We start from the raw sequence: 72,089 nt of genomic DNA on the forward strand, positions 1-72,089 counted from the left end.
GACATGAGGCTCTGGGAAAGCTGAAAATGAAGGGGTTCTCTGGAGAAAAAAGAAACAGGCAAATGCAAAGAGATTCTTTAAAAAAAAAAATCAATGTAGATGCTGTAAAGATAACACTGAGATAATGTTCCCATTTTCTGAATCCAATTAAAAAAGCACCCAGAATTTACTAGTTGATAAGCTAACAGTAACGGGTAATTGAAGTCATTTTATTTGCTGAGAAAGTGATTAGAAAGCAGATTTTTTACTGAAGAATCAATTATTTTTTGCACCTGTTTGCTAAAACATTAAAAAAAAAAAAAATAAATAAATAGGTGTTTCCTTTTGAAACAAATTACAATAATTGACATTCTATTTTACAACAAATGTAATCATACTGTGGTGACTGGAGTCATGATGGATAACATGAGTAAGTAAGGTTTACAATGCATAAAATTAGTGGTGAAATTTTGAGTTTACTGCATAAAGATTTATAAATGCTATTCCTGTCTATTTCTTGTTCAACTATATCACATATTTTTACAAACAATCTGATTTGGCTTTCTTTGTGTGCCTAATGTGAATAGCTACAGCTGGTATTCTAAATGTGTCTTTAAAGCAAAGACTAGTGAAAGTGCAACCATGCATTAACTAGTGTGGATCCCCTTACCCAGAGCAGCAATGTATATCTGCAATGGTTAGATCTCTGGCTCTGACAGGAGGTCAAATTATGGGAACATTTACAGCCTTGTTAAGCCACTCTTAGCTGACAGATTCCTTAGGTTAACTACACACATGGGGGTGATTTACTGTAGTAAGCCTTACAATGGAGCAAAATCTGCACCCACTTAAACTCACTTTTTACGATGTTAGTTCGATTTGTTTTGTTTATTTAAAATAAGGTGTGAATTTTAGGCTGTCACAAAAGACTATCAATCAAAAAGCGAAGTTTGTTCAATGGCCCCCAACAAAAGTGAATGTCTGTGTGCTGTAAACAGTAGAGTAGAATGGAATAAAATAGGATCATTAAAATATCTTATTGAACATTATGAGCCAGTTTAAATGCTACTAATAAATTAGTATATTACCTGTTGCATTTAGTTGTTTACAAATATCTCCCAATAAGTGGATAGTTTAAAAAGGTGCCCTTGCAGCCCTGGAAGCTTGGTAATTAGTTACTGTTTATTTAAGACAATTCCTGATTAAAAGCTCATTGTGTTTAGGCCTCGCCTGGTCCCGGAGCCTGCCTCTAGCTTGCCCTTTGTTGTGCAGTGAGGTACAGTATACTTGTTTAACACTTCTTTAGCTCCCTAGCTTAGTTTGAGACGGTAATCCACTCTGTCTCCTCTTAATTAAAGAAAATAACACATGATCACAATGGTGGCTGCAAATGGCTTCGTCCGAGTCTTTTCCACTGTGTAGGGAGCTAATTGATTTTAAAATGATAATGGTGTTTACACTAGACAGACAAGCCCCTGGTATTGATGCCTTTTCTCCTCTTAACCCAGCTAGCCTCATGAATATCAAATGGCCACAAACCCTTCTTTTGTGCCTCTTGGCTCCGAATGTGTGTGGTGTCAAACTGGAGCGCTTGAAAACGAATTGAGTGATTTCTGATTTACATGCCAACATCTTGCCCTGCCTGATGTCAACAGAAGTTCACCGGAATTACCTGACAGCACCTGTTGTTGGTGGTTGAGCCTGAGCAGAAGAATGTCTAGCTTGAGTGGAAACAGTCATATTGACTACAGTCAGAAATGAAAATATGGGGAAGCAGGAACAAAATCGTTCATCACGTGCATTATCTAGAAATACCACAGGTCTGAAATACAAAAAGAAAAAGTAATGTAAACTAACTCATTTATTATGTTTAATGAAATTGTCTGAAAAGGAAAAACTGCCAAACACAGATAGCATTTAAAGAAAACATGTATAATGTGTCCCTCCCAATAACATTAGTTAAACTAATACATGTTTTATAAAATGTTTTTAATAACAGAAACTAGTGATAAGAAATGATGTTCTAAAACAAAGTCTTTTTATGCATTATACTTCTCAAGCAATAGTGCATTGTAGCCCTGTGAATTTACTGCCATGAAACACTAGAAACAAATTAATAATTCATTCAGCTTTCCACTTGTTGGTGCATCATTGCTGGTAAATATATTTAGCAGTTCTATGTTTTTTAAAACTGTAAGTAGACCGGAAGCTTTTAATATGTTTTTAGACAATAGTAATTTAGATTCTTGTAGACTGTTGAAATGAATCATTTTAATGTTTTTTTTCTTTTCCAACATCAGAGAGTATGTCTCAGTTTACTGCAACTATGAGATGTTTTGCACACAAACAGTCATTTCCCATCATACTGCAGTATGTATAACATCTGGGCTTACCAGTGTGCTAATATTAATTAAACACAAAGAAAGGCTGTGTTCAAGTAATTAATAATGGGGGTAAAAGAAAAATATTTTTCAAAATGGCCATAAATGTTATACATTATAGAAAGTCAGAAGTGGTAATCAATTATGAAAAATTACATAAGGCTGTTAGTAACAGCGCTTGTAACCTTGGACCAATTCATATGAACATGACCCAATAGCCCAGCTTCATATCTGTAATGCTTATGGAAATTGTCTTAATCCTATCACTATACTTGATGTTCTCTTTAAATACAGGACTTGATTAACAATCCATCTACTTTACAGTATTGTACAGAAATAACACAGCCAGGTTATATACAGGTTTAAATACATCCACTCATTGTCACAAACACGCATATTTTGTAAAACAATTCAATGTGTCAACTTTAATAAAAAGATATCCGTGTAACTTTGTCACACCTGGCTTATATGAGCAAAGTTTCCAAAGTGCAGGTCAATTTCCATCCTTTGATTTCACAAGAATCCCACTGTCACCAGTAATTACCTTTTAGTCAATCACCCATACCACTGTTGGTGGATAAAATCTAAACATGTTTGGAAATCAACACGCATTTTCAGGATGTGTTGTCTTGGTGATCACCTTATATTGCTCTCATCATTTGCATGCTATTTTCTTCTGTGACTCCTAATGGAGGATGCTAGGACCAGAATAGCTGATGAGTATCTGTCACCCTTTCACTATACCAGTCTCTGCTTGCTTTGACTTCATTTTCCCAATCAAATTGATTTATTTAGTTGAACAAATGTCTTAAATTCAACAGTAAACCTTACACAGGTGATACATGTGTATTAAGTAGCGTACAAGGGTTACAATAAAACATGAGCTACGGTCTACAATGTTAAATATTTTCTTACTGTGGAGTAATTTACGAATAAGTGCCTCATTTTCTACACTGCTTTGGTTTACTTTGAAGTTTTATTAGGTGACTTGTTGGACTTTGAATCATATACGTTTCATTTGGTATAGGAGTGTGTGTTACCACTAGTTAAGGAGAAAGTCAAAAGTGAACTCATAACTAGACTCAGCTGTCCTATAATCCTTGTCAGGGCAATTAAAATGCCTCAGTTTCTTAACCTACAGACCCTTCAGGCAAAGGATCTACTCATTAAACCTGTCTCCTTTGTTCCTGTCTTGACTTTGACTGGCAGCTGACAGGTTTAAGGAAAGGCGGGCCAATAGCTCACCTGAACCAATTGTCTCTCTCCTCGGCCTCTCTGGTGCCTGTTGTAATTGAAGTGCTCTAGTAGTAAAGCCTGTAGGATTACTAGTGAATAACATAGAGTGCAGTTTCTTAAGTGTAACACTGATCTCTTACACACAGGCAATCACTTAACAATTATACCTATAATTTGCATTTTTTTTCAAGCAGCGCAAGGGTAATTTTTGTCATTGTATGCAGAAGAATAAAGTAATTCATTCAAAGGGGCTGGCTGCTTGCAGGGCAGATTATACTTTTTTTAGTAGTGGGTTGGCTGTACTATAGACTAGGGGAGGAGGAGAAGGTGTGCTTCAAAGGATGATTTCTGCTGTAAGCATTTTTTTTATACACTAATATAGCTGCCCTGTCATCACAAATTTCCTTTTACCAATTGGATACACCTAAAATCCCTTAAATAATAATGGCATAGTCAGATATTGGAGATTCTTTGCAAGTCAGAATGCTTGCTAAGGCGTTTGACTGGGATATCTTGTTGCTAAATATAAATGAGTACTTTAGACCTAAGATTTTAGAATGCCTGCTTGAAGATTCTTGGAACATCTGGATTGGTGAGAAAAAGAGGTGAAGGGTTCAAATGTGATTTACTGAGAAGCAACATTTTTATAGTATTTTATAGTTTGTGTGTCTAGGATGAATTAAACGAAAAATGGGCAACTCAAGGACAAAGACTAAGTCAGCGAGATTCAATATTTTTTTTTGTTGTTTTGGTTTTTAGAAAACAATAATAGTGCTTTTCATCTTGTGCATGGGTAAGGGTTGAAACTTTATTCTGCAGGGGAGCATCACCTAAAAAACAGTAATGTTGTAAAAAACAAGGTTTCAGACCAAGGGGCCATTGACCTGTTTAATGGGTCTTGTTGGCACAAGTACATCATCTCAATGTGGTAGGTGGTGGGTATTTAACATGGTCTTTTCTATGTTAATTTAAAGGCAGTATATAACCCCATAAGAATCTAAACAAAATGTGCACTGAAAACTTTAATAAGGAGTTCAAAAACGTTTTTCAAATGTGTATTACTATCTGTGGAAAAAACATTGTGAGTAAATTAACTCAAGCCACAAGGCTAATTCAGGACACATTTGGACTCCAATTTAAAAAATGTTACCCTGATGGCATTGCATGTGGTCGCATGTCTCTATACGTCACGCAACAAAGGAAGTACTTTTGGTACAGTACCTGACAAGGAAATTGTGTGTCAGGGAAGTCCCTACAATCCAAAAAACAAATGATGGTGTAGAATCTCAGGATGTAGCAGCAAAATGTCATCCTGTAACAACATTTTTTTCTGCTGCAACAAATTATGTCTGGTTTCAGAATCCTCCTTTATTATTTGTGGTAATTTCCAGTATAAATCGTGATTTATGATCATTGTAATTATTTACCAATGGTGACTTGAGTGCAGGACAGAGAAACTGGGTGACACAAAATTATGAACAATTGAAACTTTACAAATCAAAATTAAGGCATGGGGTCTGTAATACCTCAACACCAACATAAAAGGTAAAAACATTACACAAAGTGAACCATAATGAAGGGTTTTATTTACAGGAATGTGCTGGTGTCCATTAAGTTATTAGTATATTTTACAGCTATTATTCTGACACATATTTGAAAAGGCTAATGCTTGGTTTTTTCCAGCCTTTCCCTCGGGCAAATTAAAGTGACTCTGTTATGACTTTGTAACTCTGCACTGCTTGCTTAGTCTGGTACACTCTCGCACTACAGTTCTTGTTTTCTTTTTAGCTATATGAATGACTGGCAGAGTTGCCTGGAACTAAGCCAATGCAGTATGTCTGTCTTCACAATAGGTGATCTAGTAAAACAATAGACTGTTTTGAACAATGGGCCTTTACTCTAGTTGATATACAATACCCTTGATTAAAATATGACAGTCCGGTGCTGAAAACCAGCAGGCAGGTACAAAACATTACCATAAAAAAAATTAAAAATTGTCAAAAGAAAACCCTGATCTGCCCTGTTGGTCACCCCACGTACTGTATCAGAAAACCTGTCTATGCAAGTGCACATTCCTAAGTGTAGGCCCACAGCTTTCTCTGGCATTACTAGTTGATATGTAGGCCAAAGAACCCGCTTTCTTACCCATTATCCAGAAACGTAACGTAATCTGAAATCCGCCAAGGATAAACATTTTAGACTTAAGTTTATTTAACACTAATATTATAAAAACAACCTGCAAACAACCGTTTAATAGTTATTTACTGTTATAAATGTCTACATCAAGGCCATATAATCTATCTATCTATCTATCTATCTATCTATATATATATATATATATATATATATATATATATATATATATATATATATATAATATAAATATAAATCAAGAATCTAAATATTTAAAACAAATAAACATATTATATTTTGGTATTGCAAGTGTGTGGTAGCTGAATTTCACAACTGGTTGAATAGAACTGGATGCATGTTTAAATGTTTCTTAAAAATAATAAACCAGTCTAGTTCACAGCCTAAAATCTATTACTATATTCTAAGGCTTCTTAACTTTTAACATATGCAGCAACATTTTAAGGGTGCTTTATGTTAAATGTATAACAGCTGTATAATAATGTACAATTATATAGCTCTACAGTTTAAAGCGGTGTGCTTCATATCAAAGAAGCCTTCCACTGAAAATGTCCTAATTATCCAGAACTCATCCATAAGACCAAATATACAAAGGATTATAAATATATAACATGCATGAAGAACTCTTGATCCTATATTGTTGATCCAACAATAAACACATGCCATTTACAAGGAAGTATGTAAAAGTTACAGTGATACACATGCCATAAAAAGTGCTTGTGAAAAATGAATTCTATTGGCTAGAGCTACATATTTATCAAGGGTGCTATGAAAACAATAAATGTAACATTTATTGTACAATACAATTCATGGCATTTGAGATAAACAATTTTTAGGGATTACATTTATGGTGCTTTTAGGGCTGTCTCAGGTCTTTTTTCTGCAGTGTAACCACAAATGGCCGACTCCCAGCCGTCCTAAAAACGTAGGTTTTAGGTCCATCCGAAAGGAGTGTAAACTCGCTCGACTTTAGGAGGGCTCACGCATTACGTGCTGCTAGGCTTCTCCCCCACAGAATCTAAACAGGAAGAAGCTGCAGTGCCATTGCAGCGTCACAAAAAAAAAGAGAAGAACGGCTTGAGACATAAAGTGTCCTGAAGATTTTCATTTATTAACTATTTGTATTAGTTAGTATTTGTAAATGTATATGTTTTATTATAAAGTAGTCATCAAAAGTGTATATACCCTAAATATCCGTACATTGGGTTATGTAAACATCTGACGATAGCTTTTTTGCTTTGTTAAACAGGACGCCAGTGGACGTCAAAGAAACAAAAGCGTAATATTTGAGTGGTGAGAATTATTCTTTAAAAAAAATGCTATCTAAAATACAAAAACTATCCTGGATTGTGTTTTTGCCAGTCATTTTGTTGTTAAACCACTTAGTTATTGGTTTAGTTTCAAACACACTTTAACACACTGTCTTTTTGTTGGGTTTTTTTGTATTGTTATTTAAATAACTATTTTGGTTGTACCCATGCTTAGCTAGAAGAAAGTTTGATACCCACGGCATGAACTGGGGAGAGGAAGAAAGCAGAGTTCGCAGGGCATTACACTCAGCGGAAACACACAAAATACATAAATATATAGTGAAATATCTTCAGGTTTGGCGAAATAGGAATTTGAAAGGACCCCCGACCAATGCAGGAGGCGCATCAAAAACTAAAAATCTTAACAAAGTCTGTGGGAATCGACGACACACCTGTCGGTTCTATGAAGAACTAAATGCCATCCTGGGATGCCGACCTGTTTTGAACGAAAGGACCCTACGCCTGGCGTTTTCATCGGCGATATATATATAATATATATAATATATATATAATTATATATATATATATTTTTCACCCCAAATTAGTAAGGTCCAATTATCCGAGTCGAGTCAGCTCATGATAACACCCTGCTTCTTTACACACTGCAGACTCACATGCAGCCACCCAGAGCTACAGTGTCAATCCACCCAATCCTATTCTATGTACCACCCCCCCAGTCTTATTTGGGTGTGACAATGTTTTATTGTATTCTTATTGCAGTAATGCATACAGATCACAGTGCAGAGTTGATTTGTTTGAATGAGAGATCATAAAAAAGGCAAAATTACAGAAGCTCAGTTAATTAAAAAGGAGTTCATATCTACCACATCTTGCTTTTAAACTTTAATTTTCACTAAGCCGCATCCTGGTCAAACTTCACTGGTGACATCTTTCGTTCATTTGTGTAGCACGTCCTCTCTATTCCAGTTGAATTCCCAAAATAAGATGAATATTGCTATGATAAATGAGTTGTTTGGCAATGTGTTCTTCCTGAGTTTCAGGTAACTATCTTTAACTGGGTGGCTATTACACATTTAAACTGTGATTATTAGTCTCTTGCTGATATTGAATGATCTCTCATTCAACAGAACTCTGCACAGAGATCTATACTGCATTACTGCAAGTATTTAAGTTATTTAAATAAACATGGCAATGGGTGGCTCGATGGTGGTGTGCTTTCGCGCTTAAAGGCAACAGAGGTAATAAACTCCATTTGTATTATAATGTATCTAGGAATTTTCCATATATATATATATATATATATATATATATATATATATATATATATATATATATATATATATATATAACAAAACTTGTCAACAGGGAAAAAATAACTTTTGCAAATGTACATTTGGTTTGTGTGTCCTTCAAATTTTTAAAAGATTTACATCTCTTTCCTTACCATATTTCCAGGATGCTTTTGGGAACAAGAAGATGCAGCTCAATTAGCTTTTTCTTTAAAATAAACATGTATGTTAAAAAATGTGTTACTGAGTGAGAATGTGCTTCATTACACTATGTAACACAATTTTTGTTCCTGGGTAGTAAGTGTTATTTCCTAATTGTATGCCTCAAAAGTATAGAAAATGGCTATTATTCCCCACAAACTTTGCTTTTGTGACCAGGACAGTGATATTTTGAAATTTACCTATTTCCAATGAGAAAACAACATATGAATCCAAATTAACATGTATTTATACTAAAGTAATACAAAAATGACTACAAAAGATTTAGAAGTGAGTAGCTTTTTGGGATTTACGATTATACTGTAAATCACTTTCACGAATCAGCCCCCAAATGTAGTCTCCCATCATGTTCTCGTTATACTGTCCTTGGTAGCGGCGTTCAAAGTCCAGTATATCCTGGTGGAAGCGCTCGCCTTGCTCCTCCGAGTACGCTCCCATGTTCTCCTTGAATTTATCAAGATGAGCATCAAGGATATGGACTTTGAGGGACATCCTACAGCCCATTGTGCCGTAGTTCTTCACCAGAGTCTCAACCAGCTCCACATAGTTTTCGGCCTTGTGATTGCCCAGGAAGCCCCGAACCACTGCGACAAAGCTGTTCCAAGCCGCTTTCTCCTTACTAGTGAGCTTTTTGGGGAATTCATTGCACTCCAGGATCTTCTTTATCTGTGGTCCGACGAAGACACCGGCTTTGGCCTTTGCCTCAGACAGCTTAGGGAAGAAGTTTTGAAGGTACTTGAAGGCTGCCGACTCCTTATCTAGAGCTCTGACAAATTGTTTCATAAGGCCCAATTTGATGTGCAGTGGTGGCATCAGCACCTTCCGGTGGTCCACCAGTGGCTCCCACTTGACGTTGTTCCTCCCCACAGAGAACTCGGTCCGCTGTGGCCAGTCCCGCCTGTGGTAGTGCGCTTTGGTGTCCCTGCTGTCCCAAAGGCAAAGATAGCAGGGAAACTTGGTAAAACCGCCTTGGAGACCCATCAGGAATGCCACCATTTTGAAGTCTCCTATGACCTCCCAGCCGTACTCATCATACTTCAAGGTGTCCAGCAAGGTCCTGATGCTGTTGTAATCCTCTTTGAGGTGCACCGAGTGAGCCAGGGGAAGAGACGGGTACTTGTTACCATTATGGAGCAGCACGGCTTTGAGGCTCCTGGATGAGCTGTCAATGAAGAGGCGCCACTCATTCTGGTTACAGGTGATTCCGATTGCCTCGAACAGACTGGTCACATTGTGGCAGAAGCAGAGCCCATCTTGACGGGTGAAGAAGCTGGAAAAAGGTTGGTGACGCTTCCTCTGATCTGCGACTTGCACACTTTCATCCAACAAGTTCCATTGCTTGAGCCTAGACGTCAAAAGCTCGGCATTGGACTTGGTGAGACCAAGATCTCTAATCAAGTCGTTGAGGTCTTTTTGGTTGGGGTAGTATGGGTTTCTCTCCTCAGCTCCACCTCTGAAATTGTCATCTGGATCTACAACGTCTTCCTCACTCTCTGACTTGCTGCTCTCTTCTAAAGACGGCTGCTCTCTCTCCGGAGGAGTGGGTACGGGGAGCTCATGGCAGTGTGGCACCGGGGCGATGGATGAAGGAAGGTCCGGATACGTGATAGCAGGTGCATTCTTGCCAGTCCGACGTTTGGAAGGGTCCACCATGCAGAAGTAGCAGTTGCTTGAGTGGTCAGTGGGTTCCCGCCAAATTCTTGGGATAGCGAACTTCATGGCTCTCTTTTCCCCTCTGTACCATCCAACAAAAATACATTTATTTCACCCATGACTAATGTGTAAGAGATTCTCGCAACGTTTTTCATATATGATATATTTTTTCAGTAACATTGAAAATTGTAAAACATTTTAAAATTAAAAACTTTTACAATTTTAAAAATTTTATAACATAAAATTCCGAGCAACAATTGTCCATCTTACCTTCCAGAGTTTTTTTGCAGTGCTCGCAGGTGAAATGAGGTGCCCAGGGTTTGTTTTAATCTCTGACAGGCATGACGAAATATGCCTTGCAGGCCTCACACATCTTAGCAGATGCTTCCACGGAGTACTTTTTCGCTCTTGTCTTGATAAATTGGCCACAGACATAGCAAAATGCGTCTGCTGGATGCTTGCAGCCTCTTGATGCCATCTCAGAAAAATGCAGATATGTATCCACTTAGGCAGCTGGAACTAAACTGAACTGGTGGGCTTAAGGCCCCTGTATTTATACTACTATTTATATTACTGGAAAGTTCTAGAAAGTTCTAGAAGTTACTTCAAGTTTACTCAGCACTGAATCTATCTGGAATGTTCTGGAAAATAGGTAAATTTCAAAATATCACTGTCCTGGTCACAAAAGCAAAGTTTGTGGGGAATAATAGCCATTTTCTATGCTTTAAGGCATAAGCGATTAGGAAATAACATTTACTACCCAGGAACCAAAAAAATAATAATAATAATTGTTACATGGTGTTATTGTACCTCAAAACTATGTATTGTATATGCAGTGCTGACAAAGGTATCACGAAATGTTCCTGTCAGGACAATTGAGGAAGTCAGTACCTCCGGTCACTTTTTTTAAAGTAACAAAAACTCTTATTCACTGCCAAACATGAACTACTTTAGATGTGTAATGACTGCAGTATAGGACACTGACCTTAGGTTTAGGGTTTCGGTGTAGAGAGAGGATTACTCATTGTTTTATTAACAATAATATGATAACCAATCAGAGTGCACTGTCTTGACAGGGGAATTTCATGTTACCTTTGTAAGGACAGCTATTGTATATAATATCAGTACCTTAAAGTATTTAAAATAAACCAAATAAAATATGCAGTCATTCATACTCTAGAATATGCTAAATGTTAAGACTGAGCCAGACTGGCTCAGGTTAACTAATTAAATGAGAGGAGGCAAACGTTTAATGACTTTTTATCAAAATCAGACTTCATTGGCTGATCGTAAAAAAATAAAGAATTGTTCTTTTCCTCTGAAATGAAGCATAACCCTTAATGAACCAAATGCAGCTTCTGTAATACATACGTTTTATCCTGGGTTTGGAAGGAAACCGATAACCCAAATTCCATCCTAGAAAGATTAGGTTCTTGGTACGCCTTCCCTGGAGCAAACTTGCTTTTCAATATTACATCAGCAAGGCTCAGTGAACTGAGAAATAGGAGAAATTACTACAGTGAGTTCAGTAACTCTATTGACAGTCACTCTTGCATAAAACATGAGAAGAGCTGAACAAATGAAAAACTTCAAAGAAAAAGTTCAACAGTTATCTATCAACCTCACATCTTGTTCCCCTTTAACTCAATTTTATTGGTACAGTGATCTGCAAAGTACTTCAGTGAAAGAGTTATATTAAGTTGATAAAGTTTCTTTTGTAAAGAAGCAATGACGCAGCCCAGATTTTGTCTGACCTATCCAGCCATCACTGTCAGTATGTACAAAACACGTTTATCCTGCCAAATGTCTTTCTGCAAGCACCCCTGTCGTTTTACATTTAACAATCAGACATATCATAACACCAGATAGTAATGCACATCTGTATAGGCCCTATTGAGAAAACTTTAATATTAAATAAATATTGTGAGTATAACGGTCCATCATTATGCAATTTGTAGTTTCAGGAAAGTCATAATTTTATTACTCAACAAGCTTTTTTGGACAAAGTTTATTTTCTATTCTTGTGGTAAAATGGGAAAAGCAAATCTTTACTTGCTCACATATTCCCCTTTAAAAGTTCTAACTTAAAAAAGTTATATTTAAAATACAAATAAAGTTTGGTTAGAAAATCTCAAGAATCAGCAACATCTCTATGGTATCTGCTGAAACTCACAGCAGACCAAATTGCTGAAACCCTTTCTATATATTGTGCACTGATGTTTAGTTGCTTTCTTTGTCATTTGTAACCCAAATCAGATAAGCTTGTTCTGAACAAATCTTTCTAGTGTTTCTTCCAGGGGAGGTCTGGGTGGGAACAATACATGTATGTATACTGTAAGGAGTTCATGAATAGCATAATACATGTAAGGATAGGGGTATATTTTGCCTCTCTCTGTTGTAATGACAATCAATGAGAGCAGCTTGCCACACAATAATAAACTACCAAACATAGGTCTGCTTTTCTACCTTTCCAAGGTATCTGAGATCCCAGTCCCTGAGACACAATGCTAACTTCCTGTTGAATGGAAACATTTGGGTTAAATTGCACTATTCTGTGAGCTACAATTGCTTGACCCCTAGAGGGTTAAAGGGCATTGGTCAGGACTCTCATTATTTGTCTCCACTCATTGGGATCACAACAACCAGGTGGCTGAGTCCAGGGCAACAATCAAGCAACAATCCTACCTTTCTTTTCCCCAGTCTCTCCCATAGCCTCACTCCACTGATCGCATTGCCCTAAACCCATCCAGGGAAGAAGCCTTTCCCCTAGCTGCAGTGAGAAAATGATTGCAGACTGTTCTATTGACGGAAAGTGAATTTTTGGCCTGAACAGAAACAAATATTTATTGTGGTTTAGAAAGACCCGTTTAAAGTTCCAATGATTAAATACTTTTTACAAGTTTATGAGTTTCGTGCAATTGGCACACGTGGAAGAGTTCAAGCTTAAAAAAAATAAAATAGGAAACTTGTAGTTTGAAATAAATGAAGAGAGTTCCCCAACTGTCTCAACCATTAAGGGGGCAGCAATATTTATAAACTCCATCCAGAATATTCTTAGCAAGTGAGTTTGAGCCCAACTATTATTTACTAAATATGTTTATTTATGGTGTTCTTGGTGTTTTCACACATCAACAAAAGAAGAAAAAAAAAACAAAGCCCTTTTATGCTTGTTTTGGCACAAACAAAAAGTTTCTTTACAGAAAATATACTTGACAAATATTTGAATGTTTTATTATTTGGTGCTGGCAACCATACTTAATAATAAACACAATTCTGCATATTAAGGGGGGGGTTCTAATTGTATGTTGTGGAACTGCACAGTAATATTTTCTCAGGTAAGAAAGTCAAGTGAGAAATATGAATGTGCAGCGTGTGGTCAGCCCAGAGCGGTGGTAGTCAGTGTCTCCTGAGAATAATCCAAATTAATTAACCAGACATCCTGTATACCTATTGTACTTTTACACAATTTGTATAAGAGGAGTACATGGAAGCTGATATCACATCTACATGTGGGCTGTCAATTCTAGGCACCACTACATTCTAATTTATGTGGGTTTTCATTTGGTGCTTTACATTGGCTTCCAATGAATGACATGGCTGTGATGTCTTTACTCAAGAGTGCAATTTCCAACTGTTTATAAACAGTTTATTAAATATGTATAGATTACTTTACAGGGACTTTTGTCAAAAGATGTGATATATAGTCTTAATAGGGAGAATACTTTATTAAAATATCAAATGTTTGTTACATAATGATTAAGTTAATAAGGCAACTACATTTTGCCTTCAGTCATATGTTTAATCATAAGATGCATATAATATATCTACTATGATGAACTGAATATTATTATTATCATATTATTATATATATAAATAATAATAATAATAATAATAATAATAATAATAATAATAACTAAACAAATGTGGCAGGAAAAACATAGTAAATGTCTTGGTTGTCTAACTATATTTATCCAGCGTTTTTGGTATGTGGGAGTTTTTCTCAGGCCAACAATTACAGGAACAAGTTAATCTGTAAGGAATTCTGAAAAACACTTCAAGCAAGACAAGAGAAACACTGGAAAATGTTAACTGTGTAAACCACAGAACAAATACTTAAAACAAGACAGAACGCAATCTAAAAACATGCTGCCATCTTTAACTATGGTCACTGCACTGTAGATTCTTTATAGTTTTCTTGTATCTGAGTTTGTTTGTTTTCTTATTTTTTATTACCTCCAATGATTTAGCTTAGTGTCCCCTTAATACCATCACAACCTGGCATGGTCTATTATTATTTATTTATTTATTTATTTATTTATTTTTAGGAAAATAATCATATGGATTAAATCCAGGGCCATTTTGTATTTTTTATCTTGCTACACACTTTCAGCTTTCAGAAATACTCCGCTCCTTATTGGTCTATTCATTTAAATGATGCCTTAGCCCATGTCATAAAGCTGAAGGTATGACGATTCTAATTACAGTTGCTAGTCCTCTTCACATAGCTTCTGTCTGCGCCGAGAAGCTGTAGTGTCTATAGTTGATACTTTTATGCACACATGAATGTTAAAAGGAAACCAGAAACCAACACAGTTTCTTTATCATCACCTCAAAGACAGCTTTAATGCTAAAGATAAGTTTTGTGAGAGAGTACACTTGAAAGGATTTATCTGACTAATATACTTTAAGCCTGAACCCACAACGAATTAGGACACACCTGAAAATGTCAGTGTCAGAAAAGCCTGTTTGTTGTTCTGTTGCAGGATCCTGCGTCATGGTGCTGGAGAGAGGTGGACCGAGCCTGAAGGATGCAAAATACAAGCCTTCCACTGGGACAAACCAACAGATTAGGAGGTTCTTGGATCAGTCCCATTCAACTTTACCTTTCCTTGGTGATGTTTTTACCGGGACAATGTTTGGCAACTTGGATTAGGTACAGGACCTACACATTGAGTTTTCTAGTCATTTGAGGCCTAGGTGAATATACTAGAACTATTGTTTCACCAAAATGCTGCTCATATTTGGAACTGTTTTGGGAATACATAGTGTGAAATTGAATAATGGTAATGGATTTTTTTTTTAGTTTTTTGCATACGTTTTTTGAAATGTTTTTACAGCAGCATTTAACAAATACATATGTGCAGGATTTATAAAAGAAAGTCAAAAGAAATCTAATGTCCTGTATACTGTTAAAGACGAGGAAACTGTTTTGTAAAACAAATAAAAATGAATCCATAACCTGTCAATCCAGTATTTCTATTTAAAAGATGTTTTTTTGTATTACCTGGTACAGTACTTCCTTGACTGCGGAGACAGTCTCTGACAGTGTTTTCATATAAACAAAGAAGTGATTGAGGAGCATGTTGAAAGATAAGCATACCAATGTCCACAAACATTGTTGTTTTTTATGGTATGTTTTCTTTGTGCGTATAATAAGTGCATGTAAAAATGTACAAATCAAAATATTAACAGTAAATGTGAACACTGGCTACATTTACAACGACTGTTGGCACCCACAATGGAAGATTCTTCTAGAATTTTGATTTGATCATACTATAGTGTTCTAGATTTTGTGAATGCGCATTTCAAGCGTGGAACACCTAGAGGGGGTAGTCCAGTGCCAGTTTGGTACGATTAACAATTTGATTAGTCAAAATGCTTCAAATTCAAGGGACAAATTAAAGAATCCTCATCTTAACGAGACAGTAATACACTTCCATATCTTCTGTAATCCTGTTGCAAATCTTATGTGAAAAAAATATTGATTGCACTCCATCAAAACAAGTAACGCACAGGTCTATGGTTACATTTACAATAAAAATAGAGGTAGTCCTCTATGATTGTTGTGCTATTATTCCTGAAAATCCCTTAGCCCTGTCCTTTTTTAATGGGATGGTTTATGTCTGGGGGTTGTTTGTGTGAATTTACAGGTAAGTATTATTTTGTAATAACCTTCTCTTCTATACCCACATGTTGTTTGGATCTCAGACTGACCACCGGACCACCCCAGGAGCACACAGGAACCACCTTGACAAAAAGTCAATCGAACAGTTTTTAAACAAAGAAATCTCAATAACAAAAACACAACAAAAACACTTCTACCCCCTAAAACAACAATAGTTTTCCCAGGATTAGTATCATTTAAGCTCCACATGGTAAGTATTCAGGTAAGTAAAAAGTATAGTTCAATCCCACCGGAGGATTTCAAAATGTCCCACACTGGTTAGGAAGTAAATTAATTATGTCCACAATCATAGTGTCACCTGACCTTCAATGGCCTCAGTGTCTCATTCCTCAAAGGACAAAAGGCAGTCTTCTCCAAAGTGGTCTTCACCATAATACAGGAATTTGATTCATCCACGAAAGTCCAATTGGCTGCTTACTAATACTTAGTAATAACTAGAACACTAGCATCCATCAAACACGACACTTAAGTAAACAAAACAAGTTATACTCCCAGTCCATTCTCAAACAGTATTCTCATAATCTCGACAATTTAAAGAACACTTAACTTTCTTTTTTGTGATGTAGAGTCTTCACTGCATTTAGTTGTGCCATTTTGTTTTCTTCTACTTCTCTTCAATGTATTTGTTGCTTAGGTTCCACTGCTACTTCTCTTCCTTCTGCATCCAAAATGGCCCCAGTCCACTTCCAGTGTGTTCCCCCCGTGTTTTCTCTCTTCCTGTTCTTTTAGTTCCAGTTATATAGGGGACCTAATCAAGTGCCGTTAATAACTAGCACCTGTCTAAAATTAAGGTCCCAATCGCTTGTGACCATGCCCGTGGTAAAATAATTAAAAGGATAAAACACATACATAAACTCCTTATTATACAAATAAATAAAACACACAGTGTAAAAAATACAAAGATTAGTGCAACTAAAACTGTGTACAATAAAACCACCAGTGAATAAAACAATCAAAACTTTGGTCAATTGTGATATTTACAACAAACTTGTAAGTGTCTTTCCAGTGGGTCATTTTATTGTAAATAAGGAGAGGCTATACTAAAATTTCACATAGTGAACATCATCAGAACACACCAACAATTAGACATGCATTGTATTAAAAAGGGTGTTTACAACAACTTTGTCCCTAATCATGGCCATCCGGGTTTACAACAGATGTAACTGGAGCGTTCTACTGGTGATCTCTGTTTTGTTATATCTCCAAGGATGGTTAAATATAATTATTTGTTAAATTCCACCCACTGCCCTCAAGAAGGTCTCCAACAGTTTTTAGAGCTGCCATCTTGATGTATAGCCCACCAAACATCACAACTAAGTAGCCCTCACAATGGCTTGTTGACCGCCTTCATTGGATTTGTTTTGCAATTGAGTACAGAGGCTGATCAGGAGTGATAATGGGCACTTGACAGGGATTCAGAATCTCCAATGCCTTCTTCACTATGTCCATAGAATGGCAAATCATAGCCACTGACTTAGTGGTAGAGCAGGGGCAGCAGAGAAATAAGGGCCATGCTGCTGGCCATGCTCATGAGCGGTCATTGGTGGCTCTATAGCCAAACATCTTCATTAGGGCCTGCCCTAGCTGTGTACCAAAATTCATGCTCTTATCATCAAAGCCACAATTCTTCTATATTTGTCACATATCTGCTGGACTATTGGGGACCATAAATTATGGATTTATTGACCTAAAATGAGAGCTCAGCTCCTTGTTGAGATTTCATCATACCAGTCTGGAGGTATGTATATCAACTTGTGTATTGCATGTATAAAGCATGCACAGTATAAAAAGATTAACCTGTTTTGGCATTATCCAGAGAAGTCTGTTATGAAATTACTAACAATGGAGAGACACCCCCCCAGGATGTCATTGATAACACTATGTAACACAATTTTTGTTCCTGGGTAGTAAGTGTTATTTCCTAATTGCTTATGCCTCAAAAGTATAGATAATGGTTATTATTCCCCACAAACTTTGCTTTTGTGACCAGGACAGTGATATTTAAAAATATCACTATTTCCAATGGGAAAACGGGGAAATTTGTGTCTTTTCGTTCACATAAAGTCAGAAAAAAACAACATATGAATCCAAATTAACATGTATTTATACTAAAGTAATACAAAAATGACTACAAAAGATTTAGAAGTGAGTAAATTTTCAAGATTTACGATTATACTGTAAATTTACAGTATAATCGTAAATCTCGAAAAACTATATACTTTTTTTGTATTTTATTATGGTTTTAACATTTACTATATAAATAACTGGAAAAGTTTATAATCTGATCTGTCTAACATAACTAATTTGGTTTAATTTAAGTGGCAATTAAGTAATATGTAGTTGCGTGTAGATTAAGACATATTACATTTTAGATGTTCTTTAATCCAATGTTATTCCAGACTGATTCTTTTTTCATTTCTACAGGTGTGCTCATTGTATTTCCTCAGTACTTGGAGGGACCTATGGTATTTGTGAGCAAATCCCAGCTGCTCAGCAAGACAGAGACTTTGCAAAGTTCCTGCACATGTATTGATAGAGAAAAAATAGCCTTTATCTCCATCATTGTGGTTCACATTAATCCACACTGGTTAAATATGTGTACAAATACTATATTCAATTTAATCCTGCAAATGCTCATTAAAATAATTCAAAGCTTATTCTGAGGCCACATGTATTCTCTAACCCTACCATCAGTGTTAAACAATGCGAAGGCTGATTTGTCCAAGTTAACCACAGACCTTTTCTTTTTTTCAGTAATGTTTCCCTCATGAAGATTCATACACCAGTAAAATCAGGCTTTTCTGTTTTGTGGTGTTACCACTTGTTTTATTAATAGTACAGAACTATAAAAATTGACCATGTGTATATTTTTGTACAGAGTTATAGTTAATACAACCTGCACACTACCAGAATGCAGTGTTTGTGTTATTGTGCGTAAGGATTTGATCCTTTAAAATGCCACAATCTTCCTTGTCTATGACACAGTGGTCCTTGATATCCCGGCTGTAGCTGAAGTCTAGGATACAGATGCTAAAACTATTTGAACCCTTTTTAAACAATGATTAGTCTTTGCTGCTAACCATTTTATGGTCAACTAACTAACAGCAAACACAGCTAAGAGGCAGGTTACATTTAAATTCTATGCACTGCCTTAGCTAAGGAGGGAAAAATGTTGGTAATAAAATAAAAATTCATAATGCTGCCCAATTGCTTGGTATTAGAATAAAAATTCAAGGCTCAACACAAAGGAGATTTTATGGCTTCTCTTACGCGCCACCTTGTAGGGGTTGTGTCGTTTTAAGTTGATATAAAATGATATTCATTAGGTAACACAGGTTCTTTATACAATACCAGAGTACACCAAACATAATAACTATGGATCACAGAAGTGTAAACAACACAAAATATTTAAGAAAATACATAGATTTTTTATTGTATTTTATTGTGTTGTAATTATTTTAAAAGACAGTAAAACCTGCCTAATGCTGACTCGTTACATACTCGCATTCTGTATTGGCATAATTTTGGTGTCTCATCCAAATCCATATTGACATTAATGATGTGATTCGCTCTACAATCCGGAATCTTGCTATTATGGAAGCTGGCATGAAGTCTTTTCTGTCAAAAGCCATTGTAAAATATGCATATGCCCCTTGGGTATTGTACATCTGCAAAAAAAAAAAAAAAGTCAGTTTGTCATTTATAAAAAGAAATATAGGTACAATATTAGATTTTACATTAGCTACCGCAATAAACCAGCACACAGTATTATTCGTCACACCTTTTTGTTACTATGCTATGTCTGGTTAGACAATTTTTTTTCTATATGCTACTGGATGCTACAAATTCTGTAATAAGTTTTACAAATGCTCTTTATTTTGCTCCGAGGCCATGCTTTGATCTGTTGATTTTAGAACCCTGTGACAAGCCTTATTATTATTTATTAGCAGACACCCTTACCCAAGGCGATTTACAGTTGTATATAAAAAAATACATATCAAGAATTATAGTAAAACTAAGCGCAAGTACAAAATTCAATAATTTTTTTTTTTTTTTTTTTTAATATTTTCCCAACCCAAAAATAAAGGTCTTTTCTTCATAAATTAAAAATACAGTATGAAAATATGTATTTTAAATTAAGTGACTTTTATACTACTTTATGAATTTGAATTCCAAATGTTTTTTCCATTGTGTGCAGTGAGTGTTATACATTGAAAGAGAAGGCTGTGTGGTCAAGTGATTAAAGAAACAGGCTTGTAACCAGCAGGTCCCCAGTTCAAATCTCAGCTCAGCCACTGACTCGTTGTGTGAGCCTGAGCAAGTCACTTAACCTCCTTGTGCTCTGTCTTTGGATTGAGACCTTGTTGGAAGTGACTCTGCAGCTGATACACAGTTCACATACCCTAACTGTGTGTCTTGTAAAGCGCTTTGTGATGGTGGTCCATTGTGAAAGGTGCTATGTTAAAGATAATATATGAATGAGCAAGCTATATTAAAGATAAAGAATTAACACTACAGAGTAAGATTAGGTCTTAGATAACAGCAAGGTAAGCTTTTTAACAGTCGCTGGGGGAGGGGAAGCAGTCACATATTACTCACTTCCTAGTTCATCTTTGTAAATACATGGGCTATAGATATCTTCTACTAAAATTCCATCATTTCCCTAATGTGTCTAACATGATTATTTACCTAATATGGCTTGTCAGATTTGTCGGTGGAGACAGGGCTCAAAGCAACAATGTCTATGACATAGCATGAGCTGGAATGCAAATAGAGCTTTATCTAAACACAAATGAGCACAATAACATTAAGAAACTATCTGGGTATTAGAGTTGCCTGACATTCCACCTTGTTGTTTTAAGTATAGCCTGGGCTTTGTATTTACAGTAATATAGTATATTCACATTCACCTTTTTTACATGGATTTTCTAAAACATATTTAAATTTGGAAAACATACAACACAAAACAAAAGGTTATCCCACAATTTTAACAAAACAGGAAACTAATATTACACCCGGCTTTCGCCAAGATAAAATGAGATGTTAGTGTTAGGAACCAACCAACACGTACAGTAGTGTCACTGTAATATATGAGCCTCTTGAGCTTTTCCTCCAGGTAATATGGATTTCCTATTGACCTGGTGTTGATGAGTGAAGTGTACTGCTAAAGGTTAGGGTTAGGATTAGGGTTAGTGTTAGGGTTAAATGAGCCCAAGTGTCCTAGCACTTTAGCATAGTAACTGTCTGGAGTGGGCTAGGTGGAGCACTTCACAGCAGTCATCAGGTGGGCACCTCTTGTCTTAAAATTTCAGCGACTAGCTCACAACACCCCAGCACCACATCGCCCTCCCAACCCAGTCCAGTTTACTTACCTTAGCCATCCATTCCGTTTCATTGATGTTACTTCCTCCATTACTTGCCTTAGAATCCCCGACAACCCACCTCTACTAGATAAACCAGGACTCTCCACCCCCGCTGATCCACCTCAGCGGCTAACTCAGCATACCACAGTTTCTTTCTCTGGTTTTGCCTCCATTGAATCTTCTCATGGCACTGTTAACTCCACCAGGAGATCAAGGTGTGCTGAGGCTTACCACAGGACATTGTAAGGTCGAAGGGTAGTTGTATCAAGCTTGAGATTAGCCGGGGATGAACACAAAGGACCATGCAGGGTTTTCCCCTACCCACACATTCAGGTTCTGCGGTGATGGAAGAACACTATATGTTGACCCAATTAGCAAGATGATCCTCGTCTGTTTCATTGTCCGCAGGTCACACCAGCCAATTGTAAGATGTTCCACTTTTTCTCATCTCATTCTCCTGCTTAGCCTGGGACACTGCATTGGTTCACCTCATCCTCTCCTCCTGCATTTACACTTCCAACTTCCTACTTTCAGCTAGAGCTACTCTGTGCCATCTCAGGGGAGCAGAACTGAGACCAAGCACTGATATGGGCAGCCTTTGCATCTTCCACCATATCCTTTGCTGTCCACTTTCTCCCAGTTCTCACTTTGGGTGCTACCTCCCTTACACACTAGTCATATGATTCCATCAGTGTAATTTCTAGCCGAACCACACTTGAAGTTCTTAGAACTAAGACTGGCAGCTGGAGTTTCCCTTTACCATAGAGGGCTACTCTGCTAAGGCATTGTGGACCTCCCAGCCATTTCCTAATGTTTGAACTAATCAAGGCTTTCAGTCTCTATACCATTGACAGCAAGCAGCCACATTAAACTTTGAAGAAGACCGAACTGAAAGCACTAGACTTTAAACTTGATCTGATCCTCTTCAGTCCTTGCACTGCCTGCTGTCTTATCGCTTCCACTTGGACTGTGTCCTTAAAATCCCTGTCCCACCTCCTTAGACTGTTTACAGGCTTTTCTAACACTGTTGGAATAGACGCACCATCAATATAGAACACCTTATCCAGTACTTTGCCTGTAATGATGGAGATGCTTCTAGACTTGGCGGGCTGCGTGCATGCCCATTTGATACTCTCTGCTAATTTGCCATATAACCAAAAGGTGCAGGCTACCATTGTAGTCATGGTAGCCGCATGCCAGAAGCCAGCCACTCCCCACTACCCATTTTAAGGCCATAACAATGATTCCATTGCCATGGTGAAGGCCAGTGGAGAAATGGTGCAACCTGCCATGATTCCAACTTTGAGAAACTGCCAAGTAGTGGTAAACAGAACTGCTGAATAGGCTTTCACTCCCCTGTTATAGTACTTGTTACTATGAGAACTCAAACGCAGCCAAAAGGAGCTTATGTGGAACTGAACCATATGCAATAGCTAAATCCAAGAATTTTACATGGAGAGCCGCCTCCTTTTTTGCAGAATTCTCAGCCCTATACTTACCTACAATAATATTCCTATCAAGACCGGTCTACAGTGAAGATCTGTTGCCAATTGTTAGCTTTATTAGGGGTGACCTAATGCATGTCTTACTACCTTGCCAAAAAAATATGTCAGCACAAGTACAAGTGAATTTTGGATGGAATACTGGTATATATATTATGTGTTATTTGTTAATAAAGGTAAGATGGTTAAACTTTACTGTCAATTTAAAATATGAGTTACAGTGACAGTTATTAAATGAGAAATATTTATTAACTGAAAAATATCTGTTTAGCCTGGGGGTAATGAGAAAAAAAAGAATGCTTCACTGTGAAGGAGTGCCATATCATGCAGACAGGCCAAATCATTTATTTCAGTAACCATGGTAAATTATGTAAGCTGAGTAAATATAAAGACATATTAACGCTTTGCTCTTAGGATTCTCAAATAATATAATAGAGCTACTCTTTAAAAAGTATATCATAATTAATAGTCAAAGCTTTGACTAGGTCGTCTCAGTCTTCAGTGTTTATCTGAAGCAGTCAGGTAAGGCAGTTTCCAGTTTTTGGAAATCCCATCTGGAAAGTGCTGGACCACGCAGCAAGATGCTGTGGACACCAACATAGTGAGAAATCAAGCAAACCATCCTACCCCCTGAATTCCCACTCCTTCTGTCTGACTTTAGTCTATTATTGACAGGTGATCACAGTCTTACACCTAGACTGCAGAAAATTATTATTATTATTGTTATTATTATTATTATTATTATTATTATTATACAGATTTGTTTTATAACGTCAACTGTTTTACATTATTCTCCTATCAATATTGTGAAGTATAGGTGCAAAACTCTGTAAAATCTCTGATAAATGATTCCGGAGCGCTGATCTGTCTTTAAGAATTATATTTGCTGAAGAAGAAACCAAACATTACATTCTCTATCTATCAAAGCATGCATCCTGGAATGGCAGTAGGTCTGAAGGAAAGGAGTGCATGGAAACCAGAACTGTCTTCAGGCAGTGCTCAAGTCATTTTACTTTTCTTCAGTCCCACCTGTCTTCAGCCCCTCCCTCTCATCACTAATCCTTATGTCTTGAATTTTTAGTAATCTTGTGCTCTGGGTGAACTTATGAACCTTTTCCGCTATAGTTTATATATATATATATATATATATATATATATATATATATATATATATATATATCCTTTTTTTGGGCCGTGCACATTACATTGTAAAAAAGATTTCTAGTGTTATTGTGTATTTAGTTTAGTTTTTACTTATGCCAGTTTTGCTTAAATTGGACATAAAATATTTAAATAAAGCTTCCATTACATTCCAAACTTTTTTTTCTCATTCTTGTTTGAAAATTAATCATCTTACACATTTTGAGCAATAATTTCAAATAAGTATGTGGCAGGTCCACATATAATATGCTGTCTAGCACTTTTTCAGATTTTGCTGTAAACTGGATAAGAGCTCCCAATATCCTCTGTTATACACTGTATGAGTCTTAGAATGTACAGAGACCAGCATGCCCAGAGGTAAAAATAATTTATTGTGACTAGAGTGTTAAAATTTATGATGACTTTATTATAGAAAATTGATTATGCATCTGTAAGAAAGAAAAACACAAATAGGATCCATTTAGGTATTCATATGGATCCTTTAATGCTCGGTTCTCGTTTTTGTAACAGTAAGGTGTGTTCAGAGCAAACAACTTTTTAAACTATCCTTTCTCTAGAGTAAACACTTTTTTATTGAATCTGAGTGTTGCTATTTATCTTGTATCATAAATTACAAGCCCTCATTTAATTGGCTCCAACTCTAGATTGATTTTGTTTTGTTTATATATATTTGAAAAACTAATTGAATGTTTTGTATATATATTTTGTATATATATATATATAAATATTATATATATATATATATATATATATATATATATATATATATATATATATATATATATATACATACACACTTGTAAGGGTGTCATAATCTAATGACAAGTGTTTGTGTTCAAACACATTTCTCTTTGTTTTCAGCCAGAATAGTTATGCAGTCCTTACATGCAGCAGGTGAATTCAGATGAGTGTGTCTGAATTTTGTGAATGTCTTCTTTTTGTTTACAGCACTAGAGAGTGATGTCCTGACACATCTCATTGCAATGCACTGTACTGTTCCCTGTACTCTGACTGATCACAGCATTATTTCCTGTCGTCTGTTAAGCAAGTAACAATCCATGTTTTTTTCAAGAATGCAAACTTTTCCATTCCCATGAACAGTAAGTGTGAGTCAGATAATCATGAATACACTAGTACCCTGTCCTAAATATTTTGAATAATGCTTTTAGTCACTGTTGTCGTTATTAGCATTTTAATATTGGCCCCTAACCGGTATAATGATGTGTACAGTTTTCCACTGTTCCGTGAATTTGGGTGTGTCCTTACCCAACCATATATACAAATACAGAGCAATAGCATGGCCCACTGCCAGTTCAAAGCATCAACATTAACACTAGCATTCAAAGGTATTTTAAGGTTTTTGGGTAAGTCAGATCAGAATGCAAAATATAGAAACTGCCATAGTGTAGCCCCCAATAATACAGGACGATGTACTGGAAATACACAGGGCCCTTCAAAGGAGCAGAGTTGATTTTATCCAGGAGCACTGCTCTTTTAAACACCTGTTGGCTTAATTTTTTTTTTTTTTTTATGTGATAATAGTTCATTGTTAAGCATCATCGTGAATCAGCCTGTTTACCTGAGGCAGTCAAACTGAGACTGGAGAAGAAGAGAAGTATATTTCAGCCACTATTTATCACCCCACTCTGTCAACAAGCCAAGCACAGGCTCGGTATACCTGCCTTCCTGCTTCTAGACCTCTTCATGAGCCAAGAAAGGGTCACCAAGAGGTAACAGTCCTTCAAAGATCATACTTCTTGCTAAAGGGGATTTCAGTCACTGCAACAACAAAAGCCAAAAGCTTCCAATTCGATATACCGCAGGTCAAAGAAAAATAAATATTCACTGTGTGTACCGTACTGTGTGTGCAGCATTTCTGACTATAGGTAAATATGGCTTATCGGAACTTGAAGCCTGGCATACCATAATAATACAGTCATATGACAAGGACTTTAGGCATTTTTAGAAGTGCTTCTCTCTTTGCTTTTCCTTTCCCAGAAGTATTTCCTGTAAAAAAAAAAATGGAATGAAGAAAAAAGCTTGCAGATTGCATAACCACAGTTACTGCAGGTAGAAACAAAGTAAGCACATGGAGTGGCAATAAATATTCAAAGAAATCTGTGTGTCCCAGAAGAAACTGCCTAGAGAATGCAAAAAACTGGAAAGACAAAGATGTTAATGATAATGTGAGAAGTGTGAGAAGTACAAAGATGTTTTGACTATGGAAGAATATTGTAAAGAATCATAAAAGATGTTAGTGTACAATATTTTTATGATTCTGGGAGTCTCTAGTCTTTATATTATTGCTTTTCAGTGTAATGGAAAAAAAATATCCCACCTAAAAAAAAAAGTTCTCATTCTTAGAATAACTCATTATCAAATTTTCCCCCAAAAATGTTTTTTTAACACATGGCTTTTCCAGAAATTACAAAAAATGGCTGGCTGAAAATTTAATGTGACAAAAAGATTTATAGCAGTAATTCATTTCATGAAGTGTTTTGCTTCCATCATATCTCCCCCTTGGAACCTGTACAGCAATTTGTTTAGTTTAAAGAAATTACAATAGCATGAGAATACATGACAAGGACCAGAGATCAATCTTCCTCTGCAATGTCAGCAGTGTACTGAGTAAATCTCAGCTAACTATTGATATGTGAATGATTTAGGTCATACTTTATACTTTAAACTACAGCATAAAAAAAACAATTAACAATTCAAGTAAATTGCATAAATTAAAGGAAGTTGTTGACTGCAAGGTTGTAGAATCAAAGGGTGTGCTAGTTATTTACATACATTACCGATGTCATGTGTCCTGTTTAAAAGTGAAACTGGTAAAAAAAAATTAAAAATAAAAAAATACATCATTCATTGTTAATGCTCCCTTGAGCCATAATGCAAGGTAAAAAAATCAAAGACTTTTATACTTTTAAATTCATATTTAACTTAAAACAGAATGAACGTTAGTGTTGAATCATTCTTTAAATACTTAGCCCACATATGACAAATGTAGATATGAAACTGCTGGAGCACAATTTATTGTAAGTCGATGTAAGCCACAATGTGGTTAACGTTGGTTCTCTCACATATACTAAGTTCCTGTTTTTTTTCCCGTCTTAGCTCTCATCAAGAACAAGGTCAGCCATAAAATAAATATCATATGCATAAAAAAAAAAAATCTAATAGTAAGGCACTGTCCTGTTCACTGTACTTTGACTGATCACAGCATTAGATTGCAAGATTTAAAAGTTGCAGTATAATTAACCTCTCTGCAGTTTGGAATTGTCAGGAACAGAATTTCTGTTCCTTACATAGAAGGTCAGGTCTTAATATGATGACACCAGCAAAACAGGGATGCCAGATTGATGCATTACTTTACAGTTGAATCCTGAACATCTGTTGCATTGTGTATGTTTTTATAACTTGCATACCTGTTTTCAAGTTCCTTTGATGTGCGATTCCTTGCTGAATATGAATGTCATTTATTTGGATATAATTCTAAGACATAAAAAAAGCTTTCCTATATTGTTAAAATATTTTACCTCAGCATGTTTTTTTTTTAAATGTACTGTTTCAAAATACATCTATATAAATAAGTGATATTATTACTTATTATAAGTGATATAATAAGTGATAAGTATATTTTGAACTTTTTATGATGTTAGATACTGTGAAGCAAAAGATATCCAGGTATAGTTAATTTGAAATATGTAAATCAGGATTCAACAGGAGCAATGTGGCTAAACTCTATTTTTGATGTTTAGCTCTTCCTCAATATTTCTACACAGATTCCCCATAGGATCTCCAGTATGCTGTTTATAGCGTCAGATTACTGATGTAGAGTTTTGCACATTCTTCATGTTCAAAGCATGTATAAATTCCATGGCTATAATTTGCATGCAGGAGAGTTGGTCTTCAGTGAAATGGGATTCTTTCTTTCCAATGTTTGATACTGTAAGATTCTCTGGGAATTATTTTATAAATAGGTGTATATATAAATATACCCCCCCCCAACCACCTCTCAAAAATAACGTATGACACTTCACAACCAACCTGCAGCATAATTCAGTGTTTTCAATTTTCAAAAGTAAACGCTATTCAAACACTTCTGCAGACTTTAGGATTTGAGGCCTAGAGTGCTAATATTTATTTTTAGGTTTCCTGTACCAAGAGAAATGTTGTGGTGACCTGAGAATCTATACTGAAATGGGAGTAAAACCATGTAATGAACATCTAACAACAATAAAAAGGTTCTTTCGAGCAAACCAGCTTCAGGTCAACAGAGTTAAACTAGTTTATTTTCAAAGAAAGAAAAAAATATTACGAAACAAAAACAAAAAAGTAGCAGTCTTTTTACACTAGCAATTAATAAATTTATACAACCATTCAGTCTGCATTACAAGAAGAAATAGTTATACATCTTTGTTTCTTTCATATTTTTGGTAAATCTCAATTATACATACAAATAACAAATACAGGAACTTGTTCACAATGCATACAGGCCAGGAAAATGTCTTTCAGAGAATCCTTGTTGACAATATCTGTGTGTTAACACTGATTGCCTGGAACTGATAGTATTTCCTATGTGGAGGCCCGTAGCCTGCATGATTGATCTGTCTACAAATTTAATGCATCAAACAACTTCCGCCAGTGAATGAGCAGAACTGGCAGTTTTTGTCCATTACTGTTGTGAGCAGGGAGGTGAAGGCAGCCTTATATTTGTCCATTTTTGCTCTTACTGTTCCTTTTCCCCACTAGTCACTCGTACCCTTCCTTTTAGCTGGCCAGAGGCCTTTAAAAAGTCTTTATTAAATGTACTATATTTCATACAATTTGTACAAATATATTCAAAGTTAATTTCCTTTTTTTCACAGTACAGGAGGCCTCAATTAGACAGGGTGAGAAGTCAGGAAAAAGTTAAAAAATGGCTTATACACAAATGGAATCCAGATCCAGTGGTTGAGAATACATATACACCACATTGAACTCCATAAACAGTGACAACTGTTTCTGAGGAATGGAAGCCTTCAGGGGGCAGGATATTTTGAGTCTTGGGATTTTGTGTTTGAAAAATATACATACAAAGAAGGCTTGACTTTTTTTTTTTTTTTTTTTGCAATCAGTCTAACCCATGGCTGAGACCATACTGGAGGGATGATGAGGCGCGAATGACAAGCCTGATGTTGGGTGCATTGGCGTTGGTGTCGTCAACATGTGACTGGAGTGAGTGAAAGGAGGAATGTGACCAATGGAGGACATGTGTCTGGAGAGAGCAGCAGGGCTGAACGAGCTCTTGTCCATAAAACCCTTGGAGTAGTCATCCATACTGTCGTGGGACTTTTTGCTCTTCTTTGATTTGCTGGACATCTTTCGGTTTCTGGTTTGGATGCCTTCTTTTTTCATGGTCAGTGGTCTATTGATCTGTAATATAAAAAGGACATGTGCTATTACTAGTAGTAGTAGTCGTAGTTGGTTTTGTATTAATTATGTACTTATTTATTCATGTATTTATCTTCTCACCCCAGACCATGCTTCAGTTTAGCATGTTAATCCAGTAACATTCTCAATATGTTATAACATAAACAGTAAATAAGGCCTGTTGAAGCTCACATAGACTAGTTTAGAAACTGCTGCACCTGAGCCACATCAAGAGCAAAACAGAATGGCTGTTCCTAAGTGTACGAAACCATGTTAGTACAAGCCATGTTTAAGTTACTTTCTAAGTCATTTTAATAAGGACTAATACATTTTTTTTACAGGTACCAAGAGCCAGTTTACAATTTTACAAAGTTTACACAGTGCACAAAGATGTATAATAGAGGTCCATTATAGAATACATCTAACTGCTCTATTATGAAGGACCCCTATCCTCTATGTCAGGACACATCCAAACCAAGCTGGATTTAGATGCAGCTCCCTCATGTTGGGCTAATTATTGTAGTCTGACATTGCCAAAAGAGGCCTCAATAACATAGGCACAGGACAAGGCAGCCACAGTTAGAGGATTTCCTTGCCCACGTCTCTCCTGCAATTGGTCTGGTGGAAGTTTGGAAAGATTATGTCACTGGATATGTCTTTACAGAGCTATGGGCGAGGAAGCGTGGAACAAACCTTTCCGATACTTTTAAAGGATCTGTTAAGTATGGGCTGCAGAGGATCATGGCTGTCATACTAAAGAAGACCAACCCACTGCTGGAAAAAATCCATTACAGCAATGCCTGCCTCAACAAAGCAGGGGTCGGAATATCTAGATACTGTGCTGGCCACCCGCAGATTGATCTACATATACAACTGCAAATCATACCACTGCCTTTGCAGCAGAATGGGTTATTGTGCAAAAATATTCTTCCAGCTTTTTTTGAACATGCCTTTAAGGTCAGAAGAAAGGGCTCCTATTTTGCAGCCATGGACATTGTTTATGGAAATGCACATGCTATTAAATGCTCAAAGAAAATATGGATGCAAATTAACCCAAAATGAAAGGAGCGTGTGAAGAATATATATATATATATATATATATATATATATATATATATATATATATATATATAAATGCATAATTAATGTCGTAATCCAGCAAAGGGAAAGTACCTTTCTTTGCTGTATTTCTTTTTTTTTTTTTAAATTAAAACACTAGGTGTCTGACAAAACCAAACTATTAAATAATAATTTGGAGCACACGGCTGTCCCTATTCTAGATTTGTTAAGGTATATTTTTATAAAAAAGTAGCCTCAAAAAAACTTCCAAAACATTTTTTTTTATATATATATATATATATTTAGCGCAGTGCCTATTTGCAAAACAATGTCAACACATTCATATTTAGTGGTTAGTTAAGTTAGTAAATGTCTTACTATGGTAATGTAAAGGTAGCTGAATCTCTTACATTGTGCAATTTGAAGTAAAGCCCACATGCATTACAGACTGGATCTCCATTGGCATTTCTCCTCCACAGTGTAGTGGTGCTGGTCTGACAGTTTGCACAAGACGTCCCGGCCCTTCTGGCTGCAGACTGCAAAAATCAACAAAAAACAATGTCAAAGTATGCTTTAAAAATGAAGAACAATATAAATATAGACATATATAGTTGTTTAAATACGATGATAACATTTACAAAGAATATACAGATGTGTCCATAGAAAACAATGGTTATTATTTATGGAATATTACAATATCTTAAATAATGTAGAAAATAATGTTAAGTAAATGAAACGATCATGATGTTGAAATGCTTCTGACATCATGTGTACCTGCGATCAGAAATGTGAAGGTGGAAAAATAAGACATCAAAGGAAAAGCTGTCTAGAACATGTATCTTTTTATTTATTTAGCCCACTATTATACTGCATTTAGAATGTTATGAATTATACCGCAAGTAAAATATGTCCACATGAATTAAGGTGCTTTTATGCTGAATAATATCAGAGATTCGTTTAGAAACCCTATTAAAAAATTATATATGTTTGTTATAACTTTGTGGACGTGCAATAACCAAGTCATTTAGGGTTATGCTTAAACCATATACAGACATTAAAAAACAAACAATAAACAAAACTAAACTAAACTGAATTGCAATGCATATTCAGAGACTTGCATAGACAAGTAAGTTACTAAATTGTTAGGTTAAAAATATAACATAAGGCATGCATGGAGGCATTACAAATTGAGCCACATTGCCATCCGATCTTTCACCAGAAAAAAAAAACAAACAACCTCAAACTGGGTCAGTATTACAGCTACGCAACTACATTGATCTGTGATAATAGAAGACCTTTAAAAAAAACACACACACATTACTAGTCATTCAAAAATCCTGCTATTTGAAAACAATAATGACTACAAAATTAAGATTGAAATTCCATGAACGTTGTGTAAAACTTTTGCTCAACGGGGGAGGGGGGAGGGGGGTGGAATGGGGGAACGACACGACTTTTGCTCTTCATCCATTTACAAAAGAATTGAATGCTGATTATGTTCGTTTTGTTAGAGAACACCCTCCGGTTCTGACTGTGCCCTCGTTGCATCTTGTTCTGATTTGTTTAATCATCTTAATGCTTGGGCTTGGGAAGCCGGGATGTTGTTAAAAGGAGTTATCTTTGCTGCTCAGATATCCGGCAGCTTTTTCCTAGGAAGTCAGTTTTTCCCATTTGAGAAAAATGGAAGAAAGGGGATGCATGCTGCCAAAATACCAGTTTCCCTGCCTAGAAGGATTTTCCTTCTTAACGAGGCTATGAAAGATGGGAATTCCATTATGGCTGGCTCATTAATATCAGCTTTTTAAGGAATTTGACTATCGCGGTATAATTTGTGTATCATGAAAACAAAACAGATTTTCTAACTAGACTACAATACAAACACATCTACCACACGATTCTAGATATTGTGCAATTCTTTATTCTAATGCAATGGTTTATTTACAAATGCCTAAATAATCTTGTTTTAAACAAAACACTGATAATATGCACTGAAGGGAACTGTTGCTTTACACTATATATGCATAATAGTCAAAACAAAACCTTTACTTCAGTTTAATATTAATATAAGTAATGAACTGTAAAACTACGACTGCAGCTATCACTACTAATAATAATAATAATAATAATAATAATAATAATAATAATAATAATAAAATCATGAATTTATGGAAGTTACTCAATTCTCAATCATGTTGTGCTTCATTGTTGTATTGAGAATGGTATTAAACCAGACTGGCTCTTAGAAACAGAAATGTTGTCATTAATACTATTCACAGCTTTCAGTAGCATTTTTTCTACACTGCATTAAGGATGGACTGCATTGTCAATACACTTCCAAATATATCAGAAAGAAAACAAAACAACAACCGCTGGAGTGAAATAATAATAATAATAATAATAATAATAATAATAATAATAATAATAATAGATGGAGTTTGCATTCTGGAATGGCTTTTAGATTTTAAAATAAATGTGAAAGAGTGTTTTACACTATCAACATATATGTTCAAAACAACTACAGAACTATAGCTAGAAGAAACGAGACCTTTAGTTGTCGTGCGAATTTCCTGCAGACACTTCTCCCTGGGTAGAGAAAGAGAAAGAAATTGTGTTTGATCAATATTGTCTAAACATACCAGCCTTCTCTTGGGTTTGATGAGGGGTCGGTTCTGCCCATTCATTTTGTGATAGAGTCCGCAGGCGTTACACAAATAGTGACCAGTGCCATCTCTCCTCCACAGAGGGGTTGACGTTGCTCCACAGTTTACACACTCTCTACCTTCTGAAATCAAAGATAATATACATTATATATGTATGTATATGTATATGTATGTATGTATGTGTATATATATATATATATATAAATATAAGAGAAAGAGAGAGAGTGAGCATATGTGTCAGGCAAAAGACAATCTATAGGACGTATATATGGTGGTATTTCGCTGTCTGAAACACAAAAATGACTATAACAATGCAAAAACAAAATTACAACAAATGGAAAAACAACTTTTATACCAATGCCCATAAAAGGAATACACACAAATTCTGTTAAATTCCTGTTGGAAGACAACATTGTTGAATTTAACACACACTGTGCTGTCTTTTACCACAACTTGTTTTAACCTTACTCAGTGTATTAGTAGTTCCCATTACTGTATTCATTTTAACTTTTTTTTTTTTTTTTTTTACAGTAATATAGGAACAAGTTAAAGCATATCAGACTATCCAAACCTGTATTAGTTACAGTGCAACTTTGCAATATGAATATTTGCCAGACATGGCTTATGAAAGAAAATGGGCATTATTGCAATGGGAGATCCTGTACAGATTCTTAGACATTGTCAGGCATATAAGCAACCGATTTGAAGCAATCCTCAGAATTCTATTTGCACTAACAAGTACTTTTACATATTTTCATTAGATGATTACTTTGTATTGCTTCATTTATTTCAATTTCTAAATTGGTATTCTGGAATCATGAAAAAAAATGGGTATACAAAAATTTCTGATAAGAAAAATATAACCCATGTAGTATACTCCCAATGTGATATAAACGTATTTTGTCACCATATTTGTATAATAAGTTATTCATTCAAATAACTCTAAATCCAGAACTATTAAAACACATACACTTTATTTAAAACGATCTATTATTCAAATACGAGGTTTTATTATTATTATTATTATTATTATTATTATTATTATTATTATTATTATTATTATTATTATTATTATTATTATTATTAACACGCATCACTGACAAATCAATCGGCCATATATAGAGCTAAAAATATCGCTGTAATAAGTGTCTCACTGATGTGTTAATTAATCGGGATATTATTTTGGTTTAGGGCTATCTCTGACCTACACTAACCACTGAAAGTGAAACAACTGATTCAGGTTGCCTTTTGAACTAATAACAATATTTGTGCAATAGAGACCATACGCTAAGGGCATGCATCCCCACCTTAACCACAAACTTAAACCGTTTTTTTTTTTTTTTTTTTTTTTTTTTTTTTTAAGGTCGTTTGAGTCTCACTGTTAAGATAACATGAAACAAAACTGCAGTGAACTTTAAAAAACTGGCGGTCCTAAGATGTATTCGTTTTAATTTTTGTTATTTTGTGTTACTATATTACAAGACAAAAAGAATACTAGGTCTGCTGCAGGTTTTGTGTTGCGTAAAATGTTTTCCGGGTTTTGGTTCGCTAACCACATACCTGTCTTCTGAGCACACCATTTAACACAGATCTACACTGTAACAGCTCTTGAAGTGACCTATTTAGTTATTACAGGTGCTCAACAAACATTTGCTAGATAGTTTAGCGAAATCTAGATCTAGTGCACACATCATGGTATAGCTGCGCCCTGTTTTTCAGAAAACTACTGAAACCCAATGAAAACGCCATTCGATTTTGTACCTATATTTTCATCTTTCATTTAAGTGTCTGTGAATAGGAACACAGCGGGCCTGATTATGTAATTTTAGAATAATTACCATTACTTTTAACCCTGAACAATAAAGGATTGCAGTTTTGTAGTGATCTAATCGAATTGAATCTAAATTGATGAAATTTGGTTTATTTGTTTCAATTTTTAAGATTATGCATATTTCAGCCTATTTAAATTTGGTCCATATTAAGGATTAACTCGATTTTTTTTTTTTTCTGCTTTACCGCACTGCTTTTTGTGCACATTAGGTTCAGGTTATTCCCTCTTTCAGTACAACTGCATCCGGCCAGACTCTATCAAAGTTTCTGGCGCTGGATAAACAATGCAACTGTCGCGTGCAGCAGTCTGAAAATAATTGGATTAGCTAAAACATATAAACTAAAAAGAGACAGCCTTGCTCAGACAGTCACAGTAATGTCACACTGGAAAAACCCTGAAAACTGATCTCATTTAGGCACAGTGTTTACAACGTTCACGAAATCCTTTTTCATATCTCTGCCTATTCAGAAGATGCCTTGTAATAGAATAAACATTAGCCTTTTATTTTTATTCTTTTTTGTAATTTAAATGTTGTAATTTTTAGCTATGTTTTGATTATTTGGAGACCAGGGGCTAAGTAATATAGCTAAGGGCCTGTCAAAGAACAAGGAAATTAAACAAAACGGTTATATTTAGCTTTACTTATTTGCATTTTGTCCTGGGTGTAAATACCGAATACGTAAACTTTATTTGAAGGCTGTTTGTTGGAAGAAATCCTAGTATTGAAATCGATTTCTGTTGACAGCTATTATGCTGCTGTAGCCAATAGATCTATAATCATAGCATCACGTTGGAGAAATAGTCTATTTTTCATAACCCAGATGTATACTGCAGCAAATGTTGAATAAATTGTCCTGTCTAGCAGGTAATACATCCTTTCCAATAAAATACCGTCTGTTTTGCTACAATTAGAAATTTCGACTTCAGTAAATGGCGACAGACATTTGTATTTTATCTGCATGCTTTTGTATAACTATAAGATTTCCATTTTAATTAACCATGGGGCTACATGAATCAGCGTTTTATTTCTAGTGTGTTCTGTCTACATTCATGCATTATCACTGACCGTACAGGTGTTTGCTTGTACCTGGTTTGCCAATCAAATTAGTGTAACCAGTTCCCAAATAATAATAGTTGACTTGCAAGATCACATATATAATTTCGCTAAAGCATGCAGCTACAGGGGACGCTTTTTGTGCAATGTATGGTGATACATTTATTGTAATTTAAGGGAAAAAAACGGACGCCTACCTGAACAGGACCTTGTTTTTGGTCTTGTTTTGGAACCATAACTAGAAGATGACCCACCTATCAGGCTACTTGGTGGGAAGAGGCCCGGGCCGTACTCGGGGACATAGGATGGGTAAGTTGCGATAGGGTGATGAGCTGATGATGCCCCCCCTCCTATTGACGCCATGCTGTTCCTGCAGTGCGCTGACTCCAACTTCATCGTATCGGCGAGGGATACTTGGTACTTTATACACTCTTTTTCCTCCTGACGACCGGAACTGCTTGAGCTTGGTGTAGAAATGGCTGGGTCTGGGGAGACGTCTTTAGGGGGTGTCGGAGGAAAGGTGAAGAGGTGAGGACTGGAATGGCCCGCTGATGAAGCTGATGGATAAACTGAGAGCGCTCCTGGAGAACTGTGATGGAGCGAAGTCTTGGGGAAGGGGCTCAGGTTCCAGGGGGAAGTGCTGTGGTGAGACCCCAAGGCTTTGCTTCCATCGAGCCAGGACAGGGAACCATGGATGAGTGGTGGACGACAAACCTGACTTCCTAAAATCAAACAAATTCAATAATGGTATATTAGTGACATATTGCTTGTGTTTCTTTTTTTATTTAAGAATTTGTGTTACTTAACTAAATACCAGGGTTTACTTATTCATTTTCCACAAACTATACAAAAATACTACAAAGGCAAATGAAATTATGGGGTTTCCAAATGAGTTGCACAATATTCCAGACTACACCCTACTGGAGTATAATATTATGCATGAATACAATTCTACTACAGAGTACTGTAGTATTGTGAATAAAACACAATTGAAGCAACACATGTGAAGACACTTGTAGCATCTCCTATTTACATTTCCATTCTGAGAGCAAGTTACAGGCGTGTGTGAAAAACACACACACACACACACAAAAAACGGTTTAAACTGCGGAAATAAAAAAAAAGGTCGCTGATCGTTCTTTTATCTTTATTGCTAACATTTCTCCGAGTTTCTAAAAGGGATACTTTAAATGTAGATACATGTTTGAAATCTTTAGGCGGCATGCGTATTTCAATTATACGTTCCCTCTGAATAACAATGTAATAATTACTGTAATATGCCAGGTTACATAAAAGATAACACCGATATTAAATATAAACAGATAGCTCGATGAATGCTTCTTCTGGGCTACAGTTACATCCATAAGCTAACGGGTTTTGTTTTCACTTTAAATGCATTTTCAACAGCTACTTCACTTCGACTAGAACTGCAAGTAACGTTTATACAGGACGTACGGGCTTTAGAAAAGAGATCACGCATCACTATCCCATCCAGGAAGTAGTATAGTAAATAAATTAAAGCAACAACCCATTCACATATGTTTCTTGTCTTTTAACAATTGCATTTTTTAAGAAATTGAATTCCGAGCAAACATAGTTTTAGTGTTGCATCCACACTTGAACTGAGCTGTGGCAGAAATGAAAATTTAAAGTTAAAAGGACTCAATTAATTTTGCGTATCTCAAAGCCTATATCCGTGGTGCCAATAATTCAAGCGAAGCCTGCAATTTATAATCTTTTAAAATGTTAAAATGCATGTTCACAACTCACAGAAGAAAATCTGCTGATATCAACAAAATCAGAACATGTCGCTGTCTCTTAATACAGAGTTTTTTATACATTTATTTTGCCTGCCTGAATAAAAATGCTTATGTACTTCCGTATGTTTATTGTAAATGTGTTGTACATTATTTGTAATACGGTATACATAAATAAATACATACATAAACTAGGTATAATAAACGACAGCTGGAAACTTCAGAAATGCTTAAAATAAGACAAATCCTAATGGCATAATTCCCATTGAAATAAATACAAAACGGTAAGGTACAAATTTTATCAGTAATGGCACGTTGGATAAGACTTAATAATAACAAAAAGTTATATTTAAAAATGAATCGACCACCAATAAAACCCAATGCTACTACTACAACCAAACTATCCCAAAACTTACCGTGCGGTGGAGGGTACCTCTGGACGGCCCTTACTGAGTTTCCATAATACGGGACGTGGTTGCCTTGTCCATCTATATTAAAAAGTACATCCACATCTTCTGCAAGAGGATATTGCGAGTGGTCCATGTATGAGTGACCCAGGCCGTGGTGATGAGAGTCTGGGTGTTGTCCGTTTAGTACCGCGGAGTGGTGGTGGCTCATCCACCGAGGCTGATCCCCACTAACTTCCATTCTAATACCAAACTTTCATGCACAAAAAAAAAAAAAAAAAAATGATAACGAGGCAAAGTGTTTCAGTCCGGCGATGTGCAATGTTAAATCCACAGGTTTCTTCTTACAGGTAGACTGTCTACGATCGCTGTAAATAAAACAGAAATTTTGATAAGCACTTTACACCTGACCACCTATTTATTGATGTATTTGATCATATTGTTTTCGAGACAAACTAAACAAATCAATGAATACCTTTGATGCAAATCACGTATGGGAAATAATTTTGGAAAACATAAATAGCATTTAACAACAAATAAAATTGCAAAATAACGAATTTACCTGCTGCACTTCTCCTTAGCACGTTCAAGTTTTGTTATTAGCCTAAAACAGGGAGGGAAATAACTTTGCAATTGCAACGACCAGTTGCTATGTCAAAAACACCAACCGTGTTTGGAAGAGATTGGTAAATACAATCAGACTGCAAGTGAAGCTGAAACTCTGATCAGATATGTGTGTTTATGTGTAGCAATCTCTCTCTCTCTCTCTCTCTCTCTCTCTCTCTCTCTCTCTCTCTCTCTCTCTCTCTCTCTGTTTTTTTTTTTTTTTTTTACAGTGAAGGCATTCTTTCAGGATGGCGCCAGGCGGCTCAATGCTCGCAGACAGCTGTGGCGCGACACAACTTAAGGAGGGTCTACCAGTGTCATCAGCAGAAGGGAGGAGCTTACTAACCGGCCTAATTAAATAAGGGGGCCAGGAGCTGATGACCACAGAAAGCGACGAGTTTACCAACTTCTATTCAAAAAGACCTGTTATGTAGCTGACATGATCTGGCATTCATTAAAATGGAAATAATTAGAACAACAGTAGTATTTTTTTAAATCCGTTATATTTTGCAACAGAAAACTTGTCAAAATGTCAGTTTGATTATTATTATTATTATTATTATTATTATTATTATTATTATTATTATTATTATTATTATTATTAACATGCCTTGGCATTTGGCCTAAGTATTGTTTTGTGCTGTTTCACGGTCGTTGTAACGTAGACAACGTTTACTAAGTTAAATTATGTATTTATTGATAGACTTATTTAAAAACTATCATCTCGCAGATTTGTTAAATGAAAACAGCGTAGGTCTATGTTAACCCTTGCAGCATATCATATTTTAAATAACATTAAAATATTCAACTCATAAGCTAAATTAAATAACAAACCATGCATATTAATTATTCCAATTTACTTGTAATAGACCTAGCACATATATTAATCCATGGGGGGAATAGGCCAATGCTATCAGTTGAGTTATGTTGATTTAAATTTGTTTTATTTCATTTTTTAGTTTGTTTTGTTTTATTATAATTTAAGGTTACAGGAGGACGGCTAAAGTATGAATTGTTTTAAAATAGGTAAGTGGACGCACCTATAAAACAAATAAATAATGTATATCATTTCTTATTTGTATGTCATAAAGTGATTGTTATTTAAATATGTTCACTAAAGGACATGTTATCTAACAATTTAAAAATAGTCAAGGAAGTTATATACGCTATTGTACAACAAGTGTTGAGTTTTAGCGTTGAATAACTTGTTGTATACCCTATATAGGCCTACAAGAATATGATATGGTTGCGTGCATTACATTAACAGCGCATTTACATGTTGATTTATAATTAGTTGTATCTTCCATGTACCTTTATGACGTGTAATGAGTGCATTTTATAGGCTATATAATGTCAATGTATAGTACAATAAAACACACACACACACACACACACAAACACACAAACACAAACACAAACAGTGGAAATAAAATACTGTATTCTGCTGAACCATTTAAAATTGTCTTAACAGTTCCCTAGAAAAGAGACACAGCGCTACATTAAAATGCACAATGATTGTCTGCAATCCTGAAACTAAGGTAACTCCGAATTGTAATTGTCAACGGAGACAGACTGCAGCTACCGGAACCTTTTTTTTTTTTTTTGAAAATTGAGACAGTGCGTCCCCTCGCGGTCAGTCACATTATGCATGACCCCTTTTAAGCACGTTTGACAAGAACTACTCCTTTATTAAGATACTTACTACTTTAAACTGGAGTTATATGTCATCTATGTAACATGTCATATTATTATAGAGTAGCTATTTATTATTATATTACAGATTTGTGTGCATCACAGTGATGTTATAACTGATTATGACTATAACTAATTGTAGTTAAGATGTGTTTTTCTTTCAATTTCGTGCGGTGCATTGCCTTTCTTTTTATTTGCCAGTGTAATGGTGGCAGGTAGGCGCATTGCCTTGTATTCTGGTATTATTCCACTTGATTGCTCTGTAATAGGGGGCCTGCCCTGTGGGGTGGTATTTAGTGTCTAATTCCCAGTTTGGCTGCCCCATGCTCCCGGATTGACAGTATGTAATTGGGGAATAGGAGGCTGCTCTTTTGATGCTATGCAATGCACTGAAATGGCCAGCCTCGCCGACGCCACTGGACGTGATGTCATCACTAGAGTAAACAGCCAGGAAATTAAACTCAGAGAACACGATTGGGGGAAGGGTATAGTACAAAGCACGTTTAAAGAGATAGCATAGTGCTTGTCAAGATTCTCTCATATTATGCACTGTCAGTATTATTATAGTTATAGTTAATCTACTGTACAGTTTATGCGCACTAATATCAAATACGACTAATGGCGGTGTTATGATGGTACACAAAAATAGAAACTGAGATATAATTATTAAAAAAAAACTAAAGTGCGTTTATTATCACGTAATTAGTTCACAATATTAATAAACAACGCAACTGATAAATGAAACAATCTACGGATAAATGGAACTGATAGCGTTGTAGTTACTGGTAATATATTGGACCAGTAGGCTAACCTGTTTATGCTCAGCGGCACTTATCAGCCTTTCCAGCATTCTATCATTATACCTTATTAATTAGCCTATGCGAAGTGTTACCTGCATTGACCTTGTACAATAGATCAAGAGGAATTGTTCAAAAAAAAAAAAAAAGTGGACATATAGCTACAGCCGCACTGAAAACCAGATGCACCTTTAGAAAGAAAGAAAGAAAGAAAGAAAGAAAGAAAGAAAGAAAGAAAGAAAGAAAGAAAAACCCTTAGGACTAATGTAATTTGTTCATTAAGGTACATTTTATGCCAGAGGGAGCCGTGCCAAAAGACAAGAGAATCTACATCGTTAAGTGCTACGCTCTATATATCTGCTGAGTAAAACACGCAGAAAAAGGAAAACTGAGACTAAACTTGAACGAAAATAGTTGTACTGGCTACATAGAGCGACGATTGAACAACCCAGCTGTCTTTGTCAGGCTGTCAGCGCAGTCGTGCAATTATCCCTTGAAAAGTATTGAAGACTATTATCCAGCAAGTATATTATAGGTGCTTCGAGGCAACATCTGATGATAAATGTAAAATCCTGCATGTGTGTGTCTCTCGACTTGATTCCCATGCATAACATGTTACAGATATAATCAAACAAAAATAATGTAACCTATAGCTTTAGAACTCTATTGGTATATGGTTGGTTTAAGACAGACTGCCGCTCTCTATTAACGCTGTCAAAAAACTGTCCGCCTTAAAAATAGTTAATTGTCACCTTTTATGCCTCCCACTGTCACACAAAATAAAACAGGGGTAAAATGAAATGCCAAAAAAATGCACTTTGACAATTTACATCTGCACTGTCATCGAAAAGGTCAATCCACCGCAAGTGACACATTTACCAAATTCGTAAATGAACGTGAACTACACTTGCGCGCGGAGGAAGGATGAGTTTTGCAGATTGTCGAGATAATTTGAATCAAAGTGTTAAACTGATTATGATCTAGAAAATCGACCCGCGTATATTTATTGTCTTGAACAGAAAGGCCTACATTTCAACTGAATTTATTATGTCTTGGTAATTATCTAGAGTATAGTTAATTCACATACAATTTTAAAACAATACTATTTAAATGTAAACGTTTATGAAATACGTATTTTATTCACAATGTGGCAACAAATATTTAAGTAAAAATTTTTTAAATTTCTGAGTACATTTCTCAGTTTTAGTTTCAGTAGTATATAGGACTGATACCTAAGCCAGTGAAGCTCGCAGTGTTCAGGGCAAATGAGACTGACTACCCTTAAATACCATTTAATTAAAGGGACCGCGGTTGGATTAGGTTTCTTTTGATGGGTTTTGATTTTACAGTTTTGTTCTGATGGTACAGGTAAAGCTGTATAAACAACCTGAGGCAGAAAGAAATCTTAGGGTTATTCAGAGGACACGGCCCAGGGCAGAGCTGAGAATCCTTCACTTTGTAACAACTCCAGCTCAAAGATACATTGATTCTACCGTGAAATATATTTGTTAAGTTGTATTTTTTTTTTTTTTTATGTCAAAATGAATGACTACAGTTACGAAGTCTTTTGACACCAAAAATGTTTTGATAAATGCTACATAGAATTGGTAATACAATTCTAATACAATACGGTTTTTTTTTTTTTTTTTAAATATCAAAACCGAATGGACGGACTATAGTTTGCTAATGATGTCCGGGCTACTTCCTCAGAAACGGTTTTTTATGTGGACCATAGGGCCAGCGGCTTCCCTATACAAATTGAAAGCTGTGAGAAAAATATCTAATCTCCCAATTTGTTTAGTGCGTACACCGAGACGGGCAGAACATTAAAAAAAAATACAACAGACTGACAAGTTGCCTGAAAGAAATGTGCCTGTAACACTTTAAACCAAAGTTGTTTTCTGGGTTTACATATTATATTACTAGCAGTATACAATTACTAGGACCTACTAGTAATACAACAGCAGTGCTGTAGCAAAGGTAATATACATGGTCCATTTTTATAATGAATACAATACATTTTATACCCACAAGGCACCTGAATTCTAAGAAAGTATAGCGGAGGCGAGGATTGTGTAACTTGATTGTTTATTCATATACGATCTCATCAAATGATGTGGACTTCTCGGAATCAGTTAACTGTAGGGTTACCGCTGCAAATGACTGTGATCATTTTCAGTCTTAACATATGCGTTTTATACTGGTGATGAAGCTGCATTTAACACGTTTTATATTCCCCATGTAAATAAAACCCTTTGTCAACTTGTTCTGAGCGATAGTGATTCTTATGCGACAGAGGCCATTTTTATACACCAAACGACATCATAAAGCCAGTTTTGCATCAATTGCAAATTTGCCATATATCTATTTGGGTCATTTTAAGGAATTGAAATTCCATATGGAGTATTTAATAAAGTTTATCATTTTTGTGTACAATACTGTTTCGCTTCTAGTATTACGGTATTCACGTATAAGTATCTTGACATATTATTCCCCTACAATACAAGACTTAAACCCGAGTCGAATGTATATTCAGACCCTGTTTTATTAGCAGGAGGCTTTTTGCTATTATTAAGGGCTTACTCTTATTATTCTGAAGACTAAAGTTTAGCTGGTAGAAATTAAAAAAAAAAAAAAAAAAAAAAAAAAAGGATTGTTATTGTTGTCCACTATGGGGAAAATGAATTCTGAATAAAACATTATTCGCAATAGGCTGTATTGTTTTAAATGTAATTACATTTTAAACCCTCCGGTAGGTAATACTTTTAATTTTAATTTCGGTCCCAGGCTCCGATACGATCATAAAAGAGGACACCGATGAACAAGAAATGTGCTAATGGTTCAGTTGTGTGCGCAGCATTCAAATAAAATCTTCACTCCATGAAGCTCTTTTCCGAAGTCCTTTATTTCACATCCTTATCTTTAGCGGATAAACAGATTACCCACTCCAAAATATTTTAAATGGGAAGTGTTCAGTTTCAATAACCCGAGGTCCCTTTATGGCTGTCTAATCTGATCAATTTCACGCATTATAGGAATCAACTAGTCGCTTGTGTTAATGGATCATTAAAACCCTGATGAGTTAGGAAATTTCAAGGGGAACCTGTGTGTAAGGAAATTACACCCAGAAAGAGGGTACTATCCGGGGTACACCTTGATAGGCTCCCTTGGAAGATGTGAAAAGTTTAAAATAATGCTGTGCTGCGTCATTCGGTAAAGACCGTTGAATGCTGCACGCAGTTCTTGGTTATTAATTCTTAATATCAGTTGAGTTGTTTTTTTTTTTTTTTTTAAATAACGAATTTAAGATGTCTTTTGAGTCAAGTGGCTAATGTAAATGCCCAAGGTCTTAATGTGCGGCATGTTGCAGAATGTTTAGATCAGCATATTTTGAGTATTTAAATGACTGGAATCGTGAGTTTCAGAAGAAACAATATGCAACACATATGTTTATACACACACACACACACACACACACACACACACACACACACACACACACACACACACACACACACACACACAGAGAGAGAGAGAGAGAGAGAGAGACGGCATTGCTAATTAACATAGAACACATGAATCCTGACTCTTTGTATTCAAAATCAATACATTTCCACACATATCTGTAATGAACCGATTGGACGCTGTACCTTTAAGGACCATATTTCGTATTATTTGTAATAGCAGAAAGAGAGGGATATAACAAAACAAGTTAAGCATTCACTAACCTGCAGTGTTGAGTTTGGAAGTGTTTTTTGTTGAAGATCTAAGCAGAAATGACAGGCACATTGAAATGATGATGGCATTTAGAGACAAGGCAGAAGGGAAGAAAAAAAAAACCAGGCGATCTGCCTCGTCTCCAGCCCACAGACACAACCAACCAACCTTCTTACTGTATGAGATCAGAGCTCTTCCGGGTTGGTGAAGTGTGCGGATCCCCCCCCCCCAAAAAAAAAAAAAAAAATCAGCATAAGCTATACATGTACAATATTATTCCATATTGAGTCATTTTAATTAAAAATTATTTTAAAGGCGGACTGCATTGTTTAGCGGTCGTCACCAAACGCGAGAACGCCTGTTGTAACTTGCCATATGCCTCTCATAGTTGTTCAAGAACGGAAACGTTTACACCTATGCCTTAACTTTTGTTTTGTTTTGTTTTTTGTACGAGCATGGTTTGATTTTTTGCAACACGACTCAGCTATCGGGACAATATGTGGGCTAAAATGGTAGACTTATGAACACTGTTGGGTAAAAGATTTCTCTTATTTAGGTGTTTATGAGTTCTTAAGGTTTCATGCATGCAGCTGAATTGTTGTATAAAATAACTTCGTTTATCTAAACCACAGTAGATTTCGATGCAAAACAGATTTAGCAAATGTGTTAATATCAGGAATGATTATTGTGTTCTGTCGGTTCTGATTCGTTTCTCACATTTGTTCAAGGAAATTCATAAATTTGTTTTCTTGCGGGATATGAAATTCATTTTTAGTTGACAGTTTGCATAGCAGCCTCAATAGAAATAAATATTATTATTATTATTATTATTATTATTATTATTATTATTATTATTATTATTATTATTATTATTATTAATGCTTTTCGAGAAACTAAACATTTTAATTTATAACCAATTTATATGTGGCTCAGGGGTGTATCCTTTTAATTATTCTACGTACATGGTACAATTCTTAAGCCATAATAATCTATAACAGTATTTAATCTATTTTCTTTACTAATGTAAAACTTACAAAAGATATATATCGTATATAGTTAAAGAATTTTCATAAAAAGATAAATTCTTATTACCATTTTGAGGGTTATTTACCTATATATGGAAATTACACTATAATATATATGAGGTATATATAATAAGATAGAAGACTATATATATATATATTAATATATATATATATATATATCCTATATATATATAGATATATATATATATATGTGGGCGATAAGACCACAGTAATAAGCCGGTTTTTTTCACACATGTAATGCAATGTGAAATACTGAAATACTGACATCTTTAGTAATGTTACAGACAAGATATCTGACACACTATCATTTTGTTCTTAATGAAAACAAAATCTTCAATGTCATTTTTATTTGTGTCTTTTTAAAGAACGATATATAACATATAGGCTACGTCTAAATGGATAAAATGCATGCAGAATACTTCAGTCTAGGGATAAATACACCTATTAACAATACGAACGTTTTCCCATTTTCATTAGCGCTTGGTCTGATAAAAATGTTTTAAAAATTAATTAAAAAATCCATATGTATCTTTATAGAAAACACCATATTTTTGTTGTGGACGTCTATTATAAATCTGCTTAGTCAATTTATTATTATAGGAATTATTCAAAGAACGCTAATATGAATGGTAGCATCAACCATTGTGAGATTATTCAAATAGGTTTGCAGAATGCCTTATGTATTGTATGTTTTGTATATTGAGATGGGAATTTGGGTAAAAACAATAACACTACAATATAAGCTAAAACGTGTATTACTATAGATTGTATACGTTCCATGTTTATATAGTCAAGCTTTTAACGTGGTTTAAATAAATACATAAATAAAACAGCAGCACATCAAAAATGCTGGATTCACATAAACGTGTTGCATTATGTGTTATATTCCAGTATGTAAGCGATCGCTACATTAAAACCCCGTTTCTGCTGACGCTAGAGCTTGCTATCTCTCTCATTCTACTTTGTCTCTCTGAATGGGGAATGTAAACTGATCGCACCCAGTTCTATCTTTGGAAAACAAATTCCATTAAAGTAATACATTAAAGATAATTAGGTGACAAACATCTCTTTATAAAATACACACGCAATACTCCAAACTGCTCCTTATACATATAACATGATTTCTGTTTCCCGGGCAACGAGTTTTGATTTAAAGAATTGGTATTTTAATTTCTGCTAATAGAATTAGCTTATCCAATGATATAATATTGTATATAAAATTAGTAATTGTATCCCCTTTCTTTATAGCATACCCACTGTTTAAAATGCATGAGGATACATTTTATGGCATAATATGATTAAAAATTAAAAAATAACGAAGAGTACATGCCAATGCGAAAACCATTAATCGATAGTAATGTCTCAAAAACAAAATTTTGTTTTACATTAGGTTTATTAGATTACGTTTTTATTTGTGTTGTTTGTTTTTTTTTTTTTTCGGGGGTGGGGTGGGGGGGGGGGGGGGGGGGGGCGGGTAAAACACTTTTGTGAAAAGACACTGTGCTACACGTTTCAAACACAGTGTTAAGGCACCAATTGGATTATTTTTTCTTACATAATGCAAGTTATAGCAAATGTATTTTAGCAACGAAATTCGTTTTAACGTTAAGTGGCTGTAGGAGGTAAATTCACATCAAGTGATTGATGGACAAAACATACCTTGGCTCAAACAAGAGACACAACATTGACGCGTTGAACTGAATCGGATTACGAATCATTGTTGTTTTGTCTTCAGCAGCCGTGATTGTAATTGTTTTTAATCTAATTCGGTATTTTTGTTGGTTTGGGTTAGCTTATATTTATTGCTATAGACCTCAGTTAACCCAATAATAGTGGTTTTATTGGTAGGTTATTCATAAATTTCATGCCATATGCCCTAAAAAAACAATTTAATTGAACATAACCACCAGTATATATATATATATATATATATATATATATATATATATATATATATATATATATATATATATATATATATATATATATATATATATTGGGAGGATTCTGTTTAAAAACGATTTAACATTATCTGCGGTGGTCCTCTGCGGGTGTCATCGTCTCTGTTTTCATCTGATCCGTAGTGTATTGGATTAGTTCATCATAACCGGATCCATATTCTTACCATCATTATGGACCCCTTACAGCAAGATTTAAATCAACTATATAGTCTTATCTTCGACTTCATGTTTTCCAGTTAATTAGCTATACTATTAATACTAATATGTTCTTCTAAATAAAAATGAAATCGCTATTTTAAACAAACCCTGCCATTTGCTCATTTTATGTGCGTTTTATCACATGCTATACCACAGAAAGCCTTCTGCAGCCTATATAAAACACACGTGAGTTTGCAAATGTTAATTAAAATTTGCCTTGCAGTTTAATAATCGAGGTGATTTTTCATTCTGGTGCTTGCTTGCTGCTTACTGTTTTTATGGCGTTTTCTTCTTCTGACTATTTTAAAATATTAGGCGAGGTGGAGAATAATAAACGACTCTCCCCTTATCTGCGCTGCTCACATATCCAGGATCAGAGAAGCTGATTAAGAAAGAAGTCAGAGCCAACCTTGGATTCATAATGATTTGGAATAATGAATCCTTATCTCTGCTTTCCAGATTATCAGCCTTTCAGCTTCCAATGTTTTGTTACATGGGATAATTTACTGCATCTAATACTTCACAATGAATCTGATGATAGCAAGTGATGGCCAATGTTGTGAGAAAGGTTTTTTTTTTTTTTTTTATCCTAGGGCAGTGAAATGCCTTTACGATTTTTAATTGGTAAAATATAAGGGGATCTGATAAAACACTGGGTATAATCTTGCCTTGTAGAGCTCCACCATACTGCTCTATAATTAGTGTGTCAATTTCAACCTGAAATTAACAAGATCGACCTGCAACTGCTGCCATATTTTCAGCTGCGAGATTCTAATTTCGCATGATTTATTTTTCAGGAAGAAGAGATAATTAATCATAAACACTGAAAACAGTGCAGCAATGCCGAGATAAAAAAGAACACAAATTTGCATCTAAAAAGATTCCATGAAGCTAATTCGTTTCCCCCTGAACACGTCTACGATTTTAATTTTCTCTGATGCATTTTGGGGAAAAAATCATTTATCATAGAGATAGAACATTAGTCATGTTGTTTTAGTTTCATAAATAAGAATATTGTTAGGCAGTTATAGAATTATGGATGTTTATTGCACTCACGTATAGGGCAATTATGATGTATTATTTGATTTTCATTTTAAACAAAAATATACAATATATTATTATTACATGTTAAATAATTTCCAAGATTTTAGTTAGCTAACAAAAAGCACATTTACTAATTTTGAAAGCTTGGTAAATGATGATGGTGGTTAACAGTATGCCAGAACCACATCTATTTCCTGCCCACACAATGTATTAAACAGACTATCCAAAGGATGAGTTAATTTGAGCAAATAACGCCATATAGTTCTGACTCATTCGATATAATCTTACACGTTGAATTGTCCAAAAACAACCACGATACATCGAGGGGAAAGGATATATATATATATATATATATATATATATATATATATATATATATATATATATATATATATATATATATATATATATATATATATATAAAGATTCAGATCAATATTCAAGTGAGTCGTTCAAACGTGTAACGCGCCACTTGAACACACTTGGGGCACTTTCCATGCATAAATGAGCACCCGGTGTTTCAGAATTACCTACACGTTTTATTTGGCTCGCTGGCTTCTCTGCAGTGGTAGATTTGAATTATGTTTGCAGATTTAATTAGCGGGTGTGCATCTCTGTCTTTTATTCATATTCTCATTGTATTTACTCCTTTTTTTATTTTTTAGAATGTCTCCTGTGTGATCTGTCATTTCCCAAAGTCCTGGCAGTGCATTTCAGAGTGTATCTATTTACTGAAATCTGAGTAATTAAAAAAAAAAATATATATATATCAATAAAAAATATATATATATGTGTGTGTGCGTGTGTGTGTGTATTATAATTTGGCACATGGTATGTTTGTTTTAGGGTTTTATTTTATAACTGTATAAATAACCATGCACAGGTGTTGTAATATTGCAGCTCTTGCAGCAGGAAACAATTTTGACGTGGATGAACGAACGTATGCCACAAAACACATTCGTGGAAACACATTTCTTATAATGGCGGCTATAAGGTTTCCCTGGTATTAGAATACAAATCCCATGACTGTATTTTGATTCAAGGATCAAAGTGCTTTGGTAATAATTCCGAGTAAGGCTTATGCTATAATTCAAAATCAAAGATTGTTTGTTCAAACTGGGTAATAAAGAACCGAATAAAAAGTTTATGTAATTTCCTAGTGCTTGATGTTAAAGGATTGCAGTCCCCTCACCTGCCTCCTCGCTTATCTTGGCTTGCATGGCCTTGACATACTGTAGGGTTAACTTAAGAAAAAAATATGTTTTAAATGTCAGGCTGTTTAGTATTTTTCTATGTTAATTTGAACATACATCCTACATACATGCATACATACATACATACGAATTAATAAGCACACTGTCAATTTCAAGTGGGCTTACCTTATTCACATTTAAAGCAGTGTAATTTTAAAAAAAAATTGTATTTCTTTCTTTTTAAATAGTTTTGTTATATTTTGAAATCTCGTGTTTCTTTGTTTTCTCCATCCTTGATTGCTAATCGTTTTTTTTTTTCCTTCTCGAAAGTTATTCCTTTCTTTCATTCAGGAATTCATTAAAGTATTATTAGAGGGGTCTTGAAGCTGCTTAGTGAATGACTGTTTGTGAAGATCTGGAGTGGACGAAAGAAAGGAAAAAGAAAGACTCGATTTCCATTGCAATCTCAGGAACAAATAGCTAACATTTAAAGTTTACACTCTGCCTGGCGACGTCCTGGCGCTCCAAGGACTACTGAGCTGGGCTATAATGTCCAAAAAGCCTTTAGAGAGTGCAAGTTTCCAGCTATCAGGTTTTCCTGATCTCCCCCTTTCATAGGGCTTTGGTTTCAGGCCGGACTTGTTCACGTTCTGCTTTACTGCTGCGAGCTCCTAAATGAGTGTCAAAGAGGCAAATATCAAATAGCATAGGGGTCAAGCCAATTTGGTTAACTTTTTCTGTGTGTATTCTACCTTGAGCTTCACCAGCTTTCCAGGGTGGTGGTGGTGGGGGTGGATCCCCCCCATTCAAGATTAAATTATATTTAATAAAGATGTACACAGTCCTGCAATTAAAACGAGTAACTGAATTGTACTTTGTATTTCAATTGTCGTTATTACACCATAATTGAGTGACATGCTGAAAGTGGGGCCCATTTAATGCAACCCACTCTGGCAGCGTTAGTGATCGTTTTAATATGTGAGCCATGGGCTACAGCGGGCTGCATTGAACTGGAAGCTCTTCTGGGGATTTCTATAGCAATAAATATAAAATATATTTCTAATCTAATTTCTAATGTTTTCTCTTACAGAAATCACAGTGCACATAATTGACATCTTAAGGATGAAATTGCTAGACAACGTGAAAAGACGAAAGTTGATATTCAGAAACGTATCACAAATAATAACTTACAATAGTATTATCTTTTATATTTACTTATTTCGCGTCAACTTGTTTTAAAACAATTTGTCATGACATTTCATATATTTATTTGCACAAAAAAATATAAATGCTAAACTTGTTAGATAAATCCAATTTAAACGGCATTATAACCATTTTGTTACCAACATTTTAACAGAATTTTATTCCAAATATAAATAAACAGAATGCAAAAATGATTACTGAAAATAATAACAATTCTATTGTGACCCTTGGACTGTGCTTATAAAATCAAAATCTGTATGATGTGTTAAAGCACCCTTCTTAGACTACACCTACTTCAGTAGCCAAATGTATGCTTGCGTTTCAGAATACCTTTTTTTTTTTTTTTTTTTTTTAAGATTTCCTAGCTGTTTTCTGATTGACATGCTGTCCCTGGGATCATGTTTTAATCCCTTCTTCACTCCAGCCTTTTCATAACTCATTTCTCCCAGCTAGATGGGGACTCTGATGGTTGCTACGGAGACGATGATAGCACTAAGCCATTGCCATGTCTGCAAGGAGACCATTATTCCGCATGCATAGCCCATTTTCAACAGAGGTCGTCACAAAGTCATCCACAACACAGCACACATTTATGACACTTTTTTTTGTATTCTCTTGCATACAACTAGAATACGTGGCTTTCTTTACAATACATATATTTCTTGATATTTTACCCATGCACATCAGCATCCTATGACGTCGCTGGGAAGAAACAAGCATAAAACGCGTTGCTGTACTTAACTAATGCCCTTGAATGTGTTTTCTTTTTGTTCAAACAATAAATGCGTGAACACACCGTTCAAACAGACTACACAAACCATATGCACTCGTTGGCACTTACAGAAGAACCTGAAAAGTGAATGAATACTAGTCCTTTATTTTATGTTGAAAAAAGAAGAACAAGCTGGTGGAATATATATTACCTAATGCGTGAATGTGGAATTAGGTATTTCAAAAACATACACTGAACTGGTGCAACCTACAGGAAAAAAAAAATATGCCTTTCGATTTGGTTCTTAACGGATCAAATGTATGTTCGTTTTTATTTGTATTGGTATTCATATAAGTACATAACATCACCAGTCACCATCAATATAATATTTTATGGTGGTTGTGGGGTGGGGTGGAGCGGTGGGGGTTATTTATTAATGTCCATACTGCAGAGCGATTTACTTTCCAGTGAGAATGCGACCCCAAAACTGCAGTATTTGCATAGGTATCTTATTTAGGTATAAAAACAAAGATTGGCCAAAAAACGAGAAAGAGGAGGGACACAGTGAGTGACATTGTCAAAACGGATAATGCGGATACGACTTCGGTTACATAATCTCGGTTATTCAACATTTGACTAGGAAAGGTTTTAAACTCCTTATTAGCTAAATCAATTAATCAATCAATTTCGGTTTGACTGATTGCGCAGCTGTCCCTTGGATATAGTATAATTGTTTTGCTCTGGGAGAAGAAAATACATTTTGAATTGATTTCTGATTTCATTTTACCAGGTGCCAATTATACATCCTTATTATTTCCCCTTGAAAGTAGGGTATTTATTTTTACAAACAGGACACTTCAATTCCGAAAGCACGCTTTTCAGTCTTTCACAGTATAATCTAACCCGAACCTAGCCAAGCAAATGTGTAACATTATAGCAGTACAAATGAAACATCGCTTTGATACACTCAGAAATGGGAAGACACATCTTTCTTTCCAGTATTCATACCAACTAATTATTTTAGTAACTTTAATTTAGAGGAAAGTAGTGTTTGCACATGCATTGTATAAAACATTTTAATATTTTAACAATGTAATCCAGTATTTAAAATATTTGTTTACCTTTTTGTTTGAACTTTTTTACCTAAAACACAGTAAAATTTAGTGTGTTCGTTGAAATATATATTTATATATATATATTATATAATATATATATATATATATATATATATATATATATATATATATATATATAAATGAGTCACTTGCAGTGAACGTCGAAGGTTTATACTTAAACAGCAACTGTTATACTGGGTGGTATTATAGCAATTGAATGTTACCCCATTAACATTCATAGACTACTGTAGTTAGTCCACCAATGAGAATAGCCGATTAACTAATGCGCTCTGGTTATTAGAGTTAAAAGTAATTGGTCGAATCAGAAGGTTGAGGTCTACTAGTAGCACATATTCTATAAACATTTATTGTAAACAAACAAACTAACTAGCAATCAAATAAATAAATGAATACATAAATACATAAATTAGCAAAACTTCCAATTGCTGGCTTCTTTGTTCTTGTTGAAGTTATGAGTACGATTGCTTCCAAATGTATACTTGCTGTTCTGTATGATCCAACAGGACTCACGTTCATTGTCGTTGTGTCTTTTATTTAATCTATGCAAACCTAAAGATACACTTTCAGAATAAGGACAGCAAATGTGTCTACCAAAAAAAAAAAAAAAAAAAAAAAAAAGTAAGCATGTGAAACTTGCAAACAGTTCTCTGCTACAGCTGTATATCTCGCAGCTTACATTTTGTCAGCCAATATCACGTCACTTGTCAGAATATATTCAAAATAGTTTGTCAACAAAATACTTTCTTTAATTAATGCAAATATGGTAACTTGCATCTATTGATTCAACAGTATCTTTATATGATGTCGTATATGTGATTTGTTTATTTTAAAATAGCATTTTTATTGTTTAGATAAACCTCACAATTTTCTGTACCGAAGGCCGAAGTATTTCCTTGTGTTCGTTACAGGTATCTATACAGTCCTTGTCCTAATTGATAGACTCTCCATACATCTTCCTTGATAAAGAGTGCCGTGTAGTAAATGCTGATGTTTAGTACAACCCGATAGTGGATGGTTAACAAGCAGATAAAAGAGCAGTGAGATACGCTTGTTTCGCTGCCTATAGATAACTCGAATGGTCACTTTGATGCATGTTCATGACTGATGGCAGTTTCTTTTGCCTTTTTTTTTCACTGAACTCAAGAACGGTTTGCACTGTTGCTGTGTGGTCATGTTGCTTTACATTGCACACACCAATGCACACTGCAGTTCTATCTGGGAATGCATTGGTATTGTAAATGCCAGTACTATAATTTATTATTAATTATATTCTTAAAATACACATATTTTTTCATGTAGGCCTATTAGGCATTATTCAGTATCATTAAACATAGATTAAGTGTTTTGGTGGTAGAATTGCATGCTTCCAGTCATGTATTATTATTCTTTGCAAAATATGTGCAAGAAACTGATGCACAAAAATAAAGCAGGATTGTATGACAATACGATTCAGGTTCCAGTACTTTAAAGAATTGGGTAGTCACCTAAACTTTTAAGTTCCCTGTTTATTTTGTATTAATATCCTAATAAACACGTAGCCCATTATAGAAATAATTGTCAAAAATAAATCAATTCCATTGCATAAATTTAACTTTGGTTTTGAGCCTCACTATTTCACCTTTGCAATCTGAACAGTAACCAGCAGGTGGCGCAGCGTTTTGTATCTTGAACATCACAATTCTCCAAAAGGACACTTGAAATTATTGTAGAGCTACTGGGATGGTAGTATTAAGTTTTACAAGACTCCAAGGAAAGGTCACACATGGTTACCTTGACTTGTCTGTTATTCATTTTTTTCAAACCAACATTCACAATAAACATGTGAAGATAAATGCAAATATTTTTGGTATAGTGGGGTCGTGAGTAGCCTATCTAATGTTCCTGAAATTATTTTCAAACAAAAAATAAATATTGTAGTTGACCGTTACATGCAAAATGTGTGCATACAGTATTATGATGCATGTTTAGATTGCTTTTTCGTTTGAGGGGAGGATGGTACTTTAGATTTAGCAAAACCCCAATTTTAGCTATCACAAATGAATTACATCAGATACTTTTGTCAAATTTGTATCATGTATCAAGATTCAGAGATCACAACAAGAGCCATGTACCACAACGGTATATAATCCTATTCAATCATACTTTGAATCATTGGCTCTCTTTCTCCATTAAAACAAGTAAAGCAATATGCCTTCCACCGCAGCTTTACTCGTGTCATTCCAAATAATTATGCATGCTGTATAACCACTATAGGACACAGTGGCAGCTGTTGGCAAGAAAAATGGGGAGGCAGAAAAATAGCCAGAGGGCTAGGGGTCCCCTTAAGCGCCAAGCAGTAGAATTGTATTATTATATTATGGCTGACAACATTTTTCCCCAGTTCAGCAGTTAAACACATTTTCTCCACTAGCCAACAGAGAAAAGAAAACACACACACACACACACACACACACATACATACATACATACATACATACATTTATATATATATATATATATATATATATATATATATATATATATATATATATATATATATATATATATATATATATACATATATACACACATACACACATACACACACACACACGGCTGCTACAATATCACCAAAGTCAATACAGCACCATAAAAGTGTAAAGAAAACTTTAAAGTTTAATTAGGTGTTATTTGCTTCCATTTTGTAACTTTATTTATTCCCATCACCAACAAACAGCCAACCTGCAGCGCATCAAGACTCAACTTTCACCTCTTCATGGTTGGTTGCAGACAAACCTTTGCCATGACCACGTGCTGAGGAAACTAGTGGAGATCCTGGAGAATCAAAGGACAGAAAACCAAGTACCCAGTTTTGTCAAGGAAGGTGGGAATGAGACAGTGGGTTAGCAAGAATCTCAAGAAAGGTAATAGAGACTTTGATACTGAACGACTGGTTCCACAAGAACCCTATTAGCATTAATCTTGGACTACCTTAGGAGTCAGTTTCATAAGTATTCAACCCCTTTGCTACTGCCGCCCTAAATCAGCTCAGGTGGTTTGAAAAGGTCACAAAATTAGTGAAATGGTTTCAGCCTGTGTGTACTCAAAGTGGTTTAACTTATCATTTCCCTCAGATTTATAAAGACTTTCAAGCTGCAACTCACATAGCTATTCAACAAAGCAACCATGAAGACCAAGGAGCTCTCGAAACAAATCAGGCATAAAGTGGTAGAGTGGCACAGAGCAGGAGAAGGGTACAAGAACATTTTAAAGGTGCTGATTATCCCACTCAGCACAGTGAAGTCCATCATTAACAAGTGGAAGATGCATCATACCACCCACACACTACCCAGATCAGGTTGCCCTCCTAAACTGTGTAGCCAGGTAAGCAGGAAACTGGTTCGGGATGTCACTCTGAAGCCAACAATGACCTTGAGAGATCTGCAAAGTTCTATGTCTGAGATGGGAGTCAGTGTTCACACATCAAAAATAAGCCAGTCTCTACACAAAGCCAGCCTCTATGGACGATTGGCAAGAAAGAAGCCATTACTCAAAAAGCCTCATCTTAAAGCATGTATGGAGTCTGTGAAAAAGCAAGTAGATGATACTGCAGACAGGAGGAAAAAATATTTTTTTCCTCCACACACACATACATATTTTATATATATATATGTTTTACTTCTAACCACAAAATGGCAGCACTCAAATGTTGCACACATACAACAATACATCTCAGGAGTGTGTTTAGCTACTCACTGTACAGGTCACGTGACAATATTGTTTTCTAAATGTTGCATATTTGCAACACAAGGTCACACACGGCATAGCTATTAAAGTGAAAGACTAAAACAAATAAAGTAAACTAGGAAAAACAAATCTTTTTTCTTTAGAAATATGACCTTTACATGCAGTCTGTGGATTCTTATTGGAGGGGGCATTACATCTTTAATAGGAAAAGTAGAGCAAATAAAATACATTACAAGCATAACTACAGTAAGGAGAATTCATATAGCAAAAAATAAACAGTACAAACTTTCATTTAAAAAAATATACAATAATTACACAAAATCATTTGATGTTTCATTAATAAAAAAGAAAAAATCTAATAAAAAACAAATAATTAAAAAAAAAAGCAAAAGCTTAGATCACACTTGGATCTTTTTGTTATATTATGATTTATATATATATATATATATATTATATATATATATATATATATATATATATATATATATATATATATATATATATATATATATACACACACACACACACACAGTGCTTACAGAAAGTGTAGACCCCCTTTCAAAATGTTCACTATTTGTTGCCTTATAGCCTGGAATTAAAATGCTTTTTTTTTTTTTTCCCATTATCTACATATCCTACCACAGAACTTCGAAGTGAAAAAAATATTCTTAAAATTTCTAGAAAATATATTAAAAATAAAAACTGAAATCGCTTGGTTGGATAAGTGTCCACCCCCCTTGTAATAGCAATCCTAAATTAGCTCACATGTAACCAATGACCTTCAAAATCACACACCAACTTAACTGGCCTCCACCTGTGTTAAATTGTAGTGATTCACATGATTTCAGGATAAAGTCAGCAGTTCCTGTAGGTTCCCTCTGCTGGGTAGTGCATTTCAAAGCAAAGACTCAACCATGAGCACCAAAACTCTTTCAAAAGAACTCCGGAACAAAGCTGTTGAAAGGCACAGATCAGGGGATGGCTATAAAAAAAAACATCAAAGGCCTTGAATATCCCTTGGAACACGGTCAAGACGATTAAGAATTGGAAGGTGTACGGCACCACCGAGACCCTGTCTAGATCAGGCCGTCCCGCTAAACTGGATGACCGAGCAAGGAGTCTGATCAGAGATGCTACCAAGAGGCCAATAGCAACTTTGCAAGAGCTACAGTCTTTTAGGGGCAAGACTGGTCAAAGTGTGCATGCGACAACAAATCTGGCCTGTATGGTAGGGTGGCAAGAAGGAAGCCATTACTCAAGAAAGCCCACTTTGACTCCCATTTGAAGTATGCAAAAAAACACTCAGGAGATTCTGCAGAAACCAAAGAACCCCATCCCTACTGTGAAGCATGATGGTGGCAGCATCATCTTATGGGGATCTTTCTCATCGGCAGGGACTGAGGCACTTGTCAGGACAAAAGGGAAAACGAATGGAGCAAAATACAGAGAAGTCCTCGAGGAAAACCTGTTGCCTTCTATAAGAAAGCTGAAACTGGGACGGAAGTTCTCCTTTAAGCATGACAACGACCCAAAGCACACAGCCAAAGCTACACTGGAGTACCTAAGGAACAAAAAGGTAAATGTCCTTGAGTGGCCCATCAACTCTCCCCAAGGAACTTGACAGAGCTTGAACAGTTTCTTAAAGAATAATGTTCAAATATTGCCAAATCTAGGTGTGCAAAGTTGGTAGAGACCTATCCCAACACTCACAGCTATAATTGCTGCCAAAGGTGCTTCCAAGAAGTATTAACTCAGGGGGGTGGAGACTTATCTAACTATGATCTTTCAGTTTTGTATTTTTCTATTTTCAGTTTTGTATTATCACTTTTTTCCCCCTTAACAGAGTAGGGTGGGTAGATAAGTGGAAAAAAATCCTCATTTAAATGCATGAAACTCTGAGGCACTAACACAACAAAATGTGAAAAAAGTTCAACGGGATGTGGACTTTCCTTACGCAGTGTGTGTGTGTGTGTGTGTGTGTGTGTGTGTGTGTGTGTGTGTGTGTGTGTATAAAATAATTGCAATTAAAAAAGGGTCCAAAATATCCTTTTTGAAGTAGGAAATTTTTTTCGTCCATAGATTAGTCACTCACCGGTTATTTCAGAAGGAATGCCTCATACTCCCACTATAATTGGTGTAAAATGTGCTGCTTGATTTTATCCAGGAGATCCATTCCTATTTCAGGAGTATTCAACTTTAGAAAATGTATAATTTTTACATAATGGGGCCACTTTCAATGCAGTAGAAAAACCATTATACACAGCACTTTCACAAAAGCTAGTGAAAATGTCCCCTCAGATTCACAACTTCACTCTATAAAACCAACATAACCACATATGGGCAGACTGCTTATAAAAGCACAGACTAACTAAAATCTGTGTGGAACAGATTTACATATTTGCAAAGTTGTCTTACAAAGCCAAAATAAGTGGCTTAATAGATGAAGAAGCAGACGTGTAATTAAAACTTAACAGGCCTATTTGAGCAGCATGTCATTCACACACGCACACATTCTATATATATATATATATATATATATATATATATATATATATATATATATATATATATATAACTGCAAAACAACAAAAAAACAAACTTATTGGGTGTGCTACTTTCTTGTAGAGTAAGTATTACTCAAGGACAATTCAGTGTCTTCACAGAGCTTCTGCCCTTCAATATGCTGCGGTGCTCTATGGAATACAAAGTCCAAGTCAAGTTCGATGGGGGATGAAGTGGCTCAGAGACTTTTACAAACACAGTTCTTTAAAAGGCATTCAATGCGCTTTGTGCTTCCTCTTCTTGTGTTTTTTGTCTTTTTTCTTGTTGGCACATTTAGGACAATACCATTGAACTTCTTCTGGGGGAGCTGCTGTGATCGAAACACAAGGCCTGAAGAGAATAAAAAAAGTTATCTTGGTTAAAATGTTCAAAACAATAAAGTAACTTTTGAGAAAGGGCTGACAAGTAAGGACATTCTTTTGATAAACATATTTGTAGAGTCCACAGAAGGTCTGTGTTGTTTTTTTTTTCTTTTCTTGCTATCAAGCAAGAAAAGAAAAAACAGAGCAAGAAGGGCAAGAAGGACACACTCATCTCTAACCAACTACAATGCAATCTGATCCTTTCTTTCACGGATCTCTTAATTAAATCATGGAAATATGGCACTCTATCCCTTTCAAAAAAGCAGTCTTTCATTTCAAGAGCACATGATCTGACAGATCTTAAAATCACACACATTTGGTCAATCGTGAGTTTCTATAATGGTTTCTCAGTCGGTACTGGTTGTCTTTTTCTTTTCATTTGTCAGTCATTTGTTCTTAGTGAGTGAATTATAGACCGATTTTTCCAACAGGGTATCTACTTAACCAAACCTTCATTTTTACCGACTGGGTGTCCCACTGGGTTCCATTTTAGGGCCACCAAATTAAAAGACACCTTAAAAACAGTACATGACACTATTACAGCTCATCCTTTTGAATGTATTGGCAGCTTATTTGTTTATTACCCCTGTCTTTTCAGTAGTAAACCTGGGTTTGTTATAGACCTTTATTACAAATTAATCAATGCAGTTTCTGGAGTGTGCAAACTTGTCAAAGTGTTCATATTGAAAAGGCCTTGTTTAATTAAGCATTCCCAGTCAGATTTAATGGACTGGTGTTAGGAGTTTTAAACTAACTGGCTTGTTATTGCCACCATAATGACAGGAGAAAGAATGAGAACTCATACCAGTGATACCAGTCATCACAGCCATCACAGCCAATCATTGGGCTACCGTCATCAGCCTTGTTGCAGCCAGGGCAGATCCAGATCTGATTACCCCATTCATCCCGGATCTTGCATTGGAGAATACATTTTTTTTTTTAGCTTCGATTATGTTGGCAAGTAAGTAAATAAGTAAACCATAAACAGAACAAATTATATCGAAAATCTGCTACTGAAAATACAATACAGGCATGATAGGGAAAAAAACCACCACAGAAACGAATGCAAATCTAAAACAGCTGTATGATAAATTACTGTTTAATTATATAACAGTTCAAGGAATGTATGGGTAGGTACACAGTATGTAACCATATAATATAATATAATTTACTGGCTTCTATGCCACAGACACAGTCCTGTATTTTAAGTTTAAAAGTTCAGAATTTACTACATGACTTAAATCATGTTTTTCTTCCATTTCTCTCTTTTTTTTCAAAGTAGCAATCCTTAAATATCACTTATGACATAAAAACAAACTAAAAAAAGGTTCTTACAAACAGATTTAGCGACTTCACATTTGGAACCCACTTAGAAATGAGATATGCTCTATGGCTTTCTCCAATGTGTGAAAATTGTAAAGAAAATAAACAGACATGCAAGGTCACTGTAGATGCAATACTCACCACGTAGGTACTGACTGTTTCTGTCACCACACTCCTGACAGGTGTTTTGGAGGAGCCTGCTGCTGGCACTGCAGGTAAGGGGGGTGGCACTGCAGCTGGGGATGCAGCTGCTGGGGGTGGTGGTGGTGGGGTTGGTTGGAGGGCCTGAGCAGGAGGGGTAGCTGTGTGAACTGGAGCCGGGACAGGGGGTGGGGGTGGTGGCGGGGTCTTGGGACGACTGACAGTAACAGGGGTCTTAGGAACTGGGGTCTTAGGAACTGGGGTCTTAGGAACTGGGGTCTTAGCCTCTGGGGTAGAAACCACTTTGCTGATGACACTGTAGGTGAAAAAAAGAAAAAAGAAAACATTAGGCTATTATCATAATCCTGGTTCCCTGAAATATAAACGTAACCATTACCAAATGGGTATCTACCTCCTAAAAACACAGAAACCTGAATAAGATAAGCTGCTTGCCAAGCCCGTGACTCAGTCATGGCCCGTTCCCGAGGGCATAAAGGGACTGTGTGCAGAGATATCAGCGTTATTTTAACTTCAAGCCTGCTGCAATCATGGACGAAGCAAACTTGAAGGTTAATGGCTATATTTCTATTTCAGGGAACCAGAGTTATGATAATAACCTAACGTTCCCTTTCAAGTACAAAATGTAACCACTACCGAATTGGTCAGTATACCCAAGCTGTTGCAAGGGCAAAATCGACCGGCCGAACGACCGGAACGCTACTAGGCTAAGCTAAGGCTGCCTTGTGTGTTACCATTCGGAACACCAGTAACAAGTATATGGGTAGAAAATTGAGGGAGAACTCTATGCCTGTGTTTTAAGGGTCGACTAGGAAGCTGCCCTTAACACTAGTTTCAAAGCCAGGGTTTTGAGGATCCACAACATTTAGGGCCCTATTTAGCAATGTTCACAAACCCCTAAGGCAATCGCAAAATAGTTCTGCGGACAGTCAGCGCACCAGAATCAGGTTTTTTAGCAAAACATGTTTTTGTACCCACTCTGAAAGTTAGCGTCAGCAGTTGACATGGGCTGAACTTGGGGAGTGTCCTTATTGAAATACAAAATGTAGCGATTTATCAAACCATCAACAGCGGTAGCATTTGCGTTTAATTAGACATGCAAAAACCAGGTCGAAACTGTGCGCAAATTACACGGTCAACTATAAATACCGGTGAAACTACCAGGGAAGCAGGCAAAGAAAAGAGAAATAAAAGAAATATGGAGTGCACACTTGATTAATGTGATATTTTATAATGTGATACTTTATACTGTGATTTTGTAACAACTCTAGTCTGCTACAAAATAATAATAATAATAATAATAATAATAATAATAATAATAATAATAATAATAATAATAATAATTATAATATTTCTACGTGGCCAGACAAAGAGTGGAGGAGGAGACATCCCCAGATTTAAGTCATCTGTCTTTTCTGAGCCTGTCTGACACACAATGTATTCAGCAATTTCACCTCTACAGTCAGTCAATGATATTTGCCAACTGCTCCAGGCTGACCTGAAAGGAGATGTGTGGAGAGCACACTGTTTGCCTGTAGCACTAAAGCACTCGCACCAACACAGTACAGGAGCACCCTGGCTTGCCTGATTTTCTTCAGACACAGCGGAAGCATGGCGAGCGGTAGGAAGGCATAAAACAGTTTCCTCGGCCACTGGCGTGCCAAGACGCCTATTGCCAGCAGGTCCCCGCCTCCTATTATGGGGAACCAGAAGGGACAGTGGTTTGATTCCTGGTAGGCAAAGATATCCATCTATCTGAGGTGCTGGAAACGCTCCTTGAGAGGAGGGTCCACCACCAAGATTGTCACCCCGGGCTGGTGCAATACCAATAGTGAGAAGAGGTTCTTCTGTGCCCAGAGCAAAGGCAGAAGACCCAAAGGAAGGGTCTGGGAAGCTGCTGCCATCAAGCCCAAAAGTCTCTGGAACATCAATACCGTGAGTGCTCTGTTGAGCTGAAAGAGCTCTAAACAGGTGGCTATTCTCTGCACTACCGAGTTGGACCACATGGACCTAAAGTCCAAGTACACGCATAGACAGGACGCTGTCTGAGAAGGTATGAGCTGGCTCTTTGTATGATTCACTGTATGGCCCAACCCGTTGAAGACGGCAGGTGACAAGTTCCATGTGGGCCTCTGCCTGTGCTGGAGACTGGGCACAAATAAGCCAGTCATCCAGATAATTGAGCACTCTGATTCGTTTGAGTCTCAAGGGGGCCAGGATACCTTCCATGCACTTCAAGAAGGCACAGGGAGCTACAGAGAGACCGAACAGAAAGACACATAACTTGTCCGCTGTTCCTTGAAAGATGAAGCACTGGTACTTCCTGGTTTTATGGGGATGTGGAAATAGGCGTCTTTGATCCACCATGGTGAACCAGTTGCCTGGCCTGATTGTCTGCAAAAGCTATTGTATCATCAACTTTTTGAACCTCCTTCGACTGACATACAGGTTAACCTGTCTGAGGTCGAGGATTGATTTGAGGCCACCATCCCACATGGACACTAGGAAGTGCTTGAAGTAGAACCCTTCCTCTAACTGTAGGGGGTCTATCATGCGAATAGCCTGTTTTTGCAGCAGAGCTGCTACCGCCTGAGACACCACTGCAGCGTCTTGCGGCTTCGTGATGTTGGAGTCATGCCCATGAAAGGGAACTAGCCGCTTTGAACAGTAGTAAGCACCCATATGTCCATGGTGCACAGATTCTAATACTCTAGATAACTCACTGAAAAGGGGCCCTGGGCCTGTTGCAGCAAACTCTTAGGGCTTCTACTCAGCTTGTGGCTTTGTCTGAGCCTTTAGTCTCTGCACCAGACGGCAAAACCAATTAAAGCCTCCGTGGTGAGCAGCCGTGGGCCGGTTCTGAACACCACATCTGGCAGCAGGTGCAGCCGACTATGCCAAAAATGGGCGCCAATTTGCCGCTGGGTTACGCACTGGAGTTGGTCGCTTGGGAATCAGCAAATGAGCCCCTTTGTGGATTCCCGTATGTGGTGAGAACGCAGCCACCTCTCTTCCAGAGGGTGATGGGGAAGAGCACTGTGCAGGAGTGAGGGACGCAGAGCACTCTGTAGAGCTATGGGAGACACATTTCTTAAGCGTGCGCTTGGAGAAAGATGCACAACTCACAGAAACTGTGGTTCGTCAGTGCCTCCTTGTCATGCTATGGCCCCCGGCAGAAGGAGCATCTGTAGTTCTTGTCCTCAACAGGCAGACTGGCCTTGCATGTTTCGCAGGGATAAAACCCAGGCATGATGCAAGGAACAAGCAATGCAGTGTACAGTTTTTATACAAATGTACAGGTGCTGCCTCAATCTGCTAATAGACCGCAACCAGGCGGGTCAAGTCCCAAGCAAGACCGGTTTGGTACCCGATTAGGGGCATAAGCACTGGCTGGTAGTGGGTCGGTGACTTTAGCACCCGGTAGGAACAGGAACGGCACTGTTTCAGTTCGTTGACTGTAGCACCGGGTTGGTTCGGTAGCCGTGCGGTGCCTTTAGCACCACCAGGTCGGTAAAAGAACAGCACCAGTACGGTCCAAGATCGGGAACGAAGCAAGTCGGTGATTTCGGTAGTTAACATGGATAGCAATGCACAGGGATGCCCACCTGTACAAGCCAATGGCAAAACCACTCAGTCAGTACCAACATAAGACTGAGGGAAGCCTGCTTGTTAGAGGTACGAATAGCCTTCGAAATGGTTATACAAAAGCAGTCACCAAAAAGGCAGCAAGATACTGTGGATGAGACTGCAAACAACCTCAACCAAATCACATATCTTGGTCCACTGCAGGGCTGCTGAAGCAGCAGCTATGCACGTATTTCTGTAAAAAAAAAACAAAAAAAAAACACGCAAAAAATACAACAGGAGAAAATAATTTCTAAACAGAAAACAGTAATACAACAATTACAGTTTACAAAATAAACATCTTGTAATTAAAAACGAGAATTTAATTTAACTCCAGCCGGAGCTATGAAGCCTGGGGGGAGAGTGCAAAGTCAGCCGACTTATGCTCCTTGATCCCTAGAAAGGAACAACTCAAGCTGCTGGGTTCATGCAGGGCACAAGGCCACTGCGGGACATAACAAACAACAGGCTCTAGCGCACAATATATGCAAAAATAGAAAAACTATTACAGCGTTAATGTAATATTGCATATATTAAGTGTAAAACACAATAATTTGCGAAAAATTATACACAGTCATAAGCAACAAGTACTTCTCTGATACCAGTCTCTCCTGTCAGGTCAGTCTTCTAAAGAAAAACGGCACGGATATCTGTGCGCACAGTCCTTTTGAGCCCTTAGGATCGGGCCATTTTTTACTTGCAAGGGAATTAATGAAAATGTTTGATTTAAAAGAGAGCATCAACCAGAATGAAAAAATAGGAGAAAATAAATGGATGATCTTATGCCACACTGAGTCAAGCAATGCAAAAGCACTGCAAATAACGATAAATCACATTTATTAGAATTTTCTAGTTTTTGGCTTAGGTGTACTCTGGCCACAACCATACAATTAGTAATTGACTATTTTATCACAGTAGTTTAAATGCCTGACCTTTGCTGATTGGATTGTCTTCAATGCCAGCAGTAAAAAACCACCCACATACAATAATTGGGTTTGATATTAAGAGCATGTCCAGGAAAGCTATCCTGTTCAGGATGTGAACCCATGACCTTCTGGAATAAAGTCAGCTGGTCTACTTACTGAACCTCAAAACAACCCCTGTACTGGACTTCACTGTACAAACCAAAATGCACTCTCAATTTTTTTTTCCAGCAGTACAGGCTTTTCAAATAAAACAGAATTCTGTTAGGACACCGAATGACAGAATACTAGCAAATCAAATCTTTTTTACAGTTAATAGATTAAACAAACATTAGTGTAAATTCTAACACTTTAAAAAGCACATTACTTATTAGGGATGTAACAGGCTAAACAGTTAACCGATAAATAAATCCATACCGCTTTTAGATAAGTTAACTTATATACAAATTGATAAAATGTGTCTGGTATTTTGTACTTTAAAGTAAATACCCAGCAAAACATATGCTTTTTACGCACTGCCTCTGAACTGTGCAAGTCCTCTGCCTCTAACTTTTTTTTATTTGGCAACACAGGATGTCAGGTAAGGCATGATAAGTCGACTGAAACCTCGCCTATCAAACTAGTCTCAAGCTGATGATTTCTGGTGTTTGTACACAGAGCACAGCAGCTGGCATCAAAACAGAGAAGAGAGGAGTGTAAAGATGGAGAAGTCAAAACAAAGTTATGTGTCAAATACCAGCAAATAATACAAACTTTTTAGTTTAAGAAACAGGTACGTTAATGTATTATTATTATTGCTATTTTTTACATTGCATTGTGAAGTGAGTTCAAAAAGTTGATTTATAAATATCAAACAACTGAGTTTTCTGAAGAAAAGTGTTGGAAAAGGGAGTAATGAAGGGGAATCGAGAGGCACTGCAGCAAAAGGGGTGCTGACAACAATGACCCGACCAGCAGTAAAAAAACAAAACCAAAAAAAACCCCCAAAAAATCTGATAAGCTTGAGCTAAATGGCTTGCTTCGTATGCTTATCTGGCAGATATTTTTGATCGTTTCAATATTGTTAACACGTTAATCCAAGGACGAGATATACTTCATAAAATCAAAAGTTGGATCAAGAAGCTGTCCTTGTGGGATGATCGCGTAAACCACAGCAGCCTAGAAGCATTTGTAATTATTATTATTATTTTTTTTTTTTTTTACTGTTGGCTGTAAAATATTGCACATTTTTATTGCTATAACTAGGGGATCACAGTGCAATGAAGTTTGAGAACCGCCATTCTGTGATACTGGCGAGTACAGTGGTTTAATTATTATTAATATATTTTTTTAAACTAAGATGTTTTAGTTCAATAGTTGTGGGCAGTTTATTAAAGTTGCAGTTTATCTGGTCTTTTCAAGAAATGAAAAAAAAAAATCTTGTCTTTCACATACTTGCTTTTAAAATGGATTTATAGCATGGATTCAAGAATCTTGAAAAATGAACTTTTTAGTGTTACGCTAAATTTATGGGATGGCAACGTGTATAAAAGGGCTTATGGGGTTTTATTTTATGTGAAACCACTGTCCCCTGTAGTGGATTGAGATTAACTATGAAGGAGATACTAGAAACTTAGAAAGGCGTACCGGTACACATATCATCAATGTGATACAATCGTGATGCAAATAAATGAGGATTTGTGCAATAAGCTGCCTCTTTTTATGAGGAGTAAACAAATGTCAATGAATGACAAATACTAAATATACATTGAAAGGGTATTTACGGAAAGGATATTTAGTGTGATGACGTAACTACGGTTAACCGACAGAAATCAAATAGTTCAGAAAACTACAAATTTCGCAATGGTTTTTTTTTCAATGTGTGAAAAACTGCAGCCACTGAAAATATCTACCTAATACTTAAATCATGCAGATAGTAGATGAAACAGCACTTTAAGGGCTCTACATAAAAGTATCTACAAAGACATTAGAGTGAATATAATACTTCCTTCCTAGTGGTGGAAGTGAGGGCATTTAGGAGGAACAAAGACATTTTATAAACATGGCACAGGGCAATTAAACCACTTCCTATTACCTTCTTCAATGCTTTTATTAGCAGTTAAAAGCACTCTCTTTATTAGCTCTTTGTACACTGATTTGATCAGGGCACTTTTTTTTTTATATATATATATATATATATATATATATATATATATATATATATATATATATATATATATATATATATATATATATAGTAATTAATCTAGCACGTTGTAACATTAACTTACCAATTTCTAGTAGCTTCTCCGCTCAGTTATTGATAGTTTTAATAACCTATAGGTGCCGAGTTTGCCTGTATCAAACGGACAAATCAAGTTTAGTGTAATATATATATATATATATATCTATATATATAATATAATATATATATAATATATATATATATATATATATATATATATATATATATAATATATATAAAACAGAAGAGTCTTCATAAGAGATTAATTTGAATACAAGTTGTGCCTTTTTGTTTAACTATAATGAGCAACAGTGTTTTTATTTATTGGATCGTTAAAACTAATGTTTGTTCTTTATTTTGAAAAATAAAACATCAATGCATCGATTATTGTTGGTAAATGTCTATACGATAATCAAATATGAAATTAGGGTACCGATTGCACCACCACTACTAACCCATCTTTTCCTTTTACACTCCATCTGAAACTTCTTCTCCTGGACTCCCTATTGAATGGCCAGTCTCCAGTGGAGTAACTGACACTTCCCACAGCTGTGCTTCATAATAGCCCCTTGCTGCTTATGTTACAGCAGTGAGTTAAGTGCCACAGACACTGGTCTTATTCATGAAAACGTGCTGTAGGAGGGGCATTCAGTGGGGTTCCATTTACCTGATTCTCTGCCACAGAATAGAGACTGCACAAAACAGGTCATGAGTTGCTTTGCCTGTAATGCATACCCACTGCTTGACAAGTCACTAAAGAGTCAATCCTTCCTGCCCCTGACCACACATACTGAGTAAAGGTTAGAGGAAGGCCTGGTGTGAATGTGGCCACACCAGTGGTTTAATAACCCCATTACTCAGCTATTGTGTGCAAACATTGCACTGCCCGCAAACTTAATGGCTTAACTCAGAGTAAGTGGTTTTAGAACAATGATTCAGTTATTTTCTTTACAAGTGCGGTATCCATTTTAAAACTAAATATCACTGAGGTCGCCTATTGATTAACTCAACTTATATTCCAAGTAACAATAAAACAACTTAGTGTCTTAAATATGCAACATGGTGAAATAAACTGATAGAACATAAGCTAAATTATAAGATCAGTAAGAGGCTATAATTTATAATGTAGCTTATGTCTGAGTGCCCTGCGGAGGATACCAGTGCAACATTAGAAAATAACCGTGGTGTATATTAGTTACATTCAACAGTTTGGGATTTTAAACATGTAATAATTATGGGCCGCATATTTGTTCTATACAGAAAATCTGTAAAAGAAACTAGGTGGAAGTATTACCTTTAAGAATGTAGTAATTCACCTTGATTGTGCACATTCCTACTTCAAGATTACTCATGAATACTGTAACTACATGCCAGTTCATGTTATACACAATAAAGAATTGGGTAGATGTTAAGCACAGACGATCAAGGCAGCCTTGAATTCAGAGGTGGAAGCAGACATTTTTCGCTCTTGTTAAGCAAACATATTTTGCATACCTCTAGGAAAATATTTGCATACATGTAGGAAATTCAATATGAAATGACTATTTTTCCACAAAACTTTCAATCTGAATACAAGCATCTTAACTATAATGGAAGTCCTATACACACTGGTACTATTCTGACTACCTAACCAAGATTGATATCAGGAGGAATTTAAATGCGGCATTTAACAGATACAAAACCCTACGTAGCTATTTAAATTAACTACATTTGTTATCAAGCAGTTGAGAGAACAGAAATTGTTTAAAAAAAAAACAAAAAAAAAACACTCAAATGTTTAAAATGTGCAGAAACTAATCAAATCTGAATTCATTATGGTAAGTGCTTTTTCAATTAAATTGAGCAGAGATCTACAATATAATCTAATCTAAAGATTTACCTACCAATTGAGATCTATTTAAATTTTTAAGCTAAAAAAAATAACCAGAACTTTCCATCAAGAAACATTTATACTAATAAAAAGTCAATGAAATGTTAAAACAAACATACAAATAAAAACTGTACAACATTTCTGGATTTTAGCCAGTAAAAACCATGAATGTTACAGAACTGTTTAGATTAGACTATTATTTAAGGCTACTGTCGCTTCTGGAAATTTACCTACACTCACGTATCACAGTGTATGCATTTGGATCATGTTTGCTAAACTTCATGCACAACTTCTTTATCTGGCTGAACTGTGTATGATTCATGAAGTTCTACAGTTATCCTGAAGTGTTAGAAGGGTTTTAAACTATTGTAACGAAAATTTCAGGTACAGTCAGCATTCACATCTCCGACCCTATAAAATGTTCACTTCAGTGACGGTTAAACATGTGTGATTATTTGTGTGAAATATCTGATTATTTCATTTTGGCTGGTTCCAACCCTTGTCCATTATTCAGGGAACAGAAAAAAGATACAATATCAAAAATACATAGCTGAAAGGACTGTGATTTAAAATAAGTAGGCTTCCATTTAGATGTACTGTAGCTGGTTTTGTTGGTACAGTACTAGACTTTCAATAGAAGTAGTACTTTAATTCAGAACAATAGGATTCTAAAAAATATCACTTGTCAAAACTAAAAGAAACAACACGTTAACTGAAATACAGTACTTACTTTTAAATCCGGTACGTATTGTAGTGGTATGTAAAACTACCTATTAACGACCTAACAGCATAATTAAATCTGAATGTTATCCATGCACAGAACTGCGTAAAACGTAAAAGGAGATGCAATTTAGCAAAACTAAAAGATTAAAAAAAAACAATATCACCACCACCAGTTTCCAGAATTAGCAGTATCCCAAGTCAGTATTCAAAACTGCAAAACATAGTGCTCGATAAGGCCCTAATGTCACATTTCACCTGCAAATGAAAACGCACAAAAGCAACAAAAGATCACAGATAAAAAAAAAAAAAAAAAATACATCACAGTATCTAACTTTTACATTACCCTAGCTTGTCTCGTTCGCTATGTTTTGGCTGCATTTTCATCAGGTGAAACTGGAGGAAGCGCTGTGTAAATGTACAATATAACAGACTGATTTGGCATTAGAGAGAATAATAAATAAAATGTAATAAAATAAATAAATAAATAAATAAATAGTGGGCTGTGACGGATATTCAGATCAATTATCACATTGAAGAGATGGGCTTTGTATCAGAAAACCGGTGACTGAATTGGAAATTGCGTGAGACAGGTAACTGTATTAATTTGTTAAATATACACTTTGGATTGATTTTATTCTTAATACAAGGGCGGTTAAACGCGACTGACATGTATTTGGGTTACGGATGTCACTGACAGCATCAGATGGGATGACAGAGGGAAAAAAAAATGATCTTGGCGTGTTACCTTGCCAACCAAGAAGTTCCACCTAAAATTGACCAATGACAGAAATAAAATGTTTATTTTATTGTACATTATATGTGTTACTATTTATCAAAAAGGCTGGCTGGCTATGAATTACTATCTACAATAATTAATGTAATCACGTAAACATGCAGTCTTCACTAAAGTCCAAATTTAAAGACAGTTTGTTTCA

General features: G+C 35.8%; 2 protein-coding genes across 7 annotated transcripts in view; both read right to left on the bottom strand.

Annotated features, from left to right (window-relative positions):
* Positions 1–28,437: 28,437 nt before the first annotated feature.
* Positions 28,438–45,325, bottom strand: LOC121319853 (transcription factor GATA-3-like). 6 transcript variants are annotated; one of them, XM_041257743.1, is made up of 6 exons: positions 45,177–45,325; positions 38,363–38,721; positions 36,444–36,911; positions 33,190–33,227; positions 31,055–31,180; positions 28,438–29,588 (listed from the first exon to the last, which is right to left on the bottom strand). In XM_041257743.1, exons 2-6 carry the CDS (start codon positions 38,592–38,594, stop codon positions 29,292–29,294), a joined length of 1,161 nt encoding a protein of 386 aa, XP_041113677.1. In that variant the 5' UTR covers positions 38,595–38,721; positions 45,177–45,325; the 3' UTR covers positions 28,438–29,291. The 6 variants fall into 6 exon arrangements, with proteins under 6 accessions (XP_041113677.1, XP_041113675.1, XP_041113672.1 ...); XM_041257741.1 differs by having other exon boundaries at positions 36,387–36,911; XM_041257738.1 differs by lacking the exon at positions 33,190–33,227 and adding an exon at positions 33,281–33,423 and having other exon boundaries at positions 36,387–36,911.
* A 14,624-nt stretch (positions 45,326–59,949) lies between these two features.
* Positions 59,950–72,089, bottom strand: part of LOC121319854 (transcription initiation factor TFIID subunit 3-like) — a 69,516-nt gene continuing 57,376 nt past the window's right edge. The window contains exons 5-7 of the mRNA XM_041257744.1: positions 61,773–62,088; positions 61,114–61,220; positions 59,950–60,276 (exon numbers count right to left, since the gene is read on the bottom strand). Of these exons, the coding sequence (XP_041113678.1) occupies positions 60,162–60,276; positions 61,114–61,220; positions 61,773–62,088 (538 nt within the window). The 3' untranslated portion in view covers positions 59,950–60,161. The remainder of the gene's footprint in view (positions 60,277–61,113; positions 61,221–61,772; positions 62,089–72,089) is intronic.

Source organism: Polyodon spathula, chromosome 8 (assembly GCF_017654505.1).
Source record: "Polyodon spathula isolate WHYD16114869_AA chromosome 8, ASM1765450v1, whole genome shotgun sequence".
Taxonomy (NCBI): Eukaryota; Metazoa; Chordata; class Actinopteri; order Acipenseriformes; family Polyodontidae; genus Polyodon; species Polyodon spathula.

Excerpts from the sequence above, each read along its gene's own strand:
- LOC121319853 (XM_041257737.1), bottom strand. The coding sequence starts at position 38,594 with ATGGAAGTTAGTGGGGATCAGCCTCGGTGGATGAGCCACCACCACTCC. Across the intron at positions 36,912-38,362 it reads GAGGTACCCTCCACCGCACG|GAAGTCAGGTTTGTCGTCCA; the intron begins GTAAGTTTTGGG and ends GTTTGATTTTAG. Across the intron at positions 29,589-31,054 it reads TTTACTTCAAATTGCACAAT|ATCAATAGACCACTGACCAT; the intron begins GTAAGAGATTCA and ends TTTATATTACAG.